The 72,089-nt window shown below is 38.6% G+C and overlaps 3 protein-coding genes across 3 annotated transcripts; 2 read left to right on the top strand and 1 right to left on the bottom strand.

Moving 5' to 3' along the window:
* Nucleotides 1–5,665: 5,665 nt before the first annotated feature.
* Nucleotides 5,666–11,202, bottom strand: LOC113308373 (cell division control protein 6 homolog B-like). Its single transcript, XM_026556842.1, has 17 exons — nt 10,923–11,202; nt 10,504–10,747; nt 10,320–10,413; nt 9,749–9,969; nt 9,473–9,547; nt 9,286–9,395; nt 9,001–9,107; nt 8,831–8,890; nt 8,407–8,480; nt 8,218–8,268; nt 7,937–7,986; nt 7,302–7,428; nt 7,115–7,204; nt 6,735–6,797; nt 6,551–6,646; nt 6,246–6,335; nt 5,666–6,142 (listed from the first exon to the last, which is right to left on the bottom strand). Exons 2-17 carry the CDS (start codon nt 10,735–10,737, stop codon nt 6,110–6,112), a joined length of 1,575 nt encoding a protein of 524 aa, XP_026412627.1. The 5' UTR covers nt 10,738–10,747; nt 10,923–11,202; the 3' UTR covers nt 5,666–6,109.
* Nucleotides 11,203–29,396: 18,194 nt separating this feature from the next.
* LOC113312954 (zinc finger CCCH domain-containing protein 13-like) lies at nt 29,397–43,752 on the top strand. Its single transcript, XM_026561685.1, has 3 exons — nt 29,397–29,582; nt 42,874–42,992; nt 43,095–43,752. The coding sequence occupies exons 1-3, from the start codon at nt 29,397–29,399 to the stop codon at nt 43,750–43,752; spliced, it is 963 nt and encodes a 320-aa protein (XP_026417470.1).
* A 2,316-nt stretch (nt 43,753–46,068) lies between these two features.
* Nucleotides 46,069–47,460, top strand: LOC113312955. The gene has a single exon (XM_026561687.1). The coding sequence runs from the start codon at nt 46,069–46,071 to the stop codon at nt 47,458–47,460; it is 1,392 nt and encodes a 463-aa protein (XP_026417472.1).
* Nucleotides 47,461–72,089: the final 24,629 nt, after the last annotated feature.

Below are 72,089 nucleotides of genomic sequence, written 5' to 3' on the forward strand. Positions count from 1 at the left end.
ACAATAACTTACAGGGTTCAGCATTATGATTTCAACACAACCTACCCACTTTTACTATTTTCTCGAGAATCAGTTTTTACACTACTACATGCGCCAAGAAAATCCACTCTAACAATATATTTTCATCGTATGTGCTGAAATTCTCTCAACAAATCTTTGCGTGCTAGAGCAACAAGTAAATCTGAAGGGCCTGAAAATCTCAAATAATGCAATCCCAATCTTCTCATCACATGTTTTGCAGATCAAACGACATGTGACACGTTGATGATTGTGTCGCATTCCTACTCTACCTCAGCTTGGCCAGGTAATCAATAAAACCAAATCATCCATCATCCACCACTCAAACCTAACATCATCAAACACTGATTGGCTTAAAAACCAATTCTAAATACCTACCATCTCCAATACACCCACCTACCTTGGTACCCAATTCAAACATAGGAGGAATTCTGCACACATCTCAATTGAGCTACTCAACATATTGGAGAGAAAAACATCTGGATGGCAAACCAAATGCCTAAATCAAGCAGGGAGACAGATTCTCATCAACACCTCTTTCACTCCCACTCTAAACCATATCATGCACACCCAATTGCTCCCCATTCATGTCCAAAAAAATTTGATCGTATGATGAGGACTTTTTTTTTTTGGGACACGACAAGGAATCGAGGAATTTACATCCAATCGGATGGGATAAACTCTCGAAATCTATTTGCATGGAAGGACTTAGCATCCGGAAAAGCAAAGAGCATAATATTGTTTTGCTCACCATGTGATTTTGGCAGATCAAAGAAAAACCAGACTCCATATGGACGACCATGAGCAACGCAAAATACCTCCCCAACAATATAGTAGCTTATTTCCAAATAATTCCAAAGCCGCAATAAAATGCCAGCCCGATATGAAAAAATTAGCTAACTTTCTCCCTTTTTGCAAGAACATTGTACCTTCCAAATTGGCAATGGTCAATCAACAAATATATCAGCAAATTCGATCCCACATCACCCTCATCACAACCAATCAAACCTTCTAACTGGTTCCAGGGTATCCTCCCTCATCCATCCTCACACAAATTCTTGGAACCATAAAATCATCTTCAATACCTTCCCCAACCCAATTTCCCAACACCTCACAAGCATACACCTACCAACATACCCAATTCATGATACCATCATATGGCTTTTCTCAAAAAATGGACAATGGAAAAACAGGTAACCCAAAGCTAATCTCCATTTCACAAACAACATAACCTCCACCAAACATGTAACCAAATCAAATAATTTAAGTATATTTTATATGCCAAAAGTTTCGTATAGATGTCTAGTATAACATACTAAAAAATTACATCAAGCGGATTAAAAACCTAAAAGATACAACTTAAAGAGTGAGCTAGGTCATGGCTGAAAACTGACAGAATTCCTCTTGAATTCTTCCTGAATTTTACTATCGGGCATTTTTCACCTTCTAAAAGAGCTCAAAACCTAAATATTCCCGAAAACCATCAAAATATGACTTCGTATGAAGATTCTAGAACAGTTTTAGTGAAGGTTTCACATCTGAATTTTCTGGCTACGAAATTTCACGTTCATGTATGAACATAAACTTCCATTCACTCTTTTATTCAAGAGGTGGATTAATGTGATTATGAGACCATATGTCATGCTACATACGCGTGACTACTTCAATACTCATGTATATTTTTCTCCGCTCTTTCATAACCACACATCATCTCTCGTTGATATCATGAAAATTAGTGCTTGACTTTCCACTCATGACCCACATGTAGCATAAATCATACGTGATTGGTCCATGCCTTACATGCATGATCAACACCACATATTTATTTGGTTAAACAATCATGTCTTCTTATCCACCTCTCACAACTACTCTTCAGTCAAAGAGAGGTGTTAGGATAACCATTCATACAACACAACCTGTCGACCTAGTCATACAGGTCAGTTTAGTCATGTAAGATGATTTCTCTCATATGTTATGCGATACATCAATAATTTCACAAATGAGGGATGTTGATCAGGGTATTGGTCTGGCGGCCTACAGCGTGCGGTGTGCAATACACCAATTATGAAAAAGTGACGGGAAGAGCCGGCAGTTAATGAGTAGAGGAGAAATGGGTACACAACCGTCCGGTCCTACCTTCACAATAGGGGCACGGTTTCTACCACCTTCACACGATCTCCACTACTTCACTACTCCACAACTCTCACTTCCTATGAGATCAGGATGTTCGACTATGACTTGATATAAATAAATTCTTAATCTATTTTTCAAAAACTAAGGTAAGTATTTAGAAAACCCAGAGAATATTCAGCTTACATCTTGCGAGCAGGTTCCACCTTCTGATACACAGTCGAAACAACAATAACTTACAGAGTTCATCATTATGATTTCAACACAACCTACCCACTTTTACTATTTTCTCGAGAAACAGTTTTTACACTACTACATGCGCCAAGAAAATCCACTCTCACAATATATTTTCATCGTATGTGCTGAAATTATCTCAACAAATCTTTGCGTGCTAGAGCAACAAGTAAATCTGAAGGGCCTGAAAATCTCAAATAATGCAATCGCAATCTTCTCATCACATGTGTTGCATATCAAACGACATGTGACACATTGATTATTGTGTCGCATTCCTACTCTATCTCAGTTGTCCAGGTAATCAATAAAACCAAATCATCCATCATCCACCACTCAAACCTAACATCATCAACCACTGATTGGATCAAAAACCAATTCTAAATACCTAACATCTCCAATCCACCCACCTACCTTGGCACCCAATTCAAACGTAGGAGGAATTCTGCACACATCTCAATTGATCTACTCAACATATTGGAGAGAAAAACATCTGGATGGAAAACCAAATGCCTAAATCAAGCATGGAGACAGATTCTCATCAACATGTCTTTCACTCCCACTCTAAACCATATCATGAACACCCAATTGCTCCCCATTCATGTCCACAAAAAAATTGATCGTATGATGAGGACTTTTTTTTGGGACACGACAAGGAATCGAGGAATTTACATCTAAACGGATGGGATAAACTCTCAAAAGCTATTTGCATGGGAGGACTTAGCATCCGGAAAAGCAAAGAGCATAATATTGCTTTGCTCACCATGTGAGTTTGGCAGATCAAATAAAAACCAGACTCCATATGGACGACCATGAGCAACGGAAAATACCTCCCCAACAATACAGTAGCTTCTTACCAATAATTCCAAAGCCGCGGCAAAATTCCAGCCCGATATGAAAAAATACCTAACATTTCTCCCTTTTTGCAGGAATATTGTACCTTCCAAATTGGCAATGACCAATCAACAAATATATCAACAAATTGGATCCCACATCACCCTCATCACAACCAATCAAACCTTCTAACTGATTCCAGGGTATCCTCCCTCATCCATCCTCACACAATTCTTGGAACCATGAAATCATCTTCAATACCTTCCCCAACACAATTGCCCAACACCTCACAAGCATACACCTACCAACATACCCAATTCATGATACCATCCTCTGGCTTTTCTCAAAAAATGGACAATGGAAAAACAGGTAACCAAAAGATAATCTTCATTTCACAAACAACATCACCTCCACCAAACAGGTAACCAAATCAAAGAATCTAAGTATATGTTATATGCCAAAAGTTTCGTATAGATGTCTAGTATAACATACTAAAAAATCACATCAATCGGATTAACAACCTAAAAGATACATCTTAAAGAGTGAGCTAGGTCATGGCTGAAAACTGACAGAATTCCTCTTGAATTCTTCCTGAATTTTACTATCGGGCATTTTTCACCTCCTAAAAGAGCTCAAAACCTAAATATTCCCAAAAAACATCAAAATATGAGTTCGTATGAAGATTATACAACAGTTTTAGTGAAGGTTTCACATCTGAATTTTCTGGCTACGAAATTTCACGTTCATGTATGAACATAAACTTCCATTCACTCTTTCATTCAAGAGGTGGGTTAATGTGATTATCAAACCATATGTCATGCTACATACGCGTGACTACTTCAATACTCATATATATTTTTCTCCGCTCTTTCATAACCACCCATCACCTCTCGTTGATATCATGAAAAGCAGTGCTTGACTTGCCACTCATGACCCACATGTAGCATAAATCATACGTGATTGGTCCATGCCTTACATGCATGATCAACACCACATATTTATTTGGTTAAACAATCATGTCTTCTTATCCACCTCTCACAACTACTCTTCAGTCAAAGAGAGGTGTTAGGATAACCATTCATACAACACAACCTGTCGACCTAGTCATACAGGTCAGTCTAGTCATGTAAGATGATTTCTCTCACATGTTATGCGAGACATCAATAATTTCACAAACGAGGGATGTTGATCGGGGGGGGGGGGGAGTTGAGTTTCCAGATTTTCGAATAGTTAATCTGATTTGGTTGTTGTAGGTAATTTGGTGGAGGTGATGTTGTTTGTGAAATGGAGATTAGCTTTTGGTTACCTGTTTCTCCATTGTCCATTTTTTTAGAAAAGCCAGAGGATGGTATCATGAATTGGGTATGTTGGTAGGTGTATGCTTGTGAGGTGTTGGGCAATTGGGTTGGGGAAGGTATTGAAGATGATTTCATGGTTCCAAGAATTTGTGTGAGGATGGATGAGGGAAGATACCTTGGAATCAGTTAGAAGGTATTGAAGATGGTTTCATGGTTCCAAGAATTTGTGTGAGGATGGATGAGGGAGGATACTATGCGAGACATCAATAATTACCCACAAGAACCAAATCAAATTAACTACTCGAAAATCTCACAAATAACAATTCTAATGTGCGAGGAATACCACTGAGCCCAAATCACTTGATCTCTCGAATACCCAATACCCCATTGATACCACAACCTCCCAAAAACACATCTCACAACACCATCTTAGTTTACCGGCAACCTTCACCTCTAGAATGGATCAAAATCAACATGGATGGACAAGTATTACAAGCAATCGCAGCCCCAATAGGAATCACAACAACAATCAATGTAGAGATTTGGGACTCCTCCCTGCAGTGAGACTGGCTACTTGACAACAATGGCAAAAAGTGTGGTTTGAAGTTGACTCTCAAGCACTCACTCAACTACTACAACAGCTAGAAACAACACCATGATACTTGAAAGGAATGCTAAAAGAGATCCACCGCCTACTGCAATGAATCCCGCACGATAAAGTAACATATGCGTACAGAGAAGCAAATCAATCTGCAGACGAACTAGCTAATGAAGTGGTAAGGAAACTGATAAGTAGCCTGACAACGGCTACAACCCGCATCTGGAATCACACACCCCGAAGAAAATCAATCTGCAGACGAACTAGCTAATGAAGTGGTAAGGAAACTGATAAGTAGCCCGACAACGGCTACAACCCACATCTCGGATCACACACCCCAAATTTCCTTACAAGAATTGAATCCTATGACCAAAATGCGGTTCCAACAACAAGAACTGCACGATACAATTCTTAAGTTTTAATAATATCCCCGCTTTAGAAAGAAAAAGAAAAAATTGCTCATTTCTCCGTATGAAATTGCAGTCTTCAACTTGGTATCTTGGTTCCAACTTTACTGTTAGAGTGGAACAAAAAGGTCCAAGAAGATCACCAATTCTAAAGACCAATCAGTCTAATTAAATAATGTCATTGATTTATTTGATGAGATTATAGTGGACCATCACGGGCCACACGGTATACATCTTCTTTTCGACAATCTCATGGTATACATTTTTTATTATAGTTACTTTTGGGTGCGTATGCACCGGGTTAAGGGTTTGTATTCTAGAATTAGCCTTTGATTTGGTATTAACACGGTCACTTGATCTTTTCTTCAAGTGTACATCGGTGTCTTGTAGGTACGTTGTACAATATTCTGATACTACCGAGTCAGACTTGCTTTTGGATTCTGGTATGTCCGTGATCGCAAAGTAAGACTTTGGATCGTTAGATACTTCAAAACACTGAAAAGCTGAAAAATGAATTGAAGAAACCAGCCACACCACCGCATAAACACACTTCAGCGACAAGAAACCGAGTTCTCAAGCAGTCGAGACTTGGATCACTGAAGGCAATTCCGAAAGAACCGAATTCCCTGTACATCATAAAACATTGCCATTAGCATGACAGTTTAAACTACGTCAGTAAGTTGGAAAGCTACAATGAACAGTACTAGAAATTCAAATTGTGTGCTTTACCTGCAAGGCAAAGGTAATGTCTGCTTCATCAACTTTTAGTGTTACTCTCTTTAATTTATCTTCTCGTGATTGGCCAAGCTTAATAAGACCCTGCATCCATGAAACAACAAGTTTCTGTATGTCATTCTATTGATGTTTCTTATTTTTCTTTCGCCAAGAGAAACTAAGGTTGTACACACAAATTAAAGAGCATCATGCGCTTGAAGTTAAGATCTTAAAATAACAGTTTAAGCAAAGAGAGACATCTATTGATAAATAGTTAAAACACGTAGAAAGAAATAGATTAAGCGTGTTGTTCCAAGAACCTGATCACAAAGCACTTTACACATGTCCGTAAAATCTGAGGAGCCAGTTGGGGGAACCAGCGCTGACTTGCATATGTCTGTGTAATATCTATTCATCTGCTCCATATTGAAAATTGAACATCAGCTTTGAGTAACTGAAATCAGTTAAGAGACTTAACTCGAAAGTTCTGGACAAAGATTATACCTCTCCTACAGTTGTGTCCTTCTTTCCTCCACGAAAGAGTTTCACAACAGAGCAAAGTATCATCTGTATAGATAATTGTAAGTTTAGAATGACACATAATCCTGACCTCATCTGGAATTGGGAATTTAGAATTGGAAATAGGGATTGTGCGGAGAACTCAGACTTAGATTGAGTGATGCATAGTAGGAGCAAAACACTCAGAAAAACTAGTGAAGCAATTATTTAGTGTAAAATCAGTGAAGCAAGGAGATTTACAGAAGATGAAAAAAGATCAATAAGTAGCTCTGAGAAAATGTACAGTGTTATTGACAAACCAAAATCACACATACCAAAAAGTATGCATGTGCAAAATGCACAAGCAGCCTAGTACAAAAACTAACCTGTTGATGTTGTGGAAGAGACTGTATAGTGTCCACCGTTCCTGACTTGAATGTCCTAGACAAAGCCACGGCCATGTGATCAACCTTAACCTACAAGATATTTTAAACTTTGGTAAGATGGAAGGACGACAAGAATGATTTGAATGTGTTACAAATTAACTTTCTACAGTCTAAAAGATGATCTTACTATACTAATCTCCTGCTCCTTCAACAACTTTTCTGTGGGAGTAATTGATTGCTTAAGTGATGAATTTTCTTCAAGAAATTTGGTGCTTGTATCTTTTAGTTCTGCTTCTAGCATCTCAATTGCACTTCTGAAAGAAAAAAATGGAAAGCATATGATCAATATCAAGTTTTTAAAGTTTTTTAGATGGTAAAGATCAGGAAGCAAAACATCTAACTAGGCAACGATAAATAGTTCAGACGAAATGCTTCCCTATCATCAAATGTCAGCCTACTACATGGGAGCTACAGCCTTATATGTTCCCTATAACTGAATTCCAGGTATTCACTTTTTCTGGATCTGGTTAATATAGGCAGAAAAACTTATTTACTAAGTAAATGACGGTGTGTAGGAACAAAAAAGCATTTTGGCTGGCGAAGCCAGGATAGTGTTTGAAGGGGCAAAAAAACTACCATTCTGTGAGGGGAAAAAGGGGATTTTTTTTTTATATTTAGCCTTTGTAAGCTTTGGAGCCAGTTTGGCTGCACCTATGCAAATGTACAAAAAGAAAGAGGAAATATCAAAACAGAAGAAATTGGAAAATACGTATTTTCCGCGAACTTGATGCATCAACAGTTATAGAACACTTCAACACTGACCTGCAAACACAGAGGGCTTTCCTCATATCCCCAGATGCTGCTGCCACTTTCTGTAAAATTCCAACATAACTAGGATAAGTATAATCATGTTGGATGCAAGATTATGATGGTTCACATGTTATAAACATAATACTGATTCTTAACTCTTAAAACTATTGAGGCCATATCCTTTCCTGAAAATGGAATTAACACATAATCTAGGTCTCCGTGTTCCTATATTATACAGTGTACAAAAGAAAGCAAAAACCTTCAAGGATAAAACATAACACAATTGGACTTACCCTGGCACAAAGCTCCAATGCTTGAGGTTGAAAGACATCATATGGAAGATCCTGTTCCAACACTAAAGTTTTAAGTACTAACAATAAACATGTTACAACAAAAGTCAAGACCACTGAGAAATAATTACGTAAACTCCAGAGTTGTACCAGATCAGGTAAAGGACAAAATATATAGGGCTAGGGAAGTACCATAAGCCGTTGTTGAAGAATCTTGAGGATCTGATCTTTTGAGTAAGCTCGAAAAGTTACAAGGATAGGCTTACCTAGAACCATGTTGAAGATCATTAGACAACAGGAAGATATTTCAATTCGAATTTTAAGGAATGAAGAGTCATTACGTTGTCCTAATAAAACCCATATCGCAAACATAGGTCAGAGAGGAATATATTGTTGCATGATTAATCATTCGAGCAGATTTACATAGATAAATCTTATTTCATATGGTTGAAAGGGTCCAGCTGATGCGGTTTAAGCAGAATAGTAACTTTTTTTTCCTATCTGTTATTGCATGGTTCAATCTAGACAGGTCTATCGCCAAAATACTACAAATCAATTAAGTTTTAAATTAAAGTAAAACATGAGACTAACAAAGAAGTCATGGTATCCAACTTACAATTCAGTGATTGAAGTTTTGGTAGAAACCGATCAGCTAGGTCTATCGCGTTTGCTATCCCTGTAGAAGAAAGAGAAATATCAGCACTCCCATATTGAACTTAAAGCTAAGTTTTAGCCGATCCAATGCTCCACCAGGCGCAAGAAATATAGTTGAATTAAATTGAATACCTATTAGTATACATCTGGAGAATGGTAAAGTTGTGAGCATGAAGAGATCATGAAGCACGACACGGTCTTTAGTAATCAAATAGTCCAATTCATCCGCAATTATCAGCCTGTCAAAATAATAAATCGAGCGAAAATGCATAGAAATTAGAATATATTAGCAGTACATGTTTTGCAAGTATATATTCTAAAAGAAATCTCATAAGGATCGGTATTTACACATACATGTAGAGACTCAAGAGTTGAAGGGATTACGGAGAACAACAATAAAGTAGAAAAGCTACTTACATCATCCTTTTATCAGACGATTGCTTCTTCATGGAGAATAACTTCTGAAGTTGTTGAAGTGGTGATAAAGCACCACCCGTCTTCTTGTGAGGTTGGTATATCTGAAGTATCTGCAATGGAAAATTGAAGTACTTTTAATGCATTTCACTCCTTTACAGTCACTTAAGATGTACTTTAATATCAGTACCTTGCTGAAAATTTCGCGAGTATTCGTAAGAGTGGTACAATTCAGCGTTAGTACATCCGGTAACTGAAAACCATCCTGTTAATAAGATCATTATGTTTATTAGACAAAGGGTAAAGCAAAAGAAACATGTATGGGATGTTCAGCGATGTTACAATCCTAGTTAGCAAATTTTTGAGACTTATACACCATTTGTTTGAATCAATATTTGGCTGAAATCTTATGATGGAATGAAAACTCAACTAGTATTAAGAAAGTTGGTTAATATATCTGCATTACCTCTTCCACCCATCCAACTAGGAGCTGTTTCACTTTCTCCATGGACAGGGTCTTTCCTGTACCCGGGCACCCACATACATATAGACTCCCTGCTTTCTCCTCCTCTACACATGCCTTGCAAAAATCCAACACAAGCATCTGCTCCTCCTCTCGACACACTATAGCAGATGGTGCAGTTGATAAATGCAAAACTTCTTTCACGGCATTCATCTGCTCGGGATCTTTACATACAAAAGAAGCATAACTGCTATTAGATATATATCACAAATGGTTTTCAAAGTTTTCATTGATTGCTGAAATTGGTCCAAAATCAAGATTCAATAGCGAATTCATTGACAGAATCTTATTCACATCCATCGAATGCTGATGCTACTATTTTAGGGCCTTGAATTGTTAACGAAGTGACAAAAACGAAACATCTATTGCTCTAAATAAAGGTAGAGTTTTGATTTTGATTTTGTCTTGATTACATAGAGTGAACTGGACGAGTTGTTTACAAACAGATGCAATCAATTTTAGAAGAAAAAAAAATGTCTACGAAAAAACAAACGAGGGAGAAGATAAACCATACCATTCAGATCCCATTTAGGTTTCTCCATAAATTTTTCACATAGGTTTTTTCTGGATGATATCACAGTCTTAGACTCAAAAGTTTTGCAAATTTCCTGTATATAGAACAAATATCAATACTGTAATGCAATTGAGAATTAATCAATAAGCACTTAGAGGAAACGAAAGTCTAGGGTTGAACTCACTTTTGTAATGGTATTTGGACTATCATTGATGCATCTACGAGGAGATTTCCATTTCTTAGGTGAGGATAGCTCCATTTCATTTGCTATTACATCTGTTTTCACCGTTTCAGATCTCAATTGCCTTTTATTAGGTGTAATTTCATCTTTTGATTTCTTCTTGGGATTAGATCTCTTATCTTTAATTTCATTTTCCATTAACAGCGTAGATGAACCATTATCAATTAGACTCGGCATCTTTAAGGATCTGCGATTTTCATAAAAAATAAGCATTAGATCTCTCAAATCCAATTCACAGTCAATTTAATTGATGAACATAATAAGTAATCAAATATTGAGCTGAAAAGAAAGTCAACGCCTCGCACAAAAGAGATAGAGTTGTGAAAAATACATCTACGGTCGAAGAGTCGGATAAATCGTACCTGAAGAGTGAATTGGGTTTGATGCAGCGCTATGTGGAGTGAGGAGAAAAGGATTTGGTTGCTTTAATTGGTGGGAGATGGTAAAGGGTTTTGGGTTAAAGATGATATAGGATGCTTTGAGCGGGAAATACAAACATAACATCTGTAATTCCCGCCCATCCCCGTTTGGAACTAGCTGTTCCCGCCAAACTTTAAAGGTGGGACTAAATTAAAGAGAAGAAGAAGCGGATTTTTATATACTTTTATTCGAGCTTATACTCCAATCCAGGGTCCGAGATTATTCTCCAATTCAGGGTACAAGCTTATAGCTCAGTGATTCCAATCATTTTAAAAAGGAATTTCAAAAATCAAGCCCCATCGTGAAAGTTTGTACGTAGTTATTTATTGAAATTATTAGTTCTGCACCCGTGCATCGCACGGGTTTATTTCTTGCTTATGAAATATTGTAACATATTATAAAATTAATTTTATAGTAAGCAAACTAATAAAAACTAATAAAAACTCAAAAAATACTAAAAAAACTAATAAAAAATCAATAAGCGCATAAATATTCAGTCAACAAAATAATAATAACCAATTAATAGTAAAAACAATTAAAAAGTATGGGAATGCAATGTAATGTCTTCAAAACCTACAGTGCTTATTCAATCTTTTGTAGATATTTCATAAAATTTAGGGAAAATAATCGTTTGGTCCTTTTTTAGGTGGGTTCATGTTTGTTTAGTCCTTTGGTCAAACACCTTTATTGTTTGGTCCATAATTATTTAAAAATATTAAGTGGACAAAAGTACCCTTCCGGGTTAATGTCTATTTATTTTTTGTAGCAGTTCATTCGTCAAAATGAACTCCTGTTAATTTCTACTTATTTTTTTCAGAAATCACCTAAAAACCAGAGTTCATTCCAGAAATGAACTCCATATAAAAACCTAAGAAAACAGAGTTCATTCCAGAAATGAACTCCATATAAAAACTTAATAAAACAGAGTTCATTCCAGAAATGAACTCCATATAAAATATAAAAAAACCAGAGTTCATTCCAAAAATGAACCCCATATAAAAACCTAAGAAAACAGAGTTCATTTCAGAAATGAACTCCATATAAAACATAAAAAACCAGAGTTCATTCCAGAAATGAACTCCATATAAAAAACCTAAAAGACCAGAGTTCATTCCCAGAAATGAACTCCATATAAAACATAAAAATACCATAGTTCATTCCAGAAATGAACTCCGTATAAAAACCTAAAAAAACAAAGTTCATTCTTTACATGAACACACACCAAAAAATCCATAAAAATCAGAGTTCATTCGTAGAAATGAACTGCAGTAGCATCATCTTCATCATCTTCGTTGTCTTCAAACAGCAGCAGCAGATCCAGCAGAAAAACATCAAATTCAAGACTTCAACACGAGCAGCAAACATCAAAAAATCAAGATCTATCGTCTTCATCGTCATCTTCAACATAAATCTATCGTCGTCTTCATCATCTTCATCGTTTTCATGATCATCTTCAAAAAGAAAACATATTTCATTTCAAGAATGAACTTCATCAAAATTCATCATCTTCAACAATAGCAGCAGCAGCGATGAAGAAAAACATAAATCTATCTTCATCAAGAAAAAACATCAAAATCTTCATCACAAACCAGAGTTCATTCCTGAAATGAACTCCGTCATCTTCATCTTCTTCATCAGCAGCAACAACTCATCTTCATCATCTTCATCCTCTTCATCATCAGCAGCAACAACAGACGAAAAAACATCAAAATCTTCATCACAAACCAAAGTTCATTCCAGAAATGAACTCCGTCATCTTCATATTCATCTTCTTTTGTAGATCCGAAACTTACCCAGGCATGTAAGATGATAAAGGTTCATCATCATCATAAATAACAGCAGAATCTTCATCTTCTTCGTTTCAATCTTCATCTTCTTTGACAGCAGCAAAAAAAGTTAAAATCAAATCTTGAAATCAATCTTTGTAAATCTTTATAATCAAATCAATTTTCATCATCTTCGTTTTCAATTTTCATCATCTTCGTCTTCATCTTTCGTTTCAAAGAGAAAAAAAAACCCTAAAAAAATTGCAGTGGCATGGAGAAAAAAAGAGAGACTGAGAGGAGAGAGAGAGGAGAGAGAAAGTATATCTGAGAAATGATTTCTTTTCTTACCTTTTGACTATATATATAGTCCTTATCTAAAAGGATATTTCTGCCATTACAAGATGAAAATTACATCATCCATGACGTCATCCTAGGACCAAACTATAATTTTTAGGAACAAACTATAATTTATATTATCAAATAGGACCAAACAGATAATTGACTAGGTCAATTGGACTAGACTCTCTCTAATATATTATTTGTAGGACCAATTGGTATTTCCTACTAAAATTTTTGGGTAAAATTTAAACCTCTTTGATACATAAACATATTTCGGAAACGTTATGAAAAAAATGATAACTTTTATAGCAGAATATAAATTGAAAATAACCTGTAAAATGAGTAGAAATGAAGGAAATTAGTTGATCTTCGAGGGATTTCCTAAAATCTATCAAAAATCATTAACCAAAACTTTAGACATACCGATTATAAATAAAAGTAATTTCACTAAACATAAAAGATCTCAATTTACTTTTTTTGAGCTTCTTATATAGATAACTCCTCATAAGTAAACCCCAAACTTTAGAAAATAAAAAGTTTATTTTCCAAGGTATCTATAATACTTTAGCCAACTTTCATAACTTATTAAAAAACCTCAAGATTATTTTAAAATTACCCTAATAAATAAATACAAAAATTAATATTTTTATAACAAATAAAATAATATATTTATTTTCTTAAATCTCCCTCTGTCCCCCTTTAATCTTTCTACACATTTTGATGTTCCTTAAATTTTTGGAGCTCATGTTTTTTCCCCTATATAGTTGCCTCTTTCGGTCCACCAATCATTAATTAAATGTCTTTACTTCATCAGAGTATCGTCGAGATCGCGATACATGATGATCCAAATAAAATCTCTTTCAACCGCTTGATTTTCGTAACTTTCCCCATCTCGCTTGTGTCATGTGATTCTGTTGGGTTTTATTAAGGTACAATGGATAATGAGCATCTGTTTTTTTGGAACACGCGATTGGGGGATACTTGACCTAATTGGGGGATATAAATTACTTCCCCCAACCAATAGTGTATGCTAAGAGGTGTTTTTGGGACAAAAATACTAAAATACCCTTCCCTCAAAATAAAAATCAAAATACTTAAAATCAAAACACAAAATCATATCCCCCATTTCCATTTTCACCTCTTATTAATCTCTTTTAGGGTTAGGGTTTCAAATTCTAAATTTTCCCCACTCCCTTTCAAATTCTAAATGTTCCCCACTCTCTTTCAAATTCTAAATTTTCCCCACTCCCTTTCAAATTCTCTTCTCCTTCTCTGCCGGCTCTTCACTTTAAATCCAATTTTTTTTTACATTCGGAAGTGATGAAGACCATACCGATAGCTAGTGATGAAGACCATGCCGGAAGTGATGAATATCATGCCGGAAGTGATGAAGACCATTCTGGAAGTGATGAAGACATGCCGGAAGTGATGAAGACCATGCCGGCATAGATGAAGACCATGCCGGTAGTGATGAAGACCATGTCGGAATTTATTTATTTTTACATCGCCGGAAGTGATGAAGACCATGCCAGAAAATGGTGCCGGCATGCTTGGTAACTAACATTCAATGTCGTAACTAAATGTCGGCATGCTCGATAGAAATCTATCAATGCCGGTATTCAAGTGAATTTTTTTTAATTTTCTGGATACTTTACATCATGTGCCGACAAAGAAATTTAAGCAACATACTATGCCGTTAGCAGTACCAGCATGCTCGAGAATTAACAAACTGTGCAGGTAGTGGACTGATTAAAACCAGAAAAAATTCAAAATGGAATAGGTCGAACACAGCCGGGAGGGGCTACGCCCCCCCGGACCCCCCAGACCCCCTGGATGACGGTAGGTAAAAAACAACTTTTGTACCGGCATAGTTTTTTGGTTGAATACTATGCCGGCTTGAATTATGTAGCTTGGCTTTGCAAGCGTTTTTATACAGGTAGATTTTTTTTTTTTGGAATTAATATCTTATAATTGGGATAATGGTCGTGACATGTGTTTTGATGTAACTGGGGTCTCTCCTTTTATCGGTGGTGGAGTTCGTGCATTTCGACCTGGTCTTGCTTTAAGTAATGCTATCATGCGTAAAAATAAGAATTATCTCGACAAATGTGTGGCTCAAGGTTTGGGGTTTGGTGTTTTGGCCTTTTCCACGTTTGGTGAACTGGGGGATGACACAATCGAATTTCTGAAGAGATTGCATAACCATTTGTCTACATTTGATGTTGGCGCAAGAAAATGTAATTTCTTCTTTCACAGATTAGAGATTGTGATTCAGAAAGGGATTTGGTGCCCAGCTTGTTGCTAGGATTCCAACCAGTTTCTTATAGTCCTCTATTGTTGATGAATCAGACATTTGAAATGTACTCTGATCAATAATCTAATATATCTTATATGAACCAAGAAAACGTGTGAAGATTTATTCTTTCTAAAAAAAGATAACTTTGTTTTATTTTTAGGCACATTTATATTTGGATTCTTTTTTTTTATTTTATTTCTGCAAATCCATTTAGGAAATCTTTACCGGCATTGTATTCATACCACGTCCATGCCGGCACCGAGCTTTTTCAGCTGCAAAAATGGTGGATTCAAAGAAAAAAATCAAAATTTCAACCTCTTAGCAGCAATTCTGTCTTCACAATCATCCTCCATTTTCACCAAAAAAAGTTCCCTCTTAAATACTTTTTCCCTCTTTCTACTCTCACCTCACTCACCCAAATACAAATAAAGATACACACTAATCATTTAACAAATACTTAGATTTTTTTTAATTATAATTAAACATTAAACCTGATTAGTGAGGGGTAGATTAGGAATTATATGAAATACTTAGATAAGGGGTGATCCTGATTTGATATTTAAATCCAATTTTGTCCTTTTTCTCTGTCCCCAATTAGTTTTAGTATCCCCCGATATCGCGTTCTTTTTTGGGTATCTTAATAATCTTGTTTTGATTTTCCTTTTTTATACACAAACCTAAAAACATTTTTACATGGATATTTTTCTTACTTGCTAACCTCAAATGTCTAGCTACGGTAATGCTCGCATTATTTCTAACAAATATTTGTTTTGTCTGGATTAATAGTTTATGGATTTTTCATGTTCCTTTCACATATCTAGCATGCATTCCAGTTCAATGTTATATTAGTGCTTAGCGAACTTTAGTGAACGAATGCGAACTTATGTATATCTCTATACGTACTTGGTAACTAAAGTGTATATCTAATCATTTGGCTAATGATGTCCAACATTTGAGGATAAAGTGACGACTGACGACAATGGGTATGTAAAGGGAAGAGAATATCGGAAGACCCATATGTATTACCCAGGGCGGAGCCAGAAATTCTCCTATGGGTAGGCAATTTTTTTTGAGGGGGGCAAAAGGGCAAAAATAGGCTTAGGATGGGAAAAAATAGAGTTTGAATAGGAAAAGGCTTGGGAGCCATCCCGACAGGGTAGGCAACTGCCTACCCTTGCCATGGGTTGGCTCCACTGGATTACCAGAAGTTTAGATAGAACTTCATTATCGTTTATTTTATCTAAAAAAATGGCGCAGAATGTGAGTATAACCTTATTAATGGACCGCTATACCTCTTCGCCTTTCCGGTATATCCTTCAACTTGTGTTTTGCCAAATTGATAAATTTTATTATTTCGTTCAGTACCATTGGTGGTGTAAATGTTATACATTCATGATCATGGAAATAATAGACTAGACTTGGTAAATCTAGGCAGTAGGAATATCCAAAAGACATAATCGAACATGAATGTACATGCTTCATTCACGCATAAAATTAACCTTCATATACTTTATAAATATAGGGAGCGTTGACATATCAGCTTTGCAATATTCTTTTACCCATTTAATTAATTAATGATGTAACTTGATCACCTCCATGAATTCTTCTTGTAATAGGTGAATCTTCGACTCACTTTTATTAATATAATTCCGTTTAAATTAAGTAATCTATTTTTGTAGATCACTTTATGAGAAATTTTTGTTGCAGGTAACAAAACTATCTACACGTCAAAGTTTAATGCTTCGGTCACGGGATTTACCGGTTAAATGGTGATATCTTTATGGGACTCTTATATTTATCGGCCGCTTTGATTTGAATATGAGATATTCGGTGTATTTCTTTTTATTAATTTCACTTGGCCTATTATTCCTTGATCTCTTCTCTGGATGATCAACTGTGAACTCAGTCTCCTTTTTCCTCTTTTGTGTCGGTTGTTTTTTATTGAGTTGAGACGCCCCTTGCGAATCTCTTTTTCAATTAATTTTTTCTTATTGACCGATTAAAAAAAAAATCAATAAAGAATGATGCCTATACTTCTTAAGCGTTTTCATTTATAATATTCACAGTATCTTAATCTCAAAACATAGAAATAGTAATATCGTTTAACTACTCCACATCTCGTTAAACAACAGACTATTAAAAGGACCCTTCTTATATAGTAATACAACCACATGGCAAACGAAAAATAAATGTAAGCAACAATAAAAGATTCAAAACTCACTTATCTATCAATAACATTGAAATGATGGATTATCGATTAAATTAACAATTTTATCGGAAAACAAAACATAAAGGGATAAAAAAGTAATTTTATCGAAAAAAATATTATCCGACTATGAAAACCGATTATCAAACAATTAACAACTATATGGAAAGATTTATTTAGGAAAGCGGCAAGAATATGATGAACACTCTTGGACAGATATTTTTGGAAACAATATTAGCTAATATCTTAATATATCTAGCATTCTGATATTCTTACCTATTCCTATTTCACTGTTTTCGTATTTTTAGTTCCACCGACTATGAAAAGATACATTAATTTGTTAATTATTTGGTAGTATCTTAATATAGGAAATATGAAATATAAAGTCTATCCCAAGAACTTAAATATCAGTGAGGATTGGCAAATCCTAACTTGACCGAGTCCGGGGAGATTCTCGGCTGCAAAAGTAAAGCACAATGATTAATAACATCGTATTATTTCAATAATAAAAATAAAAACAAAAAAAGAAGAAAACCTATACAGGGAGAATTGAGAAGAAATCGGAGCAGAAGAAAAGGTTTAGGGTTTACCAATTGAGATTTGTTTTCTTTTTTTGCCAAAATCACACCTACAAAAATAATCACAATAAAGCAGAAGAAAAGGTTTAGGGTTTACCAATTGAGATTTGTTTTCTTAATCTGCCAAAATCACACCTGCAAAAATAATCACAATAAAACACAAAACATGATGAGATGAAAGAAGGAAGAAGACATGGGAAAAAAAAAGAGATATAAAGAGGAAAAGAGAATGGAATAAGCAATCTACTACATATTCAAATAAGATACCTGCAAAACAAACAGTGCACACGTATCAAACAACAAAACTATGAATTGAAAAACACTGGAAAATAAATAAAACCAAAAAACAGTGCAAACCTGAAACGATGGGTTTACTTTGGCTACCGCCTTTTATAGGGAGAGCCATAATCCAAAAAAGACAATTTTTCGAAATATTTTAGTCAAAGATACGAGAATATCGAGAATTTTATTATTTTTGGCTAGCGAATTCACTTATTTACTTTTTTGATTTTTTTTCAACTAATTCGTTAAATAAAAAAAATTAATTTTGTATTAAATATCAAACATCAACAGACGACAAGAAACTAGTTGGAATCCTAGCTACAAGCTGGGTGCAACACCCTTCTGAATTGCAATTCCTAATCTGTGAAAAAAGAAATTACATTTCTTGGCACCAACATCAAACCTAGACAAATGATTATGCAGCCTCTTAAGTAAACCCACGGTTTCTTCACCAAGCTCGCCAAACGTCGTGAAAGCCAGGGTACCAAAACCATAACCCAGAGCCAAACACTTGTCCAAATATTTTTTATTTTTACGAGTGATGGCATTACTCAAAGCTAAGCCAGGCCGAAAGGTCCGAACACCTCCACCAGTAAAAGGCGAGACCCCAGTCACATCTAAGCACATGTCTTGACCATTTTCCCAATTATAAACAAAAATATCCGTTGGACGTAATGTGCTACCATTTTCCCAATTCGTTAATATTTCTATATTTTAGAGAAAATCTCCTAAATTTTTTTTTTCAATTTTATAAGATGTTTAGTTATACTAACCATCAAGTATTTCTATTACCAAACACCTAATCTTGTTTTAATTACACTAATAATGAGCAAATAGAACAGAAAAATAAAAAATAGAATGAAAAATATTAAGAAAAATGATACCAAAACCAATCCTCGTTTATTGCACTTTTCTATAAACATTTTATCTTTCCTTCTCCAAATTTTGCTTAATATCATATATTCATCATGTTTTATACTAACGATTTTGTATTTCGGTTAATGTAGATTATTAATGACTATTTTTTTTTTGCGGAAGTGGAAGTACGCATCGATCAATCGGTAACATCCACAACTCCATTATTTCGAACTTGAATTTTAATGATTGGTTAAAATTTGTTTAACTTTTTTCGAATTCATTTGAATTGTAATTGTAATCAGGATTAGTTTAATTATCAGTAGTTTGGAATTGTAATTTAGATTACTTTAATTATAAGAAATGTAATTGGACACTGGACTTTAATTTTTTTTAATTTTTTTTACGATCATGTTAATTTTTTGATGAAATCATGATGAATAATATATATTTTTGATGTGAATTTGTTTCAATATATTTGTGAATTCTAATGCTAAATTTGTTTGAATTAATAATATTTTAGACGATTTATATATATATTTAGTAACGTTATAATATTTTATGAAAATGTAGCTTTTAGGTAATTTTTTCTTAAATATGACCGGCTGAAATATATATCGCGGGCCTACAAAATTCTCCTCAAATTCTATTGGCCGAAATTTTAAATGGTGGGGCCATAATCAACCAGAAGCTCCGGTTAATGAGAGCGCTCGAAAAAACTCTGTTTTTATATAGAGAATTGAGGCCGCAAATGGATGGGTTTTGGGGCTGTATTGAGTCATGAAATAATAGTCCATATAACCCTTTTTCTTGATGTTTTCTGTAATACCTGATCTACCTTTAATTTGATTGGTGCTAATTAAAATGATTAAGCTAACTAATTAGTATTAGTGACTGGATTAGACTAATTAAATGATTAATATTTTGAAAATTAAAACTTGATTTTCCACCCACTACTTTACTAACTCTTCTAACCGCTTGCACGACTTAATCACATTCTCATCGTGGATGAACACACGTGTCGTAGGCCATCAGACCAAAACCCTAGTTAATATTCCCCCATGTGACATGATTGATGTCTCATGATTTGTGGGGTCTGCAGGGTAGAAATGTATTTAATTAGTCAATTGTTGACTTGATTAGAATATGAGTCTAAGTATTGTTCTGTCGAGCATGGTTACCGAATGCTCTATGATTCATGGATTGAACATGTCTGCTGGGACTTATAGTTCTCGAATAAATGTTGATAATTGAATCAAAATGATGAATATTGATAGTCTGAGCAAATATTCCTCGTACGATGAATTGTTGAATATTGATAGTTGAATCAATATTAAGCAAATATTGCTCATATGAGTAAAATTACTGAATATTGACAGTTGAATCAATATTCCTCGTCTGAGCAAATATTGCTCATTTGATAAATTACTGAATATTGATAGTTGAATCAATATTTCTTGTCTGAGCAAATATTGCTCGTTTGATGAATTAGATGAATTACTGAATATTGATATTTGAATCAATATTGCTAATTTGAGCAAATATTGCTCGTGTGAGCAAGTATTACTCACGTGAATAATTAAATATTATAATTGAATCAATATTTCCTAGTCCGGGCAAATATTGCTCGATTGAGCAAATATTGCTCGATTGAGCAAATATTGCTCATTTCATGAATTATTGGCAGCGCGACCAAATAAAAATATTAAATTAAAATATTGGTAGCTGGACCAAGTATAATTAATTAGAATGTTGATTGTTGGATCAACATAAAAATATTGGTGTTTGAATCTGTTCAGGATTATGCTTTAAAGAGCATTTGATTCAAAACTCTAATTTTTGATCGACTGCTGATCATTTGATGATTTACTGAAAATCAATTACTGAGCGAGAGAGGGACCGGCTACATGGGATGATGGCAGACCATGTAGCGCCTAGGTGCTCGAATGAGCATGCACCAAAGTTGTTTAAAAACCAGTTGATGAAATGATGATTAAATGGGGGTTTAATCATTTATTAAAATAGTGCTCGTCTGAGCATTTGGAAATAAAACCTAATTATGGAGAGATGAGGGACCGACCAAGAGGGCATGGAACCGGCCCTTGGTGGTTGGGGGGGGCGACTGACGGTCGTTTGATGAAATTCCAGTTATTTGGAAAGAGTTTGAACCCAATATGAACAAATTAGGTCAAATTAAGAAGATGTGTGGGACCGGCTCCTTGCAGGCCAAAGGGCCGACCCTGGTCAGTCATGGTGACATTCCAGTGTCCGTGTCTCAGTCTTGAGAGTATTGGTATTTTCTAGTGCGCGTTTGAGAAATATTTTGGATTTCCAGAAGAGTTTGATCTTGACTGAAATTCTCAATTTTGCTTGAATGAGCAAGTAGAACATTGCTCTGCGATCAATATTTTAATAATATTAAAATAATAATATTTTAATATTTTTCGTGAGTATCCTAGTCGGTCATGTGACCATTTGACTTTTTGGATTTTTGATGGTTTGAGCAATATTTGAGAAAATATGGAAAAACCAGGATTTTTGCTCAAACAAAGGAGTTTCATGAGATGAAGGAAATAATAATGATAATAAAATAAGGGATCATAAGGTGTGGGACCGGCCAAGGCTATGGCATGGCCGGCCGGCTAGTAGGCCCAGTCCCGTGACACCTTTCCCTATTTTTTAATTATTTTTCATCGTGTGAAGGAAATATGGAGAAACTGAGAGTTTTGCTCAAACGAGGAAGTTTGCTCAAATGAAGGAGTTTTCATGAAATAAGGAAAATAATAGATTAAAATAAAATAAAATAAAATAAGGAAAGCGGGGGACCGGCCACAGCGGCATGACCGGCAGGCCGGTGGGCTCGGTCCCACGCCTCTTGTTTATTTATTTAATATTATTTTCCTTCCTATTTGCATGGGTTCCTCGTTCGTCCATACTTTTGAATGCTCGTTCGTGCGTTTGGGTGCTCGTTCGTGCATTATTATTAAGTACAGTCGCACCATTTTCTCGGGGCTTACTTGGTGGTGGCCCGGATACCCGTACGTTGAATATTTATTACTAACTTATGGAATTCTGCTGGGAAAAGCCGTGAATTGAAGTAATGAAATATTATAAAGAACGTATAATATTTTCTAGAAATTTGATTGATGAATATTGCGACTAGAAATAATTAATTGATGGCTCTATACTAGCAGGCACGCAGTCTAAGAGCATTATAATTGTTCGAAGATCGAGGTATGAGTTAGTAGAAGCGCGATACTCGTTCTAAATGTTTATTTTGTATAATCAGGGAACATTGAGACATCCTGAAAACATTATTGCTCTATACTAGTGATTAATACATCTAGGAGCCCTCCAATCATTTTCAATTTTATGCAGAAGTGATTACTGAAATTGCTTAGTATCGATGAAACATGTCGTGGTCTCAATTTAGAGACTGTACATTCATGTATTCTATGAGAGGCAATACACTCAACCATAAATTCTTATGGATTTTATGAGAGGCAATACACTAAATCAGAGATCATCGTAGCATGAGATTTCATGCTTAAACGAGAGACATGAGTCTCAATACTCGTCTGATTACTGGATCAGGAATATGTAGGGTTATGGTTTTACGATTTTAGCCTTTGTCAAAAATCCACCATCAACAATGGTATGTGTGAGTTACCATTGTCGTCTTTCAAGGATGTTTCAATGATTGAAATGAAAGTTTAGAATGATTACCCATGTCTGGATACAACACGGTATGCATACCTAGTATGTGAACTGTATTGTGATGATTCAGGTCTGGAACTCTTGTTTGCATACCTAGTATGCGAACGCATTTACCTGAGAAGGTCCGGAAATCTTGTTTGCATACCTAGTGTGCGAACAGGTTTACCTAAGTTGGGTCCGGAACGGTTGTTCGCGAACCGGGTTTGCGAACGGCTTGACTAGGCCAAGGTCTGGAGCTACTGTTCACGTACACAGTTTTCGAACACAGTGGTGAAGTTCTAAAATCAGTAATATATGATTCTCATACTCATGAACTAAAACATTTATGATTTAAGGAGTGCAAATTAACTTTGAAAATCATGGCTTAATGTTCATGAATTGATTCTTGTGTAAGTACTTTGTACAATCACGAATCAAACCGATTTCGTTTCAATTTGTTCATGAATATTTCTATGAGATAGTGAAAAATTGAAAAAAAATCTATCTGAAACACAATTAGATTCATTTGATTATGTATCATGATTTATTGAAATGTTCATATGGCTAAATTTGGTCAACTGCTATTGAGCCAACCTAATATACACGTTTAGGTACGGTTACCCATATCTAAATATAAGTATATTTAATTTGTGTGTAACAAGCTAAGACCATCTAGTAGTGGATATTAATTGCTTAATTTCTAAGCAGACTTAGCTTGGATCTTAAATCAGGAGTTCATCTAACGGTGAATATTGAATGCTTTGTTACTAAGCTATCTTAGCTTTGATTATAAGCAAGCCTGATTTGGAAGATTATATAAGGGAGAACTCTAGCAACTAAAAAACCTAATCCCATCACTTTCTTGTGTCCTGATTGCAAACTAAAGTCGATTCTCCTTTAACCTAAGTTTTCCAAAACCATTATTAGGTTAACGACTTGAAGACTTCATTTGGGATTCGTGAATCCAGATCCAACTATTTTCTTTGTAGTTGTGTATTCTGATCTTACTTGTTATATCGTATTGAGTTTTATCTTCTCTAAGATTTACTCGAGATTTATCTCCGATAGGTAAGATATAAAAAGTAATCACAACAGTTCTTCGTCTCAGACTCTTGTGATTCTACAATAACTTTTTCTGTTAATCAATTAGGTTATTGTGAGGTGACTAATATTTCTAGGCTGCTCTTGGGGACTATAAGACCGGATTATTAGTTGGTTCCTTCTCACCTTGATCTTTGTATCAAAAGACGGAACAAAACAGAATAAATAATAGACATATCTATGAGAGACAGATTTGTTTATAAGTTTTCAACTTTTGGTCGTAGCAACTCTTAGTTCTGGGTGAGATCAGCTAAGAGAATGTGTGCAGAATCCGACGTGGTTTTAGAGGCGTAAGGAATGCGACTGTACCTTAATCGGTGTGACACTTGGTTATGGCACTAAATTCTAGTCCGAAGTTAACATGTAGTAGGCTAGAGTCTGTGGCGGCTTAATACAGTGTGGCGTTCAAATTTGGACTAGGTCCCAGGGTTTTTTCTGCATTTGAGGTTTCCTCGTTAACAAAATTTCTAGTATCTGTGTTATTTCTTTTCTGCATTATATTTTTTTATATAATTAAAATATCACAGGTTGTGCGTAGTTCAATCAGTTGAGTCCGACCTTGATTGTTGGATAAAACTTGATTGACAATTGGGCATTGATCTTTGGTACCGTCCAAGTTATTTCTCATATCAATCAGGCTCGTGGATTTCTATCTGTTTGATATGCTGATTGTATTGAGAAAGAGATAAAAACTCTTTGATATAATTCTTGACTGAGTCTCGCTTTTAAGTTGGTGCTCTCAGAATTAAATTGTAGTCTAGTCCATACATATTGCCGAACAAATTATTGGGTGTGGTTGTTATACCCCCGCTTTTTCAATTGGTATCAGAGCATGCAAACACGATAAAACCTCATAAGTCTGTGTTTGTAGCAAGTTGATTCTATGGGAAAATGTGCTATCTCAAAAAACGCGTCACCAGTCCAGAAACATTCAGATATAATCCAAAGGTTGGATTCAGTTGAGGAATCTCTCACATCTTTATCGTTGCCTGAAACGGTGGACAACTGGGAAACACGCTTGTAGGAACAGTTGGATGAGCTTTCAGATGAAAGTGATTCAGATGTTGAAAAAGATGTTGATGAGGAAGTCTCCAAATATATCAAGATGTTTGACCATCTCATAAAGAAAAAGAAGTCAATGTCATGTATGATTAAGTTTTTGACTCCTCTCTGTCAAGAAAACAATAAAATGAGAAAACTCTTTAAGGTTATGATTGTGGATATAATCTGTTACAATCCTTTCTTAAAGATCATGAAGAAGATGTACGTTCAAAAAATTGTGAATATGAAAATCTTCGTCGAAATCTCTTTGTGTTGAAAGAAAAACTTGCAGAATCTGAAGCAAGGTGTGACTCTCAACAAAGTTATTTCAGTGACACAAAAAATGCTCTTCTCTATCGAAAAAAACAATTAGAGCCTGACCTAATTGCTGCTTACAATAAGGTCAAATTGTTGGAAGAAGACTTGAAAAAGTTTAGCGCTAGCTCAACCAAATTATCCACTATACTTGGAGCATGTAAAAAACATCGTGATACACGAGGTCTGGGATATAAAGGAATAGACGCTCCAAGTATTAGTAAGATTAGTGTTGTTCATGCTAATAGTAATTTCCAACATAAGAATCTCACTAATGACAAAAGTGATGATCTACCTCCTACAGCTGAAGTACCAAAGAAGGTTCGTTAACCTCTAAAAATAGCTCACATGAGATCAGGTATTAGCATTCCATTCAGTTGTCATTGTTGTGGAAACAAAGGTCACCTTGAAAGGGTAATGCAAAAACTTCATAACACTCTTGTTTGGATGTCTAAAGAAGTGATCAAACTTGTATCTCATATTACTGGTTTTAATTTTCCAACCTTTAGACAGACAAAGTGCTGTGATGAGTCAACCTTTGTCTGTAAGGGCAGTGCAAAAACTTTTCACAATTGTAACAATTGTCAAAGGGATAATGTTATAAGGACGGATGATTGTCTTCGTGTTCCAATAAGAAGAAAGGTGGTTTTGTGAAAGGAAAATCTTTCAAACTCTTCGTCTGTGGTTGAAGAAAGTTTTGGATCGAAAGACTCAACCTTTCCTAAATACATTCATATCAATAATCGTGTTTCGGAACTCAAGACCAGTATCAATAGACTCAAGGCAACATTAGGAAGGCAAAGAAGGCAACAACTTCGGGTATTTCTTATCCTTTTCCTATTGATTCTCTTGAGACTAACTTTATTGATTTGTTTAATGTTTCTCAAGAAAGAAATGGAGAGAAATTCAACACCTTTGATGAGCAAAATGCTCATCATGTTACAACTTGACTACTTTTGTTTTGTGCCTCCTCCATTGAGACCATGTAAGGATGCAAAAGACTTTCGAGAAGACATCTTCTTCTTGACAAAGTGGTATTTGTTGTACTTTTTTTTTTGGTGTGTATGAAAAGAAAAACGATCATCTTACTGCCAATCCTTGCTCCAGTTAATATTTGCTCTTGTTAATATGAATGATCATTAACTTTTTGTTAAAGTAATTCACCTTGTTGCAAGCAATGAGAAACTTCAATAAGTCCTTCCTTCAAACATACAGTTGATTTGTTGTTTTTCAATAAATCTCTTGTGCGCTAAATTTATTTATTGAGCTAAGATATTTTGCCTAAAGTTTTAAAAAATTGTTTTTTGATGATCGGGTCAAAAATTTATTTCTGGTATAGGCTCCATTGGTTCATTGGTTCTGAACATTCTTATTCATGACCATGAGGGACCCGTGATGTAGATCCAGGATCGAACGTATGGTTCCAACACCAACGTGTTTGGAAAGAACTATATGTGACCCTAAATTTTTTATTCCTAGGATATATATATATATATATATATATCTAAGATTGAATTCCTGATTTCTTAGATATATGAATGTTCCGTAACCTCAAGAAACCTTCTTGGGATATCATGAACTGCACGATGAATGGATGCAAAAAAGAAGACAAAATTGAAGTTGACAAGGTTATTGAGTTTCATGACAATCCTCTCACCATAACCTGTTACTTTGCATGCGATCATGAAGACGATAGACCTGTTCATATGTCATCTTCTCTGAGATTTTGGGGTTGTACATGAACAACTTGCAATCGCAACAAAGAATCTTGTTTTTCTGAAGGCTGAACTGAAGAAAGCGGCTGATGATCTTGCTATTGTTCGATATCTAATTGCTGACTATGTCTAAGTCTTTCAGTATGGTTTTAGGTTTAATTATATCTAGGAAACTTCTTATGAGAATTTATTCTTTTGTTTAAGAAGGAAAACGAAGGTTTGGAATAACAATTATTGTGATTACACATAGCTATTTCAATGATTTTCATATCGCAATGTTTTTATATTTATTTATTTAAATTTAATCTTTTTGATTTCATATATTGCAATTGTTTATTAAATATATATGTGTTTACGTTCGTAAACTGTGCTTATCTCATGTATGCTCAAAGGTTAAGTCTATTATGCCATTATGCAAATATTAATAAAATATATAATGAACTTTTGAAAATTCCGCAGTATTGATCTTTCCCTGATCCACTTTTATGTGAAAGTATTGTATGGATCCGTAAGTTTTCTTATGTTGAGTGTTTCCGATTAAATTAATCAATAAGGTCTCCTTGTGGTTAATTTATTCGAGTTTACTGGATACAAATCCATGTGATTTGTTAATGTCCAGAGAAATCCTTCTTTTCTTGTAAAAGTAAGGTCGCTCATGTTGTTCTCTTGGGAATGACATCAAATGGGGCAGAGTTCTTAAATGAACTTGTGCTTAATTGCCATATCTTTGTGGGGAGTGCGGCTGTGGAATATTGTAGGAGTTATCTTGTATCTTTATAAACTCCTTGATGAATATACTAAGTTTCGACCATGTGAAATCATCGAAACAAAGTTGATATGTTCTCTTTTAGTCATGAATTATCTTTTTTAAAATTTCATTATGATCCCATAGTTTTCGTACCTTTGCCAAAAAGTACATATGACAAAGGGGGAGAATTATTTGGTAGTTCACACTACATACATACGGATCATTATTATTTGTACCCTAATAATTCACACTAGAAATGGGCTTACTTGGGCCTAATATGATCCTTTTATTAGTCAAAAATAGCCAACTAGGCCTCACCAAGACTATACATGGAAGCCCATGAGGAAGGGTCCAAGTAAAGAGATAGAAGTCACACGTCAGCACTGTCGCGTCAACAGGCATCTCCAACCAGCGTCTGTCACATCAGCAGAACAGGCACAGTCTGAAATCAGCTGGACAATGACGTCATGGTGACATCAACAAACTTAACGCCGTCACGGACGTTATGACGCCGTTAAGACAACATCCAATCGCGTCGTTAGTAGGTAACGGCGTTATGACGTTGTTAGCAGCAACGTTAGAAGGTCAGCATGACGTCATCGATGATGCCAGCATAGTGACGCAAGCGTAACGTCGTCAGACGGTTGTCTTCTCAGGCGTCGGTCTTCTTCTCCGGCGACGATGCAACCAGTCCGGCGGCCGAACTGAATCCATACCGGCGGCAGCATTGGTACTTCTGTACTTCATGTGTTGTTTATTTCCATAGTCCCTGGATTTATCCACCCCACTCGTTTGTTCTGCAGGATGTTTTCACCCAGTCGAGCCAAGCCGAGTCGGCTCAGCCGACTGAGTTGCTAGTCGAGCCAAGCCAATGGCTCACCGGATTTTTCCGCCGCACGATGTTAACCTTGCAGATTTATACCCCCCACTGTGGGCTTAGGCAAACTATTCTTCTTGGGCTTGGAATTTGTAATCATTTGTTTGGGCCAACCCTTTGCACCATTCTGCTTAGCTAATTCCATAACCCTAGAAGAAGATTCAGGAAATGTCTAGAAGGTTTGTTAACAATTCATTTCCAGGAGGCATGCGGGGAAGCATGCAGGGCAGATTAATGCCAGGAGGCATGCAGGGCAATTGAATACGATTCATGCCTACCTCGAAATTAGAGGAAGACCCTAATTCACAACATATAAATACAGGGATTCACAACCCTAACAAGTAAGCAATCTTCTCTAGACAAAACACTTGTGAAAACTCTAGATAACTTAAGCATGGGAGGGTTTTTTGCAGGTACCCCCCCCCCCCCCCCCAAAAAAAAAAAAAAAAAAAATTGTTCACGTGAAGAGAAAGACAACGTTTCGATCATCAATTCAATCACCATCAGATTCGTGTTTGAGGTATAAATATTTTACCATCCAAACATTGGCGCCGACTAAGGGGAATCGAGAAAAGATAATCGTGTTTTCCCAAATCGAGCTATGGCAATAGTCAAACAAACTGCGCGAAGGGTCGATTCTGTTAGTAATCCTCGACAGCACAGGAGACGCGAACCTGAAAGGCACGAGATTGAGGTTCAGTCAGCACCGTCAGTACCCACTGGAAACAAACAGGGTCGAGATCGTGTTCGTGACAGAACCACAGATCGTGGCCAGGATCGAGATCGTGTTCGTGACAGAACCCCAGATCTGAATAATCGGAGAAGCGAAAAAAGACCAATGATCGAAGACGAATGAATGGATGTTGACTCCATACCTGATGGAAAAAACTCACGAGTTCGAGAAGACAGAGGGCTTGTATTCGGCAGCCCATCAAGGAGGAATAATGATCGACATGACACGCGAGATGGACGAACCGCGACTCCTAGTACGGAGGTGTAGATGGTGGATTTTCGACAAAGGCTAAAATCGTAAACCCATAATTATACAAACTCCTGATCCAGCAATCAGATGTGAGTATTGAGACACATGTCTCTCATCGAATCCTCTGACTGAGAATACTGTCTCTCAGAGTACATGCAGATATGTAGTCTCTTGGCTGGACAACGACATATCTCATGAATACTGAACACTTCAGTAATTATTTCTATATAGAATCACGAGATTGACGGCTCCTAGACAGCTTGCTCTGCTAGTATAGAGCGATAACGTCTTCAGGATACAAACAACAAGTTTCCCTGACTATATAAAGGATATGAAGCTCCAGCAAGCTCATGTCAGAATAATTAATGCTCCTAGACAGCTTGCTCTGCTAGTATAGAGCCATAAGTTAATTATTCCTAAATTCTTGGATTCATCCACTGAATTTCCGAAAATATTCAAATATTTTCGCAATATTTCGTTACTTCAATCTATGGTTCTTCCCATCAGAATTCCATGGGTTAGTAATAAATATTCAACGCACAGGCGTCTGAGCTACCTCCGAGTAAGCCCCGACTCAAAAGGTACAAGTGTACTCAATGATGATGCACTAACAATCACCGCACGAACGAGTATTTCAAAATACGACGAAACGATGAACCTATGCAAAATAGGAAGGAAAATAATAAATAATTAAAATATTGACCAAGGCGCCAGGGGATTGGGCTCACCGACCCGCCGGCCGTGCCGTGGCCAATCCCACGCTAGTTTTATATTTTATCATATTTTTTGCTATTTTCCTTGATCTTATGAAAATCCTTTCATTTGAACAAACATCCTTCGTTTGAGAAAACTCCTAAGTTTCATGGTGCTTCCTTCGCACGAAGGAAATAATATAAAATTGGGAAAAATATTGTGGGGCGTGATTGTTGGCCAACCGGCCATGCCTTGATCCCGGCTGGCCGCACACCTCATGGTTCCTCATTATTTTATTTTCCTAATCTCATGAAACTCCTTAATCTCATGGTATTTTCATAAATCCATGAAAAATATAATATAAAATTAGGGAAACCAGTGGGACCGGGCCCAAGCCGGCCGGCCATTCCTAGCCGGTCCCACACGTCCCTTTATTTTATTATTATTATTTTAAGGTTTCCTTGATCCCATGAAATTCCTTGATTTCATGGTATTTCTCTAAAATTATGAAAATTCCTTCAAATCATGGAAAAAATACATAAAATTAGGGAAAACACACGGGACCGGGACCCAATCGGCCGGCCAAGCCTCAGTCGGTCCCACACACCCTTATTTTATTATTTTTTAATATTATTTGCTTCCTTGATCTCATGGAAACTCTTTCACTTTAAGGAAACTCCTTAATTTTAACAAAACTCCTTGATTTCATGATATTTTCATAAAATCATGAAAAATAATATAAAATTAGGAAAAGGCACCATGGGACCGTGGTCACTAGACGGACGGCCATGCCTTGGCTTCAGCGGTCCCACACCTCATTATTCCTTTATTTTATAATTATTTTCCTTCATCTCATGAACTTTCCTCGGTTTCAGCAAAACCATGATTTTGTCATATTTTCTCAAATGGTTGCTCAAACGCACGCCATAAAATATCAAAATTCTCAGGATTGAGACACGGACACCCTGGCGAAGTGAGCATGTTACCTTGATCGACCAATGTTGGCTATTTGGCTTGCAAGAAGCAGGTCCCACGTATTTTCACGATTTGACCTAATTTGCGCAATTGCAATATTAGGTCAAAAACTCTTCCAAATAATTTTGGAATTTCATAGAATGATCGTCAATCGATCCGGTGACCACCCAGGGCCGGTTTCATGACCCCTTGGTCGGTCCCTCACCTCTTCATAATTAATTAGGTCTTGTCACCTAAGGCTCAGACGAGCATTATATGAAAAATGATTGAACCATCATTTGATCATATTTTCACCAACTCTTCAAGGGGTCTTGGTATTTTCTCACGCGAGCATATGGACGCTACATGGTCGACCCACGATCTCATGTAGCCGGTCCTCCTTCATTCCATGGTTAAATTTTCAATAAACTATCACTCGGTCATCAACTGATCAAATTAGGGTTTCTGAGTCCAAGGATCATAATTCCATATTCGAACGCTAATAATTTTACGGCGATCTCATGATCACCATTTTATTATACTCGGTTCAACTACCAGTATTCTAATTAATGTTTTATTTCGGTCACGCTGCCAATAATTCAACAGACGAGCAATACTTGCTCAGATGAGCAATATTTTCTCAAACCAAGGAATATTGGTTCAACTATCAATATTCAACAATTCATCGAATGAGCAATACTTGCTCACCTCAACGTGAGAATTACACCTTTGTCTCAACGAACACGTTCAATTCATGAGTTTCAGAATATTTTGCAGAATCATGTTCAACTCAGCAAATACATGGACTCATCGTCCCATGAAGTCAGCAACTGACTAAATACACGTCTGCCCTGCAGACTCCACGTTCACGAGACATCAATCGTGTCACTTGGGGGGATATCAACTAGGGTTTTGGTCTGGCGGTCTACGACACGTGTGTTCATACACACGATGGAATGTGAGAAAGTCGTGCAATCAGTTGAAGGAATTAACAAAGTAGTGGATGGAGAATCGACCAAGTCTTTGCACGATGAGCAACTGGTTTCAAACACGATTTCCACTTCCCCACTCTTTGATTCCATCAACTGTCACACTTCATGGGATCATGGTGTCTACAATTCCAGCAATATAAATAAGTCTTTGAATCATGATTGAAGATAGAACAAGAATCTCACGTCTCACAGGCAACACGAGATCAACACCTCATCAATTGAGCAATTACTCTCAACTGAGCAATTACTCTCAACTGAGCAACTTCAATCATTCGGAACTTATCTTATTCAGAATACATAACACACCCATAATCTTTGATTACCATTGATTCCACACATTTCTCAGCTTCCCTGCTACAGATCAACCCATCCTCTCTTGTGACCGAATTTACTCTGGAACGGCCATTGTCTTGGTTTAGGCCGGAGTACTACAGATTGATCTCTCGAATTCAAAGCACTCCCTTCTTGCAGTGCATCTGTGTGAGGTTGAACATTTCGCTCGGTTTAAGGAGTCTCCTCCGTACGGTCGTCTTTTAATCCCGTGAAAACCAGCAAATCGTTTGCCCCATCTACAGATTGGCGACCAAAGTGGGAAATCATTCTCTCGGTTGCAATCTCACAATTTCATAAGATGGCAGGTCGTAGGTCCGGGTTAGTCACAGGTTCCAACGCAAACGGCGCTAGCACTAGCAACAACAACAACGACAGCGAGGATATCCCGGAAACGATTCTGGCCTCTAACACTGACGGTGGTGATGTTACTCCTCCTCACGTCAACGCGGAGGGTCATACTTTGTTCGGCCGACACCCTGAGGAAGTCAGTGGAAATCCACCACCTACCATTGTTGATCTCATAAAACTGTAAGAGACTCTTGCAAAGAATCAAACCGATATGGCTACAACACAGAAGGAACTATTTAATCAACTGAAAGTGTCACTGATACAATGTCAGGGAAGACCCAAGGAAAAGGAAAAGAGAAGGAAAAATCCTCAGACGCTGATCCTGAGGTAATTCCGATTCATACAGTGGATGATGATGAAGTCCGCAAAGCTGCAGACGATTCATCGGCGAAGGAGTTATCAAACTTCATCACTCGGGAGGATTTGGAACGCCTTTTGGAGAACCGTGGAAAATACAAAACCCCACATGTCCATCGTCACCAGCCTCCGTACCCTGCTGCTACGCAAAGGATTCCTCTTCCAAAAGTTTATACCTCTCCAACCTTCACTTTGTATGACGGAAAAGGCAATGCTCGGGAACATGTTTATTGGTTCCTGGAATCCTTGGGTGAACATGAACATAACCATGTTGTTCTCCTCAAACAATTTTCAAAATCCTTGAAAGGCAGGGCATACACCTGGTACAACAACATCGCACCAGGAACTATCAACAATTGGGGAGAAATGATTAATGCCTTCTACAGAAAGTACTTCTTTGTGTCAGAGCAAATTAATCTTTCCGATCTTGGAAGAATGTTTCAGAGGAACAATGAACATCCCAATGACTACGTGAAAAGATTCAGAGTCCAGGCCCTGGACTGTCATGATCCAAACGTCATGTAGCAGCAACTGGTAGACTTGTGTATCAACGACATGATCCCGGTCTACAAAACTTTATTGGAAAATCTTCGTTTCCAGACCTTATCAGAGCTTCATGAAGCGGCAAAGAGATCGACAACTACTGCGCCCGCTTTACTGGAAAGAACAAAAGCTACAAAGGCTGAAGAACCGCGAGACACTCGAGGTAGCAGACGTCTGATCAAGAAGCAGTAAAACCTCCAGCCTTCCAAAAATACTGTTGCAGAAGGAAGAAAACGAAAATCCAAACATCCGCGCAAGCATACCTCAGCTCCTTCAAAAGCACAAAGGAAGGATAAGCAAGATGCACAAGCCTCTGACCAACGCACAAGAGTTCCTGATCAAGAAGCACCTGACTTTCCTTTTTCCATTCAAGAGGTGATATAACTCCTGGATGTCTGGGTCCAAGATGGTGCAATCAAGTTGCCATATGTCAAGAAAGAACCAACTTAATAAGACATGGAAAGTCCTCGTTGTTGCCGCTTCCACAGGTTCGTCAATCATCCCACAAGTGACTGCGGAGTTTTGAAGCACATTTTCAAATAGAAGGTTGATCCACAATAGCTTCAAATGGGGACTGAAAGAGTGCACAAGAATCCTCTCCGAGTCATAACCTTTATACTCTCTGAACAACCTATCAAAGAGGCAGTTCAATCCTTTGTCGAACGTGAATTGCTTTATCCGTCGAAGGCACAAAGGAGAGACATGTTCACAGTACTGAACCACATCGTGTCAAGAAGTCCATTCCGAAAATACTTCTTGAGCCTCCAGCCACAGACCAAGAGATGTACGACTGGGGACTTCTTACCACAGTCAATCCCAGAAGAAACGAATTTGGAAGAACGTTGATCGATGTTGGCACCGCCATCAACAACATTTCACTAAAAACCATAGATCCACATGCATCACTCTACAAGGAGCTACTCATTCTCCCACCTCAATCAGAGACCTTGAAGGAACGCTCGGAAATACTTATGGCTACATCACTCTCAAAGTGAACATAAGTTCAACCTGGACGGAAACCAAGTTTCACATAATCAGGAGATCCAGGATATGACATATCCTTCAGACGAGCGTGGATCCACGCTGAAAGGATGGGTACTTACAAAGCGCCTTTGGTTACACATCTCTCCAGCGAAGAAAGTTCTGATCCAAAAGGTTTGGCGGACGTTCCATCATCAGAGCACTTGGAGGAATTTCGAACTTTGACGAGGTTGAAACAAGAACCTGCAAAAGATACATAGACATTCATCAAAACGTCATGTACTCAGGCAAGTCTCATTCCTCCCATGTCTATGTTATTTATTTCCTCACATGCTATCTTAGCATGGGAACTCAATTCTGCTAGCAACTCTGCAAGACGTTATGAATGGTGGCTTCACCGCATTAGTATTTTACCAAGTGGTCCAATCTGACGTTTCTCCGAATCAAGCACTGAAACATTCATTATTGAGATGATGTCCAAACATGGCAAAGAACACTTTGGGCGTTTCTCCTGCAAGTCCATGTGTTCCACAAAATCAGAAAGCTCTGATGTCTGCACAAGTGTCGAATCCCACTACCGCAACGAAAGGGATGCTGAATCAACAGAAGATACTCCAGGGCCGATATGATCAAACCCCTAAGACATTCGATTCTTAAGGAATATACGCTTCAACGCTCAAGCATCTAAGAAGCCATCAAATTGTACTCCCAATCAAAGAGTACAACACAAATATCTCGATGATGACACATGGATTCAACACCAGCACAATCAAAGTGTAACTAAACTACAATCGATAAGTCTTCATTATCTCATGATAAGACTTCTGAAGCATATGCAACATCATTCATACATGGATGTCACTAATTCCTTCAATATCACTGGGCAACCTGAGGTGATTCCGTGAAACTTCATCAACGGGTTTTCGCTACATCACAAGCCCCTGCATGATTGAGGAACTTTCTCTCTTCACCAATCACATCCACTATGAAAACTCTTGATGCCATCTACCGCAACAATGTCGACTCACTAACAAAGCCAGTTCGTGATAAACTTATGCTTTCAGGAGCATTCAAGTTGAACTCTCAGTACACCTTCATCTTACGGACGCTCAACTCATCAACTAGTTCGTGAATGTAAAAGGCTCACTGGATGAAGTAGCAAATATTATATCTATAATCATGGTTCTATCCTTTTCGGTCTTTGGAGCAACTTCAACCACGATATCAACATCAACAATAATCTCTAGAGGAACACCATCCATGATCTCAGCATCGAGAAGGATCTCGGGAGCGTTATCATTCATGGTCTCAGTACCAACAACGGTCTTAGGAGCAACATCCTCAGGGCTTTATCAACTAATCATTCTCTCAAGTATTGCTCGATGAAGCAGACTTCTCCAAGCACTAATGATTCATATAAAGGCGTGTAGACATGATATATGTTCACATGAAAGTCTTTCTGAAGCTTGCACGACGAACGGGCACAAATCAAAGTCTTCTACAAGATGTTCTTATCACCTCTACAAATGACATACGACATGCTCCAGGACATGGGTTTACAAAAACGTACCAATGGGTGAGGAATGGGACAATACTTCCTCAACAAAATATGTTCCTCTATGTTTCTTCTACAACATACCAAAAGGGCGCATCAATCGGACATAGGAGCTGAAAGATATGGCCTTTACGGTCAGGTCTGCGGAGTCTGAAAATTTTGTACTGGATTACAAATTACAAATGTGCACGCTTCGTTGGATGACCTATACAACTCCAAATTGAGTGATTCTTTTCCCATTAGATAACTCAGCCTCTTAGCTTCAAAAGTTGGGGTCAAGCATCAAATTCAGATCTTGTATGAGGTCCCTACAACTTCCAGAGCGTATAACATGCAAGCGACAATTCTTAGGCGGGATTCATGACTTCCACAGTCGATCGGTGTCCACCAGGTCTTTCCACTAAGTACTTCATCAAGATACCTCCAACTTATACCACCTAGGTCTTTACATCAATTTTTATACCTGGGTCCTCTATCCAAGTCTTGCCAGAAGAAGAGAAAAGGAAAAGGAGAGATTTAACAAAATACTGGGGACTGACGGTCCACTGATCATGACGATCAGTTTCACAGTCCAAGACTCATGGAACCAGACTCTCATGTGCTAATCATTCATCATAAAATTAATGCTACCACTGGGACATGAAACCATGGTCATTACATCATCCCCTCTCGAGAGCAACCTCAGCTATGGTCCCGTGACCAGGGTTTCAGAAGTGATGTTTCTACGACTGACAGAAACAAGATGGCACTACAAGCACCATGCTCATGTATCAATCAAAGGGTCCTGATCTCGAATGAATAAATGACATTAAAATCCTTCACCAACCGTTCAAGATACAAGCGAATGGTCTAAGAACACAACATGGGTGTTTTACAGCAAGCTCGTCTGAGATGATTTTACACTGTCATGTACAAACCGATGAGCTGGGAGAAATTGGTGAAGAATATAGGAGTGGGTCATATACCATTCTATTCGTATAAATGTCCTCTACAACTTATCCAAAATTCAAAGCAATTGAAGAAACGAGCAAGGAGATGTGGCCGAAACATTGGACAACATACAATCTGAAAAAGTGCTGAAAGTCTCCTGGAAGTTTACTGTTTCGCCTTTTTCAGGCCCTAAACATGCTCAAAACTCAAAAACCTTCTTTTTTAAAGCTGGGAAATTTTCTGGGCTTGAAGATACATATGTAGATCGCGAAAATCCGACTTCGAACGAAGATTCTACGGTGTTTTTTCTAAAATGCTGAAGTCTGAAATTTTCTGGTGACGTATTTCAGCAAAATTACTCGTATACTCACATGGATACTCATTCATTCATTCACAAATCAGAAATTTCATACTTCTATGAAGAGATTACAGGATATATACTTACTAGGGGAGTCTCTAAATCATTTGAAGGTTCGACAATCTCCATTGGCAACGCCGCTATCTCCATTCGGTTTGGGATTTCGGGAATTCTCCATATTCCCATATCCCAAAGAAGAGCACGCTTCATCAACATGATTCTTGTCTACAATGATTTCTTCCTGGATTCATCATCAACAACAATTATTATTATTTCATTCAAGGAGATGCCACGACCACCTGCACGAAAAAGGATACTTACGTCGACTTCTTCATCAGTGTTGGATTCATGAATTGTTTGCCCGGGAACAAGTTGAAGACCGTCAATCGATGGAGCAAAAGTCTGAAAGAAATAACAAACCTTGGTCTCATGATCCTAATTACACGGGAAAAGTCATGACACAAGAAGCGCTAACAACTCACCAAAGAAACGGCTGGGGACTACACGTCATTTGGTAACATCCTATAGTCCTTACTTCTGGGTTCTCCGCTCCCGTAGACTTTCTTCCATTTCCGTGGAGTCTACATTGATCCAGGATCTCACTACACGATCATCCTATGGTAAAGCTAATGAAATAACCACGAGTACAACTCAGTATGAAGGATCTCTCACCATCACCCAGAGGTTCTAGAAGTACCATTTCTTAAAGTTTCGTCTGTAGAGATGTTATCTCTGGAAACACCATATTTGGAAGAATCATCATGGGAGTCAGTCATTCTCTCAAAGTGGCTACTTCAGCACATCGTTCATACAAAGCGCAGGCTTCGACAGAACAATGAATCATGGAATAAATGTGCTCACAACAGAGTCTACAAAAATGGTAACCTTCTAACTCTTACCTATTTACAATTTCACTAGCGTAGTGATTACAATCTCGAGAATTCGTTCGCTCTTTCAAACCTGCAAACACGAACAAAATTCATTATTCAAAATCATGACTTGATTTTTATAAAATCGTGAACAACCCACGTAAATTTTTTACTATGTAAACATTCACTGGTTTTTAAAAATTGGACAGACGTCCATTCTACAATTGTGAAAACTCACATACAAACATTATTTCACCATGTATGATTGTATACTTCCAACAGTTGTTCAAAATCAAAACATTGATTTTACAAAATATATATATTTAACCTAAAACTCATGTAAATTTGAAAAATATATCTATATATTTTTTTTGCTCTCTCGCACGAGCATCTGTCTTTGAAGCGAGAATATATTTTCAAATATTTCCGAAAGCTCGAAGATAAATTTTTTTATGAAAGCTCATAAACAAAATTTTATTACTAACATACGCACGTCTGTTCAAAAAAAAATTTCTCTCGTACGAGCATCCACCTTTGAAACAAGAGTTTATTCTACTTTGTGAAATCTCACGTACTTAAAAAATAAAATTTTGTTTTTCGTGAAAGCTCATAGACAAATTTTTTATCATTAGACACAGGTCTATTTCGTTTGTTCCTTGAACTAACGAACGAACGAGCGTTTATTCCTAAATAAGGATTTCTTTTGGGGCGCGGCCCGTGAATCCTAAACCGAGCAAGGTCCCGTCATCAAAATCAGCGGTTCAACACCAATTTATGCTCATTAGACAATGCTCTATCATGCTACTGGGATCTCCATTCAAGTCGTGGTTTGCTCGTACTATAAAAAATCCGGTAACGTCTTAACTTACGACTTAAGTTCAATTGCTTATATTGTTTATGACCGGAAAATCACCATTCAATGCTGGCTGAGGAACACGGCTTTCCTCACTAAGCAAGGGACTTAATGTAGCTGGTGGATTTCCGGCAAAGGCTAAAATCGTAAACCCATAATTATACGAACTCCTGATCAGTAATCAGATGTGAGTATTGAGACACGGGTCTCTCATCGAATCCTCTGACTGAGAATACTGTCTCTCAGAGTACATGCAAATATGTAGTCTCTCGGTTGGACAACGACATATCTCATGAATACTGAACACTTCAGTAATTATTTCTATATAGAATCACGAGATTGACGGCTCCTAGACAGCTTGCTCTGCTAGTATATAGTGATAACGTCTTCAGGATACAAAAAACAAGTTTCCCTGACTATATAAAGGATATGAAGCTCCAGCAAGCTCATGTCAGAATAATTAATGCTCGTAGACAGCTTGCTCTGCTAGTATAGAGCCATAAGTTAATTATTCCTAAATTCTTGGATTCATCCGCTGAATTTCCGAAAATATTCTAATATTTTCGCAATATTTCGTTACTTCAATCTATGGTTCTTCCCAGCAGAATTCCATGGGTTAGTAATAAATATTCAACGCACGGGCGTCTGAGCTACCTCTGAGTAAGCCCCGGCTCAAAAGGTGCAAGTGTACTCAACGATGATGCACTAACAATCACCGCACGAACGAGTATTTCAAAATACGACGAAACGATGAACCTATATAAAATAGGAAGGAAAATAATAAATAATTAAAATATTGACCAAGGCGCCAGGGGATTGGGCTCACCGACCGGCCGGCCGTGCCGTGGCCAATCCCACGCCAGTTTTATATTTTATCATATTTTTTGTTATTTTCCTTGATCTTATGAAAATCCTTTCATTTGAACAAACATCCTTCGTTTGAGGAAACTCCTCAGTTTCATGGTGCTTCCTTCGCACGAAGAAAATAATATAAAATTGTGAAAATTATTATGGAGCCGTGATTGTTGGCCAACCGGCCATGCCTTGATCTCGGCCGGCCGCACACCTCATGGTTCCACATTATTTTATTATTATTTTCCTAATCTCATGAAAACTCCTTAATCTCATGGTATTTTCATAAATCCATGAAAAATAAAATATAAAATTAGGAAAACCCGTGGGATCAGGCCTAAGCCGTCCGGCCATGCCCTAGCCGGTCCCACACGTCCCTTTATTTTATTATTATTATTTTAAGGTTTGCTTGATCCCATGAAATTCCTTGATTTCATGGTATTTCTCTCAAATTATGAAAATTCCTTCAAATCATGGAAAAAATAATAAAAATACATAAAATTAGGGAAAACACACGGGACCGGGCCCGGCCGGCCATGCCTCAGCCGGTCCCACATGCCCTTATTTTATTATTTTTTTAATATTATTTGCTTCCTTGATCCCATGGAAACTTTTTCACTTTAAGGAAACTCCTTAATTTTAACAAAACTCCTTAATTTTAACAAAACTCCTTGATTTCATGATATTTTCGTAAAATCATGAAAAATAATATAAAATTAGAAAAAGGCATCATGGGACCGTGGTCACTAGCCGGCCGGCCATGCCTTGGCTTCAGCGGTGCCACGCCTCATTATTCCTTCATTTTATAATTATTTTCCTTCATCTCGTGAAGTTTCCTCAGTTTCAGCAAAATCCTGATTTTGTCATATTTTCTCAAATAGTTGCTCAAACGCACGACAAAAAATATCAAAATTCTCAGGATTGAGACACGGACACCCTGGCGACGTAAGCATGTTACCTTGACCGACCAAGGTTCGCTCTTTGGCTTGCAAGAAGCCGGTCCCACGTATTTTCACGATTTGACCTAATTTGCGCAATTGCACGTATTAGGTCCAAAACTCTTCCAAATAATTTTGGAATTTCATAGAATGATCTTCAGTCGATCCCGTGACCACCCAGGGCCGGTTTCCTGACCCCTTGGTCGGTCCCTCACCTCTTCATAATTAATTAGGTTTTATCACCTAAGGCTCAGACGAGCATTATATGAAAAATGATTGAACCAGCATTTGATCATCTTTTCACCAACTCTTCAAGGGGTCTTGGTATTTGCTCACGCGAGCATATGGACGCTACATGGTCGACCCACGGTCTCATGTAGCCGGTCCTCCTTCATTCCATGGTTAAATTTTCAATAAACTACCACTCGGTCATCAATTGATCAAATTAGGGTTTCTGAGTCCAAGGATCATAATTCCAGTTTCGAACGCTAATAATTTTACGACGATCTCATGATCACCATTTTATTATACTCGGTTCAACTACCAGTATTCTAATTAATATTTAATTTCAGTCACACTGCCAATAATTCATCAGACGAGCAACACTTGCTCAGATGAGCAATATTTGCTCAAACCAAGGAATATTGGTTCAACTATCAATATTCAACAACTCATCGAATGAGCAATACTTGCTCACCTCAACGTGTGAATTACACCTCTGTCTCAACGGACACGTTCAATTCATGAGTTTCAGAACATTTTGCAGAATCATGTTCAACTCAGCAAATACATGGACTCATCGTCCCATGAAGTCAGCAACTGACTAAATACACGTCTGCCCTGCATACTCCACGTTCACGAGACATCAATCGTGTCACTTGGGGGGATATCAACTAGGGTTTTGGTATGGAGGTCTACGGCACGTGTGTTCATACACACGATGGAATGTGAGCAAGTCGTGCAATCAGTTGAAGGATTTAACAAAGTAGTGGATGGAAAATCGACCAAGTCTCCGCACGATGAGCAACTGGTTTCAAACACGATTTTCACTTCCCCACTCTTTGATTCCATCAACTGTCACACTTCATGGGATCATGGTGTCTACAATTCCTGTAATATTAATAAGTCTCTGAATCATGATTGAAGATAGAACTAGAATCTCACGTCTCACAGACAACACGAGATCAACACCTCATCAATTGAGCAATTACTCTCAACTGAGCAACTTCAATCATTCGGAACTTATATTATTCAGAATACATAATACACCCATAATATTTGATTACCATTGATTCCACACATTTCTCAGCTTCCCACCTATAAATCAACCCATCCTCTCTTGTGACCGAATTTACTCTGGAACGGCCATTGTCTTGGTTTAGGCCGGAGTACTACAGATTGATCTCTCGAATTCTAAGCACTCCCTTCTTGCAGTGCATCTGTATGAGGTTGAACATTTCGCTCGGTTCAAGGAGTCTCCTCCGTACGATCGTCTTCTCAATCCCGTGAAAACCAGCAAATTGTTTTGCCCCATCTACAGGAGGAAGAACTGTTGCGCCGTCAACTGAACGAGGTGGAGAAAGAGAACGCTCTCCTGAGATTAGAACGTGAGAACCAGTCTCGACCGAGGGCTGGTAATCTGAACAACCAGAAGGGTCGGTCTGTATGAGAACGTCTTGGAAGTAGAGTTAGCCTGCGGGATGTAGACCAAAACAGAGAAGTGATCGATCTTGATAGACTAAAGAAAAATTTGTTGGTCAGTGGAGATCTACCTAGACGAAGGCGTGTTCGAGACTGGCGAGCAGGGACCCGAGCACGACCAACTACAACTCAGCAGAGTACGACCAGAACTACCACCCGCTCAAAGCGTCTCAGGAATGACGAAGATGAGGTTCGAGATCGGCACAATGAGAGAGAATTTTCGCACGATAACTATGCTCGTTCGGAGCAAGGCAGAGCTGGAAAAAGAATAAGATCCAAAGTTGATATTCCAGAGGATCGGGACTATGAGCAGGAAGACAGTTCCTCTGATGGCGACGTAAGCGCAATAACGGATGCTCGCCTCTGCAAGATGATCGAGAAAGTAATGTTGAAAAAGCGCTCCAGAGAGGAAAGGATAGACAGGTTGCATCGAGCCGCAGGAGCTCCTTTCAAACTGAATATCAGAGAATTCAGGCCGCCAATGAATTTTCAAGTTCCCAAGCTTCCAGAATTCGATGAGAAAACAGATGATCCAGATCAACATGTTTTACACTATGAAACTGTCATGACTCTGTATCAGTACATCGATGAGTTGATGTGCAAAATGTTTCCACAATCACTGACTGGTGGAGAAATAACGTGGTTCAATCAGCTCCCGGCACAGTCGATCGGGACTTACCATAGGCTGGTTGACGAATTCTGCTCTCACTATAAATAAAACATATGTGATCGGAAGGGATACCACACACTGTTCCTTCTAGGAATTCGGAAGGAGGAAAGCATCAGACAGTTTACTCGACGCTTCAAGCAAGAGTTGGCCGATGTGGATGGTGCCAACGATCAAGTCGTCATCGCAGCTTACAAACATGCATACCAATATGATCAAAGAGGTGTGTACGGTTCCTTGGTCAAGAGACCACCAAAGACTCTGGAAGAACTGTATTAGTGAGCAGAAGAATACGCTCGAGTGGAGGATGATTATAAAGCTCGAGAGACAAGAGAAGTTAACAGATCATCTAATCATCAAAATGATGGGAAGAAATACAAGTCAAAGAACCATTCGAGTGGACAACATAACGATCAAGGTGAACTTAGAGAGAAAAATCAAGGGGAACGGATGAAAACTGGATATCAGAAATATCATGATATGAAGCTGACACCATTGAACATGCGGCTTACCGAGTTGTATGAAAAAATAAGCAAGGATTTGAGCCCCCCACGGCCTTTGCCAGCAGAGACACGTGATAAGATCAAATACTGCAATTATCATAAAGATCATGGTCACAAGACTGAGAATTGTCGCTCTTTACAGATCGAAGTCAAGCGAATGATAGACGCTGGAAAGCTACAAGAGTACGTGAAAAGGGATTCTGGGAAAGGTTCGGGACAATTTGGCGCAACACATGTGATTAATGCACATGTGATTAATGTCAGTCATGTCAGGATCCATTCAATGACCAGACGGGCATCAGAAGATGTGACCAGGAGAAATCTCAGGCAATTAAAGGAATGGTACGTGACAAATCACATCGATTTTGTCACTGGAAATGGAGCAGAAATTCTGGAGCTTGGATGCACAAAGATCGAAGTTTTCTGAAGCATACATGATAGGTGTATATGCTCCCCACAATGATGCTATTGTTATAACAGCTTGGATTGGCATGTTCCAAGTACACCGTATTCTAGTGGATACGGGAAGCTCAGTGAGCGTGCTGTTTTCAGGAGCCTATTCCTTTATGAATCTCTCGCACGACTTTATCGAGGAGGACGAAAATACAATTATCGGATTCAGTAGAGAAGTTACAAAGGCGATTTGGAAAGTAAAGATGCCTATAACAGTGGCTGACAAGTCCGTTCTAGGTAGTTTCTTGTCGCTGGATTGTCGAGCTCCTTATAATGCGATCGTAGGACGAGACTGGCTGCATGCAATCAGTGCAGTCACATCCTCGTATCATCAATGCCTGAAGTTTATTACCCGTAAAGGAGTCATGAAGGTTAGAAGTGACCAGATGGCCGCCCAAAAGTGTCACGAGAATGCTATGGATGAATACAGGAAATCAGAAGTTAGTGGGCACCATATCCTGCGAGTCGAACAAAAATAACAATTACAAAATCCCCCCTCCAGAATCACATGTGGGAGAGGACGCGGCTGAACCCCCAACAGTAAAGAAACTGATCGAGGTTCAGGTTGGGGATGAGAAGCATAAAACCACGTTCGTAGGGGTAGATCTACCCGCGCACAAATGCGATAGTTTGATTACATTGTTAAGAGCAAACGTTGACGTTTTCGCCTGGATTTTTGCTGAAATGCCTGGGATTGATCCGAACGTAGCCTGCCACAGGCTAAATATCGATGAGAAGTTTCATCCAGTTCGTCAGAAAATTAGGAATATGGCGCAAAGCAAAAAATATGGAGTTGCTGCAAAAGTCGAGAAGCTGTTGGAAGCAGGATTTATACGACCGGTACAGTATCCACGATGGTTGTCCAATGTCATCCCGGTTCCAAAGAAGAATGGTAAAATTCGTGTTTGTATCGATTTTGCTGATTTGAATAAATCATGTCCAACTGATCCGTACCCACTTCCGCGGATCAGAGATTTGGTGGATGCAACCTCAGGGTACGGAAGATTGTCATTCATGGACCGATTTTCAGGGTATAACCAAATACCTTTGTTCAATAGAGATCAAGAGCATACTTCCTTTGTGACTGACAGAGGAGTTTACTTCTATACTGTAATGTCTTTCAAGCTAAAGAACGCAGGGGTGACCTACCAACATTTGGTAGATCATATGTTCAAAGATTTGATTGGGAAGACGATGGAAGTATATATCGACGATATGGTAGTGAAATCTGAGAAAAAAGAGTCTTATTTTCCCGATCTAACAGAAGACGTTCGCTATCTTGATGCGATACCGTATGCAGCTCAATCCAGCAAAATCTTCATTCGGGCTATCCTCGGGAAAGTTCCTTGGGTACTTGATGACGCACATAGGTATCGAGGCAAAGCAGGAGCAAATTAGGGCCATCAGAGAGATGCCATCCCCAAGAACAAAGAAGGAGGTCCAGAAACTAGCGGGACGATTAGCAAATTTAAATCGTTTCATTTCACGATCGTCGGATCGATTCAAACCATTCTTTGACGTTTTGAAGAAAGCAGTGAATTTTGGTTGGACGGATGAATGTGAAAGAGATTTCAATGAAATCAAACAATATTTGTCAACTCCCACGGTATTGGTGAGTCCAAAAACTAGGCAACTTGTCAGAGTTTATCTGGCTGCAACGGAGAACGATGTAAGTGCAGTGTTGTTTGTTACGGATCCACATGAAAAGCATGTTTACTTCGTAAGTAAATCTTTGACGGGGGCGGAAACACGATACAAAAAAGTTGAAAAGATATCACTTGTACTGTTGCACGCATCTCGTCGCCTCAAACCATATTTCCAACGGAGACAGATTGTAGTCTACTCTGAATATCCACTAAATAGAATCCTAGAACGCGCTGATGATTCCAACCGACTAGCCATATGGTCGAATTTTCTGGTGGCGTATGAAATCAAGTACGAAACCAGAACTGCAGAAAAGGGACATGCACTGACTGCGCTGTTAGCAGATTTCCATGTGAACGACATAGGAACAGTTACCGAAGAAGAAAAGTTGTTGAACAAACCCATAAATTCAACCACTAATCAGACTGGGCGCGAGTCCGCAATGGAGATTGATACACCTGGGCCACTATGGACTGTGTTTACTGATGGGTCATCAAATGTTGGTGGAGCTGGAGTTGGATGTGTCATCCTTACTCCCGAAGGTTCGAGGATCGAGAAAGCGATTAGATTAGGCTTTCGAGCATCAAAAAATGAAGTTGAATATGAAGCAGCAATTATCGATTTAAAAGCTGCCAAACAGTTAGATGCGAAGAACGTGAAGCTGGTAACTGATTCTACGCTAGTAGTTAACCAGTTTCTGGGGACCTACAGATCCAAGGAAGACATGATGGCCCTATATTTAGATCGTACGAGAGAGCTGGTAAATGAATTCGACCAATTATCTATTGGGCAGCGACCACGGTTGGAAAACAGGCACGCAGACGCTTTAGCATATCTGTCTTTCGTAGTCGAAACTGATACCACTCGTTTCATTGTAGTGGATTTCCAAGAGTTACCTAGCATCTTCGACAGCCACTTTGTTCTGGCTCTCGAACACGCTAGTGGGGGCGAGAGGGTAACTACATCAGCACGGGAACATGTCGAAAACATTGACAACAATATGGATGTTGACAGCCCAGTGTTAGACGATTCAAGCAATCCTGCTGAAAACGCTTCAGACTGGCGTCAACCTTATATTCGGTATTTGACAACCAGTGAACTCCCAGAAGATGAGCAACTCGCTTCAAAAGTGAAAAGAATGCATGGAGATATTCAATGATCGAGGGACAGTTATACCACAAACGTGTAGCTTTGGAGCTATTCTTGCGATGCATATTAGTCGAGGAAGGAAAACAGATATTGGCAGAGGCTTATGAAGGGATATGTGGCAACCATTCTGGAGGGCGCAGTCTCGCGCACAGGATACTTACCCTGGGGTACTTCTGGCCATACATGCAAAAAGATGCTAAAGAATACGCGCAGAAATGTGTGCCATGCCAAGAGCACGCTCCAATTCCTAAAAGGCCCGCCAACGAATTGCATCCAGTTTTTAGTCCATGTCCGTTCGATAAGTGGGAACTAGACATCGTCGGACCACTCCCCCGAGCTCCTGAAAGAGTGAAATATGTACTGGCTGCAACTGATTATTTTACAAAATGGGTTGAGGCAGTGGCATTGGTACATGTTACCAGATACGACGTAAAAAGGTTCATATGGGAGAACGTAGTCTGCAGATTTGGAATCCCACACAAGTTGGTGTCAGACAATGGTAAACAGTTCGATTATGGAGTGATCAAAGAATTTTGTGAGAACCTGAACATTCGCCATAACTTTTCTGCTCCATATTATGCTCAAAAAAATGGGCAGGCAGAAGCAACAAATCGTGTTATTATGGACAATCTCAAGAAAAGGCTAGAAAATGCGAAAGGAAAGTGGACATAGGAGTTCCCTAGAGTCTTATGGTCTTACCGGACAAGCCCAAAAAGATCCACTGGATTCTCCCCATTCAAATTGGCTTATGGAACAGAGGCAATCATACCCACTGAGGTATACCTGAAAACTACCAAGACCCGTGTTGTTGAATCTGGAAACGATGAAGTGGTACTGGATTTAGATAAAGAGCTGCTGGAAGAATAAAGAGAAACAACCTTGCAGCAATTGGTTCGATATCAGCAGGCAATCAAGCTGAGTTACGACCGAAAGGTCAAAGAACGGGCGTTTAAGCCAGGGGAATATGTCTTGAAGAAAACTCGAGCAACCACAATGGAACCAAACTGTGGAAAGCTCGGAGCAAACTGGGAAGGTCCATACATAGTGGACAGGCCAGCATCTCGTGGCTCCTACTACTTAAAGAATTTCAATGGAACTCAAGATTCAAAACCATGGAAAGCATGGAATTCGTTTCACTTGAAATTTTTTATCATTAGCTAAATTTTCATAGGAGTAGTTTCCAGAAAATCCTACTACACTGCACTCTTTTTCCTTTATGTTGGTTTTATCCCATTGGGTTTTCCACGCAAAGGTTTTAACGAGGCAGCTGTTGTTGGGCAGTAGGTACTTATCCTGTTATTTCTATTCAGAAACTTAATTCAACATTATTTTGGTACTCCACACTCTATCAAAATTGTTCGTGTTTAATTATTGCGGATGTTCGAATCCGCAGTCAGTCCTAATCGGCTAAGCAATGCAGTTCGAATTTGCTGTCAACAACATCTCCAACACCTTGAAAATAGGGAAAATGCATAGTTCGAGCATTTTTACCCTATTCCAAACGTACCCCCATCATATGGGACATCAACAAATGTGGCGAACATTTTCTCCTGTCCAGGCATGGGAAAGTGTACACATCTCAATCTGTGTGCATCTTGAATAGTAGGATTGTCCCCATGCGCGAAATCATGATAGCAGAAAAACAAATTTTCATTCCATACGCGAACAAAATGCAGTAAGGAAGTGCACCCTTACGCGATCATTGAGTGGCATGACACTTACATACTGGGGGTAAGTTTTATATCACCTCAATCACTTGGGGGCAAGATATGAAACACCTCAACTCACAAACAAAACAATACCTTGGGGCGAGTCGTCTAACACTCCATAACGCGCTTGGGGGCGAGTTATGCAACACCCCAGAACAATTCGAAGTTTAGTCGTAGACAGAATTTGGAAACCCGGACATCATAACCCATAACAAGTTATGAATTAAGAGGGGGCGATGTTTGTAGCCTAATAATTCATACTAGAAATGGGCTTACTTGGGCCTAATATGATCCTTTTATTAGTCAAAAATAACCAACTAAGCCTCATTAAGACTTGTAGATGGGAAAAACGATTTGTTGGTTTTTAAGGAATTGAGGAGACGACCGTACGGAGGAGACTCCTCGAACCGAGCGAAATGTTAAACCTCACACAGATGCACCGCTGCAAAGGGGGTGCTTTAGATTCGAGAGATAAATCTATAGTACTCCGGCCTAAATCAAGACAATAACTGTTCCATAGTAAATTCGTTCACAAGAGAGGATGGGTTGATCTGTAGGAGGGAAGCTGGGAAATGTGTGGAATCAATGGTAATCAAATATTGTGGGTGTGTGAATTCTGAATATGATAGCTCTGAATGATTGAAATTTCTCAATTGAGAGTAGTTGCTCAATTGATGAGTTGATGATCTCGTGTTGTCGATGAGACGTGAGATTGATGATACTGTTGATGCTGATTCAATCATGATTCAGAGACTTATTTATATTGCTGGAATTGTAGACACCATGATTCCATGAAGTGTGACAGTTGATGGAATCAAGGAGTGGGGAAGTGGAGATCGTGTTTGAAACCAGTTGCTCAACGTGTGGATACTTGGTCGATTTTTCACCCACTACCTCGTGAATTCCTTCAACTGATTGCACGACTTGCTCACATTCCATCGTGTGTTTGAACACACGTGTCGTAGACCGCCAGACCAAAACTCTAAGTGATATCCCCCCAAGTGACACGATTGACGTCTCGTGGTTTGTTAGTCAATTGATGACTTCGTGGTTTGATGGGACGATGAGTCCATGTAGTTTTTGAGTTGAACATGATGTTCTGAAACTCATGAATTGAACATGTCATGAGACAGAGGTATAGTTCTTATGATGAAGTGAGAAAGTATTGCTCATTCGATGGATCGTTGAATATTGATTGTTGAACCAATATTCCTTGGTTTGAGCAAATATTTATCATCTGAGCAAGTGTTGCTCATGTGATGAATTGTTGAATATTTGATCAACTGAGCAAGTGTTGCTCATCTGATGGATTATTGGAAGCGTGACAAAAATATTAATTAAAGTACTGGTTGTTGAACTGAGCATAATTAATAAGATTAATGATCATGAGGTCGTCGTAAAATTATTAAGGTTGGAATCTGGAATGACGATCCTTGGATTCAGAAACCCTAGTTTGATCAATTGATGATCAATTCATGGTTCGTCAGAATTTAAACCATGGGACGAAGGAGGGAGCGACTACATGGGACCGTGGATCAACCATGTAGTGTCCATATGCTCACGTGAGTAAATATAAAGAACTCCTGAAGAGTTGACGATTTGTTGGTGAAAGAATGATCAAATGCTGGTTTAATCATTTATTCGAAAATGCTCGTCTGAGCCTTAGGTGAGAAAACCTAATTAATTATGACGAGGCGAGGGACCGACCATGGAGTCATGAAACCGGACCTGGGTTGTCACGTGACCGCCTGACGATCACTTCATGAAAATCCAAAGTGTGTGGAAGAGTTTTGGACCTAATACGAGGAATTGTGCAAATTAGGTCAAAACTGTGAAAATTGATGAGACCGGCTTCCGTGAGCCAAAGAGCCAATCTTGGTCGGTCAAGATAGCGTTTTCATGTCCCCAAGGTGTTCGCGTCTCAGTCCTGAGAATTTTGACAATTTCTGGCGTGCAATTGAGCATCCATTTGAGAAAATATGCCAAAATTAGGGTTTCGACGAAACTGAGGAAAACACCATGAGATGATGAAAAATAATTATAAAATAAGGAATGAGGAGGCGTGGGGCCGCCGTGGTCAAGGCATGGTCGACTGATCGTGACCACGGTCCCGTGATGCCTTTTCCTTAATTTTATAATATTTTGATGATTTTATGAAAAATTCATGAATTTTGAGAAATTTGATGAATTTAGGGAGTTTCCATGAATTGAAGGAGTTTTCATGAGTTCAAGGGAGCAAAAGATATTAAAATAATAAAACAAGGGCGTGTGCGGCCGTAGAAGGCATGACCGGCCGGCTTGGGCCCGGTCCCACAAGTTTCCCTAATTTTATAATGATTTTATGAAAAATTCATGAATTTTGAGAAATCTGATGAATTTAGGGAGTTTCCATGAACTGAAGGAGTTTTCATGAGTTCAGGGAAGCAAAAAATATTAAAATAATAAAAACAAGGGCGTGCGGGACCGTGGCGGCATGACCGGCCGGCTTGGGCCCGATCCCACGAGTTTTCATAATTTTTAAATATTTTTTAGGTATTTTTGATGATTTGAGGGAATTTTTCCTAATTTGAGAGAAATACCATGAAATCAAGGAATTTGATGAATTCAAGGAAAACTAATAATAAAATAATAAAACAAAGCGGTGTGTGGGACCGTCTAGGACATGGCCGGCCGGCCAAGCCCCGGTCCCACAAGTTTTCATAATTTATTTTATTTTATTATTATTTGATGATTTGTGCAAAATACCATGAAATCAAGGAGTTTTTTCATGAAATTAGAGAAATAATAATAATAATAATAATAATAAAATAATAAGGAACCGTGGGTGTGGGGCCGGTTGGACCAAGGCATGGTCGGTTGGCCAATGGTCACACCCCACACTCCTTTCCTTAATTTTATATTATTTTTTATGGATTTATGAAAGTACCATGAAACCGAGGAGTTTCCTCAAGACGAAGGAGATTTGATAAAATGAGAGAATTTTCATCAAATCATGGAAAATAATAAAAATGCATTAAAAATATAAAACTGACGTGGGATTGACCACGACACGGTCGGTCGGTCGTGTGTCCGTGCTCCCAGCACCCTGTTTAGTATTTTAATTATTTATTATTTTCTTTTCTATTTTGCATAGGTTCATCGTTTCGTTGTATTTTTGAAATACTCGTTCGTGCGGTGACTGTTAGTGTATCATCGTTGAATACACCTTCACCATTTGAATCGGGGCTTACTTAGAGGTAGCTCAGACGCCCGGTTGTTGATTATTTATTACTAATTGTGGAATTCAGTGGAGAATAATTCACAAAACTGAGTAATAATATGTTTATTATTAATTCATATGATCAAATGAGGATTCGACTACGAATTCAGAATAATAAAGTGAGCATTTCTATTCGATGGGATCGTAGATTCGACCATAGAATCTGAGTAATTAAGATTTATCTATTACCATTTATGAGACCAGTTGTGGATTCGATCTTGAAATCGGAGTAATGAGATAATATAGTTATTGCTATTCTATGAGATCAAGTTGTGGATTCAATCATAGAATCAGGACAATTGTTATTGCCATTCCATGGGACCAGTCGTGGATTCGACCATGGAATAGGAGCAATTGTTATTGCCATTGCATGGGACCAGTCGTGGATTCGACCATGAAATAGGAGCAATAATATATTATTCCGGGAATTCAGTAGTGAATGTCACGACATAATTAATCTTAATTAGGAATAATTAACTTTCTGGCTCTATACTAGCAGAGCAAGCTGTCTAGGAGCATTAATTATCCCGATATGAGCTTGTCGGTAAGTCATATCCTTTATATAGTCAGTGTAAACTCGTTGTTTGTTCCTGAAGACGTTATCACTCTATACTAGCAGAGCAAGCTGTCTAGGAGCCGTCCATGTCGTGATACTATATAGAAATAATCACTAAAAGTGTTCAGTGTTCATGAGATATGCCGTTGTCCAGTCGTGAGACTACATATCTACATGTACTCTGAGAGAAAGTACTCTCCGTTCAGAATTCGATGAGAGACCCGTGTCTCAATACTCACGTCTGATTGTTGGATCAGAGCTTCGTATAATTATGAGTTCACGATTTTAGTCCTTGTCGAAAATCCACCATCTACATTAAGTCCCCTGCTTACTGAGGAAAGCTGTGTTCCTCAGTCAGCATTAAATGGTGATTTTCCGGCCATAAATAACAATTCCAGTAATTGAACTTAGTCGTAAGTTGAGACGTTACCGGATTTAGAGAGCATGAGCAAAACACGACTTGATGAAGGCTTCAATCTCATGATTGGAGTGTCGTTTGATGAGCATAAATTGGTGTAGAACCGCTGGTTTGGACGACGAGTCCGTGGTTGGTCAGGATTCGCGGGACGGGCCCATGAAAACAAATCCTTGTTTTATGAATATACGCTCGTTCGTTAGTTTAAGGAACAAACAAAATAGACCTGAGTCTAATGATATAAAATTCGTCTATGAGCTTTCACGAAAACCGGAATTTTATATTTTAAATATGTGAGATTTCACAAAGTGGAATAAACTCTCGTTTCAAAGGTGGATGCTCGTACGAGAGAAATTTTTTTTTTTTGATAGACGTGCGTCTGTTAGTAATAAAATTTTGTTTATGAGCCTTCATGAAAATTTTTATCTTCGAGCTTTCGGAAATCTTTGAAAATATATTCTCGCTTCAAAGACAGATGCTCGTGCGAGGGAGCAAAAATATATAGATATATTTTTCAAATTTACGTGAGTTTCACGTTAAAATATATTTTTTAAAATCAATGTTTTGATTTTGAACAATTGTTGAAAGTAGACAACCATACATGCTGAAAGAATGTCTATATGTGAGTTTTCACAATCGTAGAATGGACGTCTGTCCAGATTTTGAGAAACCAGTGAATGTTCACATTGTAAAATTTACGTGGGTTGTTCACGGGTTTGTGAAAATCATGTCAAAATTTTGCTCGTCTTAGCAGGTTTGAAGGAACGAGCAATATTTGAAGTATTAACTCATGTACTATTAGTGGAATCGTAAACAGGTAAGAGTTGAAAGTTACCATTTTTGCAGACGCTGATGTGAGCATCTTTATTCCATGATTCGTTGTTTTGCGAATATAAATGATGCGCTGAATGTTATGCATCTGTCACAGCCACTTTGCAAGAATGACTGACTCCCATGATGACACTTTCAAAGACGATGTTTCCAGGGATGACATCTCCGCGGGTGTAACTTCAAGAAATGGTACTTCTGGGACCTCTGAGTGATGGTGAGAGATCCTTCATACTGAGTTGTACTCCTGGTTATTTCATCAACTATACCACAGGATGATCATGTAGTGAGGTTTCAGATCAATGTAGACTCCTCGGAAATGGAAGAAAGTCTTCGGGGCGGAGCACCCAGAAGTAAGGACTACAGGATGTTAGCAAATGACGTGCAGTCCCCAGCCGTTTCTTTGGTGAGTTGTTAGCGCTCCTTGTGTCATGACTTTTTCCTGCCCGTGCAATTAGGATCACGAGACCAAGGTTTTGTTATTTCTTTTCAGACCTTTTCTCCATCGATTGACGGTCTTCAACTTGTTCCCAGGCGAACAATTCAGGAATCCAGTACTGATGAAGAAGTCGATGTAAATATCTCTTTCGTGCAGGTGATCGCGGCATCTCCTTGAATGAAATAATAATAATTTTGTTGATGAATCCAGGAAGAAATCATTGTAGATAAGAATCATGTTGATGAAGCGCACTCTTCTTTGGGAGATGGGAATATGGAGAATTCCCGAAATCCCGAACCGAATGGAGATAGCGGTGTTGTCAACGGAGATTCTGGCATCGTCGAGCCTTCAAATGATTTAGAGACTCCCTTAGTAAGTATATCTCCTGTAATTTCTTCAAAGAAGTATGATATCGCTGATTCGAATGAATGAAAATCCATGTGAATTTATGGATAACTTTGCCGAAATACGTCACCGGAAAATTTCAGACTTCAGATTTTACTAGAAACGCTGTAGAATCTTCGTCCGAAGTCGGATTTTCGCGGTTTGCATATATCTTCAAGCCCAGGAAATTTCCAAGCTTTAGAAGAACTTTTGAAGTTTGAGCATGTTTAGGGCCTGAAAAAGGCGAAATAGTGAACTTCCAGGAGACCTTCAGAACTTTTTCAGATGGCATGTTGCTCCATGTTTTAGCCACATCTCTTTGCTCGTTCATCGGATTGTCATGAAATTTTGAGACGTTGTAGAGGACATCCATACGAAGAGAATGGTATATAACCCATCTTCAGATTCCTCGTAGATTGCTCCCAGTTGTCTTTTAGTACAGGAGAGTACAGTTTCTTCAGACGAGGTTACCGTAAAACGTATTTTCATGACTTTCATGCTATTTGCTCGTGCCTTGAGTGTATAATGATTAATCTTGATAATGTTGGATTGCTTGTATGATGTATTTTATGATCTCATTTGGTTTCAAGCTTAAATGACTCTAATCCTCATGTAATCTTCGTATTAGGTGCCAAATACCGAAGTTGAGGATATTGAAACCAATGAGGATAACTCAAACTGCCCTGGAGTTATTGATGAAGAGACAACCATCTCTGCACTTCAAGGCCATGAGAAGGTTGTCATTGAAGTCTTGGAAACTCAGATTGTTGCTGCTTCAGTGATAGAAGAAACCGAAACACCAGTAGAGAATACTGAAGAAACTGTTGCCCTGGAGGCTGCTCCAGTAATTGAGAACCGTATAGTGGTGCATGAATATCCAAGTGCAGGAGTTTCTTTTGATCCTCCGTTCGATGCTTCACTCCCGTATCATGAACTAGTTGGCGGATTCAGCGTTCCCATTGGATATGCAGGCTTGTACGAGAAACCGTGGAAGATGTATGGGCACATCGTCGTTACCAAGGATCCGGAGCATAGTTATTTCTTGACGAGGCAAGTAGAAGCCATATTGCGTGTTATAAATGATATCCGCATCACAACTGGAAATACTGTCACCCGGGATGTACTCTTTGATTGGGAGTACAACTTGAAGAAAGCTGAAGAACTTGGCTTCAATCTGAAGTGGCTTCGTCAAAAGATTGATGCTATAAGGAAAGCGGTGGAAGGTGACACTTCTTTCACCACCAGTGATGCCGTGTTGAAGAAGATGGATGAAGAAAAGCAGAAATCTTATTTTGCTGACTTTCTTTAGTTTTCTTTCCATGATATCTTGAACCTTGGACTTCTGAGAGATGTGAGGTTTTATTCTGGTCTTGATTTCTTGATCGGTTTTGGATTGTGAAATCGATCGTCTTGACAAGTGGACCGTCAGTCCCCAGTATTTTGTTAAGTCTCTCCCTTTCGTTTTCCCTTCTTCTGGTGAGACCTAGATAGAGGACCCAGGTAGAAAAATTGATGTAAAGACCTAGGTGGTCGAAGTTGGAGGTACCTTGATGAAGGATTTAGCGGAAGGACCTGGTGGACACCGATCGACTGTGGAAGTTATGAATCCCGTCTAAAAATTGTTGTTTGCATGTTGTACGCTCAGGAAGCTGTAGGAACCTCATACGACGTCGGAATCTGACGATTGACCCCAACTTTCGAAGCTAAGAGACGGAGGAATCATATGCAACCAGAATGCTTAAGTTTGGAGATGTCTAGGGCAATCAATAAAGTATGCACTTTCATAACTTGTAATCCCGTGCAAATTTTCAGATTTCATAGACCTGACAGTAAATGCGTATCTTTCAGCTCGTATGTCCGATTGATGCGCCCTTTTGGTATGTTGTAGAAGAGACATAGACGAACATCTTTTTGAGGAAGCATTGTCCCATTCCCACCCATTAGTACGTTTTTGCAAACCCATGGCCTGGAGTGTGTTGTATCTCATTTATAGAGGTGATGAGAACATCTTGTAGAAGACTTTGGATTATGCCCACCAGTCGTGCCAGCTTTGGGAAGACTTTCATGTGAGCATGTTATCAGGTCCGCACATCTTGATATGAATCATTGGTCTTAGAGAAGTCCGCTTCATGTGTAACACTTCAGAGAATGATTAGTTGATGAAGCCCTGAGGATGTTGCTCCTGAGACCGTTGTTGGTGCTGAAACCATGAATGATTACGCTCCAGAGATCCTTGTCGATGCTGAGATCATGGATGGTGTTCCTCTAGAGATTATTGTTGATGCTGATACCATGGTTGAAGTTGCTCCAAAGACCGAAAATAGAACCATGATTATAGATATAAACTTTGCTCCTTCATCCAGTGAGCCTTTTACATTCATGAACTAGTTGATGAGTTGAGCGTCCGTAAGATGAAGGTGTACTGAGAGTTCAACCTGAATGCTCCTGAAAGCATAACTTTACCACGATCTGGCTTTGTCAGTGAGTCAACATTGTTGCGGTAGATAGCATCAGCAGTTTTCATACTGGATGTGATTGGTGAAGAGAGAAAGTTCCTCAATCATGCAGGGGCTTGTGATGTAGAGAAAACCCGTTGATGAAGTTTCACGGAATCACCTCAGGTTGCCCAGTATATATTGAAGGAGTTAGTGCCATCCATGTATGAATGATGTTGCATATGCTTCAGAAGTCTTATCATGGGATAATGAAGACTTATTGTTTAGTTACACTTTGATCGTGCTGGTGTTGAATCAATGTGTCATCATCGAGATATTTGTGCTGAAGTGTACTCTTTGATTGGGAGTACAATTTGATAGCTTTTTTAGATGCTTGAGTGTTGAAGCGTATATTCCTTAAGCATCGAATATCTTAGGGGTTTGATCGTCTCGGCCCTGGAGTATCTTCTGTTGATTCAGCATCCCTTTCGTTGCAGTAGTGGGATTCGACACTTGTGCAGACATTAGAGCTTTCTGATTTTGTGGAACACATGGACTAGCAGGAGAAACGCCCAAAGTGTTCTTTGCCATGTTTGGACATCATCTCGGTAATGAATGTTTCAGTGCTTGATTCGGAGGAGCGTCAGATTCAACCACTTGGTAAAATACTAATGTGGTGAAGCTACCATTCATAACGTCTTGCAGAGTTGCTAGCAGAATTGAGTCCCCATGCTAGGATAGCATGTGAGGAAATAAATGACATAGACATGGGATGAGACTTGCCTGAGTGCGGAACCTCTTAATGGATGTATATGCATCTTTTGCAGGTTCTTTCTTCTTCAACCTCGTCAAAGTTTGAAATTCCTCCAAGTACTCTGATGATGGAATGTCCGTCAAATCTTCTGGATCAGAACTTTCTTCGTTGGAGAGACGTGTAACCAAAGGCGCTCTGTAAGTACCCATATTTTCAGCGTGGATCCACGCTCGTCTGAAGGACATGTCATATCCTGGATCTTCCTGATTATGTGAAACTTGGTTTCTGTCCAGTGTTGAACTTATGTTCACTTTGAGAGTGATGTAGCCATAAGTATTCCGACCGCTCCTTCAAGGTCTCTGATTGAGATGGGAGCATGAGTAGCTTCTTGTCGACTGATACCTGCGGATCTGAGGTTTTCAGTGGAATGATGTTGATGGCGGTGCCGGCATCGATCAACGTTCTTCCAAATTCATTTCTTCGACTGTGGTAAGCAGTCCCCAGTCGTACATCTCTTGGTTTGTGGCTGGAGGCTCAAGAAGTATTTCCGGAATGGACTTCTTGACACGATGTGGTTCAGTGCTGTGAACATGTCTCTCTTTTGTGCCTTCGACAGATAGATCAATTCACGTTCGACCAAGGATTGAACTGCCTCTTTGATAGGTTGTTCAGAGAGTGTAAAGGTTATGATTGGGAGGGGATTCTTGTGTACTCCTCTAGTGCCCAGTTGAAGCTATTGTGGATCAACCTTCTCTTTGGTGACGTGCTTCAAAATATTGCAATTACTTGTCTATGAAGGTGACAGTACCTTGGATTCTTCATGTTGGCTCTCTATGATGAGCAACAGTTTGATTGCACCGTCTTGAACCCAGACTTCCAGCAACTCAATCACTCCTTCATGAGAAGTTTAGTCTGTCCGATCATTTTCCCGTTCGTTGATGCCAGGTCGAGGTTTGTGCAAGATTGGTTATCTTTCCGTGATGCTTTTGTAGGAAGAGGTGTTGGATGTCGCATGTTTGAGCAGGGCTTTCCTTTTTCTTCCTTGAGCAACAACGTTCATGGAAGGTTGGACATCAAACTGTTTGTTGATCAGGCGTCGGCTGCTTCGAGGTTCCTCGACCTTGTAGACTTTGCTCAGTAAAGCAGGTGTAGTAGTCGCTGATCGTTTTGGCTGCTTCATGAAGTTCTGAGAAAGTGTGGAACCGGAGGTTTTCTAGCAAGGCTCTGTAGATCGGGATCATTTTGTTGATGCACAAGTCTACAAGTTGTTGCTATGTGACGTTTGGGTCGTGGCAGTCCAAGGCTTGAATTCTGAACCTTTTCACATAATCATCAGGATGTTCGCTGCTCCTTCGAAACATCCTTCCTAGATCAGAAAGAGTGACTTTCTCTGGCACGAAGAAGTATTTTCTGTAGAAAGCATTAATCATCTCTCCCCAATCGGTGATACTTCACGATGCGATGTTGTTGTACCAGGTGTATGCCCTGCCTTTCAAGGATTTTGAAAATTTCTCCAGACGGACGACATGGTTGTGCTCGTGTTCGCCCAATAATTCCAGAAATCGAGAAATATGTTTTTGAGTATTGCATGTTCCATCATAAAGAATGAATGTTGGAGCGGTATAACCTTTTGAAAGAGGAATCCTCTGTATGGCAGTATGGAGGTTGGTGACGATGGACGGATGATGTCTTGTCTTTTCATCGATCCTCAAAAAAGCACTCCATATCTTCACGAGTGATGAAACTTGCAGGTTCCGTTGCTGGAGAGTCATCTGCAACTTTGCGGAATTCTTCATCATGTACAACATGTATTGGAGAGATTTCAGGATCAGCGGTTGAAGATGTTTCTTTAGCTTTTCCTTTCTCGCGCTGAGGCTGAGTTCGTTCAGACGCAAGCTTGTCTGTGATAGTTTTAATATAAACACACAACTGCTTCTGTGTTGCAGCCACGTCAGTCTGAACCTTCCTGAGATCAACTATGGTAGGCTGATTTCCCCTGGTTTCTTCAGGAGACCGACCGAAGAGTGGATTGTTGATGGCGCCAGTGCCGTCACTTGCAGGGGTGATCATTGGAGTACCAGTACTTGGACGAGTAGTAGTAACATGTGGCATGACATTGCTGGCTGGAGGAGTGGTATTAGCGGTACCACTGAAGCCTGCAATGTTGAGAGGAGTAGTACTTGCGATTGCAGTATCACTAGAAATTGCAATGTGAGAGTCGGGTGTTGAACCCTTGGTAACTGAACCGTACCTAAGATCAACCATGTTTGTGAGATTGCAACCGAGAGAATGATCTCCCACTGTGGTCGCCAATCTGTAGATGGGGAAAAACGATTTGCTGGTTTTTAAGGAATTGAGGAGACGATCGTACGGAGGAGACTCCTCGAACCGAGCAAAATGTTAAACCTCACACAGATGCACCGCTGCAAAGGGGGTGCTTTAGATTCGAGAGATCAATCTGTAGTACTCCGGCCTAAATCAAGACAATGACCGTTCCAGAGTAAATTCAGTCACAAGAGAGGATGGGTTGATCTGTAGGAGGGAAGCTGTGAAATGTATGGAATCAATGGTAATCAAAGATTGTGGGTGTGTGAATTCTGAATACGATAAGCTCTGAATGATTGAAATTTCTCAATTGAGAGTAGTTTCTCAATTGATGAGTTGATGATCTCGTGTTGTCGATGAGACATGAGATTGATGATACTGTTGATGTTGATTCAATCATGATTCAGAGACTTATTTATATTGATGGAATTATAGACACCATGATTCCATGAAGTGTGACAGTTGATGGAATCAAGGAGTGGGGAAGTGGAGATCGTTTGAAACCAGTTGCTCAACGTGTGGAGACTTGGTCGATTTTCCACCCACTACCTCGTGAATTGCTTCAACTGATTGCACGACTTGCTCACATTCCATCGTGTGTTTGAATACACGTGCCGTAGACCGCCAGGCCAAAACCCTAAGTGATATCCCCCCAAGCGACACGATAGACGTCTCGTGGTTTGTTAGTCAATTGATGACTTCGTGGTTTGATGGGACGATGAGTCCATGTAGTTGTTGAGTTGAACATGATGTTCTGAAACTCATGAATTGAATATGTCATGAGACAGAGGTATAGTTCTTATGATGAAGTGAGCAAGTATTTCTCATTCGATGGATCGTTGAATATTGATTGTTGAACCAATATTCCTTGGTTTGAGCAAATATTTATCATCTGAGAAAGTGTTGCTCATGTGATGAATTGTTGAATATATTTGATCGTCTGAGCAAGTGTTGCTCATCTGATGGTTTATTGGCAGCGTGACCAAAATATTAATGAAAGTACTGGTTGTTGAACCGAGAATAATTAATAAGATTAATGATCATGAGTCGTCGTAAAATTATTAAGGTTGGAATCTGGAATGATGATCCTTGGATTCAGAAACCCTAGTTTGATCAATTGATGATCAATTCATGGTTCGTCAGAATTTTAACCGTGGAACGAAGGAGGGAGCGACTACATGGGATCGTGGATCAACCATGTAGTGTCCATATGTTCACGTGAGCAAATATAAAGAACTCCTGAAGAGTTGACGATTTGTTGGTGAAAGAATGATCAAATGCTGGTTTAATCATTTATTCGAAAATGCTCGCCTGAGCCTTAGGTGAAAAAACCTAATTAATTATGACGAGGCGAGGGACCGACCATGGAGTCATGAAACCGGCCCTGGGTTGTCACGTGACCGCCTGACGATCACTTCATGAAAATCCAAAGTGTTTGGAAGAGTTTTGGACCTAATACGAGCAATTGTGCAAATTAGGTCAAAACTGTGAAAATTGATGGAACCGGCTTCCGTGAGCCAAAGAGCCAATCTTGGTTGGTCAAGATAGCGTGCTCATGTCCCCAAGGTGTCCGAGTCTCAGTCGTGAGAATTTTGATAATTTCTGGCGTGCAATTGAGCATCCATTCGAGAAAATATGCCAAAATTAGGGTTTCAACGAAACTGAGGAAAACACCATGAGATGATGAAAAATAATTATAAAATAAGGAATAAGGAGGCGTGGGACCGCCGTGGTCAAGGAATGGTCGGCCGGTCATGACCACGGTCCCGTGGTGCCTTTTCCTTAATTTTATAATATTTTGATGATTTTATGAAAAATTCATGAATTTTGAGAAATTTGATGAATTTAGGGAGTTTCCATGAATTGAAGGAGTTTTCATGAGTTCAAGGAAGCAAAAGATATTAAAATAATAAAACAAGGGCGTGTGGGGCCGTAGAAGGCATGACCGACCGGCTTGGGCCCGGTCCCACAAGTTTCCCTAATTTTACAATGATTTTATGAAAAATTCATGAATTTTGAGAAATTTGATGAATTTTGAGAAATTTGATGAATTTAGGGAGTTTCCATGAACTGAAGGAGTTTTCATGAGTTCAGGGAAGCAAAAAATATTAAAATAATAAAAATAAGGGCGTGCGGGACCGTGGCGGCATGACCGGCCGGCTTGGGCCCAGTCCCACGAGTTTTCATAATTTTTAAATATTTTTTAGGTATTTTTGATGATTTGAGGGAATTTTTCCTAATTTGAGAGAAATACCATGAAATCAAGGAATTTGATGAATTCAAGGAAAACTAATAATAAAATAATAAAACAAAGGGGCGTGTGGGACCGGCTAGGGCATGGCCGGCCGGCCAAGGCCCGGTCCCACAAGTTTTCATAATTTATTTTATTTTATTATTATTTGATGATTTGTGCAAAATACCATGAAATCAAGGAGTTTTTTCATGAAATTAGAGAAATAATAATAATAATAAAATAATAAGGAACCGTGGGTGTGGGGCCGGTTGGGACCAAGGCATGGCCGGTTGGCCAATGGTCATGCCCCACACTCCTTTCCTTAATTTTATATTATTTTTTATGGATTTATGGAAGTACCATGAAATCGAGGAGTTTCCTCAAGACGAAGGAGATTTGATAAAATGAGAGAATTTTCATCAAATCATGGAAAATAATAAAAATGCATTAAAAATATAAAACTGGCGTGGGATTGACCACGACACGGTCGGTCGGTCGTGTGTCCGTGCTCTCAGCACCCTGGTCAATATTTTAATTATTTATTATTTTCTTTTCTATTTTGCATAGGTTCATCGTTTCGTTGTATTTTTGAAATACTCGTTCGTGCGGTGACTCTTAGTGTATCATCGTTGAATACACCTTCACCATTTGAATCGGGGCTTACTTAGAGGTAGCTCAGACGCCCGGTTGTTAATTATTTATTACTAATTGTGGAATTCAGTGGAGAATAATTCACAAAACTGAGTAATAAGATGTTTATTATTAATTCATAGGATCAACTGAGGATTCGACTACGAATTCAGAATAATAAAGTGAGCATTACCATTCGATGGGATCGTAGATTCGACCATAGAATCGGAGTAATTAAGATTTATCTATTACCAATTATGAGACCAGTTGTGGATTCGATCATGAAATCGGAGTAATGAGATAATATAGTTATTGCTATTCTATGAGATCAAGCTGTGGATTCGATCATAGAATCAGAACAATTGTTATTGCCATTCCATGGGATCAGTCGTGGATTCGACCATGGAATAGGAGCAATAATATATTATTCTGGGAATTCAGTAGTGAATGTCACGACAGAATTAATCTTAATTAGGAATAATTAACTTTGTGCCTCTATACTAGCAGAGCAAGCTGTCTAGGAGCATTAATCATCCCGATATGAGCTTGTCGGTAAGTCATATCCTTTATATAGTCAGGGTAAACTCGTTGTTTGTTCCTGAAGACGTTATCGCTCTATACTAGCTGAGCAAGCTGTCTAGGAGCCGTCCATCTCGTGATACTATATAGAAATAATCACTGAAAGTGTTCAGTGTTCATGAGATATGTCATTGTCCATTCGTGAGACTACATATCTACATGTACTCTGAGAGAAAGTACTCTCCGTTTAGAATTCGATGAGAGACCCGTGTCTCAATACTCACGTCTGATTGCTGGATCAGAGCTTCGTATAATTATTAGTTCACGATTTTAGCCCTTGTCGAAAATCCACCATATACAAGACTATACATGGAATCCCATGAGGAAGGGTCCAAGTCAAGAGATAGAAGTCACACGTCAGTACTGTCGCGTCAACATGCATCTCCAACCAGCGTCTACCACGTCAGAAGTCAGCTGGACAGTGACGTCATGGTGACGTCAGCTAACTTAACGCCGTCACGGCCGTTATGACGCCGTTAAGACAACATCCAATCGCGTTGTACGTAGGCGACGACGTTATGACGCCGTTAGCAGCAACGTCAAAAGGTCAGTGACGTCATCGATGACGCCAGCATAATGACGCAAGCGTAACGTCATCCGACGGTCGTCTTCTCGGGCGCCATTCTTCTTCTCCGGCGACGATGCAACCAGTCCGACGGCCATAGCCAGCGACCTACCCCGGCGGCCGAACTGAACCCCTACCGGTGGCAGCAGTGGTACTTCTGTACTTCATGTGTTGTTTATTTCCATAGTCTCTGGATTTATCCACCCCACTCGTTTGTTCTGCAGGATGTTTTCACCCAGCCGAGCCAAGCCGAGTCGGCTCAGCCGAGTGAGTTGCTAGTCGAGCCAAGCTAATGGCTCACCGGATTTTTCCTCCCCACGCTGTTAGCCTTGCAGATTTATACCCCCACTGTGGGCTTAGGCAAACTATTCTTCTTGGGCTTGGAATTTGTAATCATTTGTTTGGGCCAACCCTTTGCACCATTTTGCTTAGCTAATTCCATAACCCTAGAGGAAGATTCTGGAAATGTCTAAAAGGTTTGTTGACCAATTCATTTCCAGGAGGCATGCAGGGAATATTAATACAGGGAGGCATGCAGGGCAGATTAATGCCAGGAGGCATGCAGAGCATATTAATGCCAGGAGGCATGCAGGTCAATTGAAGACGATTCATGCCTACCTCGAAATTAGAGGAAGACCCTAATTCGCAACATATAAATACAGGGGTTCACAACCCAAACATGTAAGCAATCTTCTCTAGTAAAAACACCTGTGAAAACTCTAGATAACTTAAGCATCAGAGGTTTTTTTTGCAGGGACCCCCCCTCCCCCCCCCAAAAAAAAAAAATCTGTTCACGCGAAGAGAAAGGCAGCATTTCGATCATCAATTCAATCACCATCAGATTCGTGTTTGAGGTAGAAATATTTTAAATCTAAACAATTATGTAAGGGGAAGTAGTTTTCACTGTAAGATGGAAGTATTGACCAAGGGGTAGTGATACATATCACCGTAGTATTTTTTAAAAGTTATGATACAAATGGACTTTGATTTTATATAATAATACTATGACATTTTATAATAATGATTGAGAACATCTGTTTTCTTATTGTTATGGATACGGATCTCCAACAACAATGACGCTGAGTACACGTTCAGAATCGCTAGGGTACTTGGACTAATGAAGAACTCAAGGAAAGTTGAAGAGCCAAGGAAATCAAGCATGATGTATGAGAATCTACAAAGTTTATTTATTTTGTAATCCACATGTATTGACAGTTTTTTCACTAAAATTTACAAAGGGGGAGATTGTTAGAGCAGTGCTCGGTCGAACTCGCAAGCATTGCTATCTCAAGCTTGTTTGTCAAGTTTAGTTGATCAAAACTATAGACTTGATTTCTAGTTTACTTATAGCCATGTATCGGATTATGATAAAATGTGTAGTTGAGATTTAGACTTCACGGCGTTCACCAATTGAAGAAGAAGATCTATTGAGGAGCTTGGAGGAACTTCATCAACAAAAGGTATGTGAAGCCTAAAACTTATCTATCACTCAGAAGTCTATTCTATTTTATTCTATTCTATCTTATAATGAGACTAAGTCGTATAGCTATATAGACTTTTACATTATACACATTCGATATTTCGAGCCGAGTTTATCTCGGTTATCTATTTCTCGAAATACGTGTTGGAAGCTTTTTGCTTTAGCTATGTTCATCGTATTCTTGACGAGTTTAGTTGGAAACAATTTATTTGTTGGAAACTAAATATTATGTCAAAATATGATCATGTGAAAATTACCTAGAACATCTTATATGATTTGTGTAAGACATTCATTTGATGTTAGCTCGGGAAGTCTTGTATTGATCATTCGATCACTTGAAATTACTTGAAGCTAATGGTATGTGTGAGATTACCATTGTCGTCTTTCAAGGATGTTTCAATGACTGAAATGAGAGTTTAGAACGACTACCCATGTTTGGATACAACACGGTATGCATACCTAGTATGTGAACTGTATTGGGATGATTCAGGTCCAGAACTCTTGTTTGCGTACCTAGTATGCAAACGATTTACCTGAGAAGGTCCAAAACTCTTGTTTGCGTACCTAGTATGCGAATGGGTTTACCTGAGTTGGGTCCGGAATGCTTGTTCTCGAACCGGGTTTGCGAACATCTTGACTAGGCCAAGGTCCGGAGCTGCTGTTCGTGTACCCAGTTTGCGAACGCAATGGTGAAGTTCTAAAATCGGCAGTGTATGATTCTCATACTCATGAACTAAAACATTTATGATTTAAGGAATTAAAACTAACTTTGCAAACCGTGGATTAATGTTCATGAATTGATTCTTGTGTAAGTACTTTGTATAATCACAAATCAAACTTTTTTTGTTTCAATTTGTTCATGAATATTTCTATGAGATAGTGAACAATTGAACAAATCTATTTGAAACACAATTAGATTCATTTGATTATCTATCATGATTGATTGATCATCATATTTTATCTAGAAGTGTTAGATGAATACGACTAAGTCAAAAGTTTTCATATGGCTAACTTCGGTTAACTGTTATTGAGCCAACCCAATATGCGCGTTTAGGTACGGTTACCCATATCTAAATATAAGTAAATTTCATTTGTGTGTAACAAGCTAAGACCATTTAACAGTGGAGATTAATTGCTTAATTTTTAAGCAGACTTAGCTTGAATCTTAAACCAGGAGTTCATCTAACGGTGAATATTGAATGCTTTGTTACTAAGCTATCTTAGCTTTGATTGTAAGCAACCCTGATTTGAAAGACTATATAAGGGAGAACTCTAGCAACTGGAAAACCTAATCCCGGCACTTTCTTGTGTCCTAGTTGCAAACTAGAGTCGATTCTACTTTAACCTAGGTTTTCCAAAACCATGATTAGGTTAACGACTTGAAGACTTCATTTGGGATTCGTGAAGCCATATCCAACTATTTTCTATGTAGTTGCGTATTCTGATCTTACTTGTTCTATCTTGTTGAGTTTTATATTCTCTAAGATTTACTCGAGATTTATCTCCGATAGGTAAAATATAAAAAGTAATCACAACAGTTCTTCATCTCAGACTCATGTAATTCCACAATAAATTCTTTTGTTTATCGGTTAGGTTATTGTGAGGTGATTAATATTTCTAGGCTGCTCTTCGGGAGTATAAGACCGGATTATTAGTTGGTTCCTGTTCACTTTGGTCTTTGTATCAAACGACGGAACAAAATATAATAAAGAATAAACATATTTGTGGGAGACTTGTTTATAAGTCTTCGACTTTGGGTCGTAGCAACTCTTAGTGTGGGTAAGATCATCTAAGGGAATCAAGTGCGCAGAATCCTGCGTGGTTCTAGAGGCGTAAGGAACACGACTGTACCTTAATCGATGTGAGACTTGGTTAGGGCTCAACTACATTCCAGTCTGAAGTTAACTTGTAGTAGGCTAGAGTCTGTAATTGCATAATACAGTGTGGTGTTCAAATCTGGACTAGGTCCCGGGTGTTTTCTGCATTTGCGGTTTCCCCGTTAACAAAATTTCTGGTGTTTGTGTTATTTCTTTTCTGGATTATATTTGTTTATATAATTGAAATATCACAGGTTGTGCGTAGTTCAATCAGTTGAAAAATCCGATCACAGGTTGTGCATAGTTCAATCACTTTCATCGTTCCTTGATGTCCTTGACTTCGAAATCTCTCCATTCTTGAAGTATTTCCTCGTTTCCGGATCCAAATTTTCCACATAAGGATGAGACCACTCTTGATACCATTCCATGCAATTCTCATCCGCATCGGAAGTGCCATGGGAAGCTTCAGGCCCTCTTCTACTCATTTGTTCACTACTTCGGAGCGAGCATTCCAATGATCGATCGATGATGCTGGTTCATAAGTCAATTTGACATATTTGTCCTTAAATTGGGAGTTGGTTACACACATTTTAAAACGAGAGCCTTCGGGTACTCTTTTCTGGACAATACCAATTTGACGGAGCGTTCTACGAGGATCTAAAATGACGAACCCACTTAGATGAAACAAAGGTCCAACATAGGTCACCACATCAGAAAATACTCTATCACCAACTTCATCTTCTCCATCCTCATCAAGTATCAAATATGGATCAAAAACCACATCATCGATTGTCAAAGCATCCAGCGTTTTCTTCATGTCGACCATTTCCGTCTCTTTAGCCTTGTTTTGGGTCCCTCGAAAGGGGTATCTTCCTCCTGTAGGTTTCTCTAGAGCCCACTTTTTTATCCCGAGAAGGCCTCAAGTAGTTAAAATGGTCGTAAGCCCATAACTACGGAAAAAAAAAGAATTATAAATAAGATATTACACACAAACCAATAGAAAAGTAAAAAAAATAAAAAAAATTGTTATACTGAAACTAAAAGATACCTGGATAAGAGCAACACATCCCACAATTTGTGTTTCGTTCCACCTAGAAGCTTTGCAAAGATTTTCCATCATACTAGAAAGGAGGGTGTTTCCCCACGAGCACCTAGGTACCTCATTTGTTTCCGGATCGAGTATGAGAGACTTTAACCACTTAAAATAACAAGCATTCACCTTATTTCCCGAGAAATGGGGAAAAGATACGGTGCCAAGAGAGTGCAACAAGTAAGCTATAGATGTATGTCTATCTCTTGCTCCATCCATCACCACGTGTCCACTAGAAACTTTGGGGCCAGAATCCTCAAACTTCTCCCTTAGACGAACCATGTTAATATTCCTTGCCATCTTAACCGATTCTTGACGTTCACCCACTACTTTGTATTCCCTTTTATCTCTTGGCAAGGCTCTGTCACCTATCTCAAACTCTTCTTCCGCTTCAAGTTTGCCCCACCAAAGACACTCTTTCGCCAAGACATAAAACTCTTCAAAAGGAATAAAATTGTTGAAACCCTCAAACACAGCTTTTTCCTTCCAAAGCAAGACCGATAATTTTCTTTGCATCATCTGGAGTGATAGTCATCTCGCCGAACGGGAGTACAAAAGTCATGGTTTCAGCCCAGATTCTTTCTCTAAACCCACAAACAATACAACATTGTAGGCATTCTGCAAAGCCTCGATTCTATACCATAACCCCAAAGCTTTTACCAAGGATACCATAGCTGGATGCTCTCTATTCAACGACCATAACGTTCATTGTTGGTGCTTTAGTTTAGAGACCGTTTTATCGGAAACTACAACCAATAAAAAAATTGGGTTGCTACAATTAACAATCCATAATAAAAATTAAAATAACAAACATTAAATTTGATTTATTACCTTTACGGGACAAACCCTAGCAGTTCATGATGACTGGTAACCAAACAAGACGAATCGATCTTTTGGCTCACCCCAAGGTTTCCCATTCTTTTTGGGAGGTAAAAGCTGCATAGCATCAATGATTTGTCTTGTTGAGTCTTTTGGTGGATACTTCTTTTTCTCCTTCTTCTCCTCATTTATCACGCTTTTACCTTTATCAATAGCAACAACAACACTTGTTTCGGCCAAGTTTTCTTCTTCAATCTTTAAATTTGGTTGTTCAACAACCACATTTGCACTTACTCCACCTTTACTTCCTTTACGAGTGGCAACTCCACCAATTTACTCCATCCGTGGAAACTCCACCTCCACTTCCTCCATCAGTAGCAACTCCACCTTCATTTCCTCAATCAGTGGCAACTCCACATTCATTTCCTCCACATTTAATTCCTCCACCTTACATTCCTCCACCTTCATTTCCTCCACCAGTGACAGCTCTATGTGCATTCCTTGCATTTGTACCAATGGTTTTGTGTGACGAGGTTGCGGAATTGGGATATTACAAGGTGTTACTTCTTGTGATCTTTTCTTCCTCCTTTCACTTCCTCTGTTCAAAGTTGATTGCATATCAATACAAACAAAGACCTAAGAACCAAAAGCAAGTAAATACGGTTGGGAAATCTAGACATAACCAAGCTGTGACAAAAAAAGGAGGCTAGGAAAAATTGACAATCCTTGACGCAACCCAGTTTACGGATGGGAACTTTAGTAATCGACCAAGACGTAACACCAATAACGTCTAGGAAATAAAATTTGCGGCTTGGTTTCTCAAATTACGGATATGATAGGAAAATCCAAGCCGTAAATGCTACCACTGGATTAATTTTCAACACAACGGAAGATACGTCTAGGAATAACCTAGTCGTGACAACTACGGATGAGACTTTGAGTAATCGACCAAGCAACGACTAGGAAATTACATTTTATGGCTAGGAAATAAAATTAAGGATAGGAATAACCTAGAGGTAAACACTATTGTTGAATTAAATTTCGAACACAAAAGAAGATACATCTAGGAATAACCTAGCCGTAAACAAATTTTTGCAGTTAGGATTTCTCAATTTTCATCTGTATAGCCCACGTTACGGCTGGGAGTTCTTGTTTTCCCAGCCGTAAACAGTTCCAGAAACTGTTTTTTCAAAACCAACTGAATAATCATTCAAACGCTTAAATAAAGAGTGGGTTTCTCAATTCATACTTTATTGAAGCCATATCAGGAATCTCGTCGGCTGGTTCATCTCCTTCATTCACTTCTTCTTGATTTTCAGTTTTATCTTCACTTTCAGATTTTGATTTATCCAGTTCAGGATGAGGTTGTTTCGACGATCCTTCCTTTTCCATTATCTTCGCCATGGTTTTATACAATGAATTGGGATGATTTTTTTTTTGAATCGACAATTAATCGTCTCAAACGAAGAAGAGAAGAAGAAGAAGACAAAAAAAAAGAAGAAAAGAAAAGAAATCGAAGGTTTCTTTTGGTTTAATGATTTTCAGTTTTTTCCTATTAGATTAATTAGTTAATTGAAGATAAAAGGGTAATAAGTTAAGTTTATTGAGGGTATTTTTAAACTTTTACATAGGTTAGGACCCCCTGTATCCACATCTTGGTTATAACTATCATATTAAGTCCCCTAAAACCAATCTTGTTGCAGCCCCAATAACAAGATTCTATTTATGTAATTGGTTTCAGGAAGGAGGAAGTCGGGGGTCTACTGCCACCGTAAGGATTTATATTAAAAATGTGGTTATTCGCATAGTTGGTTAGGTTTGGTAGATTTAACAATGGAGCCAGTATGACTGGCTGGGTTGGGGTAGGGGTTTAGATCCGACTTATATAAAAAAGAACTTTTATTCAAGCCAGCCAGTTGTCGCCTGCCCTATTAATTTCCATCTCATTCCTCACGTAAAAGCCAATTGCGTTTGCGCGTGTTATTTGGAAGGAGCCTTTCGATACTAAACATAACTATTCTCTACCATTGGCTATTGTTATATAAGTGTATAACTTGGATTTAATTGTAAATAAGCATTTTACTTTATTCTAGTAAAATAGTAGAGGGCACTGCGTCGTACGTGATAACACAGATTTGTTCCTCATTACAAAAAATAACTAATGATTTCTGTAGAAATAAACACATATTTGCGAACCAAAATTTCATGAACAGATATTGCAGACCCAAATAATTCGGTTGGACATTTACCCAAAACATGAGTGACCTTACCTAATGCATCATAACAAACAATAAAAACTTAAACAAAATATTACAATGATGT

Source organism: Papaver somniferum, chromosome 9, assembly GCF_003573695.1.
Source record: "Papaver somniferum cultivar HN1 chromosome 9, ASM357369v1, whole genome shotgun sequence".
Lineage (NCBI taxonomy): Eukaryota > Viridiplantae > Streptophyta > Magnoliopsida > Ranunculales > Papaveraceae > Papaver > Papaver somniferum.

Bases quoted from the DNA above. Each gene is read 5' to 3' on its own strand.
- LOC113308373 (XM_026556842.1), bottom strand. From the start codon at position 10,737: ATGCCGAGTCTAATTGATAATGGTTCATCTACGCTGTTAATGGAAAAT. The intron at 9,108-9,285 runs GTAAGTAGCTTT...TTATTTTGACAG, and splicing joins TCGTCTGATAAAAGGATGAT to GCTGATAATTGCGGATGAAT. The intron at 8,269-8,406 runs GTACTTCCCTAG...GTGTTGGAACAG, and splicing joins TTCTTCAACAACGGCTTATG to GATCTTCCATATGATGTCTT.
- LOC113312954 (XM_026561685.1), top strand. From the start codon at position 29,397: ATGGCAATAGTCAAACAAACTGCGCGAAGGGTCGATTCTGTTAGTAAT. The intron at 29,583-42,873 runs GTTCGTGACAGA...CCCCATCTACAG, and splicing joins GTGGCCAGGATCGAGATCGT to GAGGAAGAACTGTTGCGCCG. The intron at 42,993-43,094 runs GTCTGTATGAGA...TTTGTTGGTCAG, and splicing joins CTGAACAACCAGAAGGGTCG to TGGAGATCTACCTAGACGAA.
- LOC113312955 (XM_026561687.1), top strand. From the start codon at position 46,069: ATGCCATCCCCAAGAACAAAGAAGGAGGTCCAGAAACTAGCGGGACGA.